General features: G+C 43.7%; 1 long non-coding RNA gene across 4 annotated transcripts; it reads left to right on the forward strand.

Annotated features, from left to right (window-relative positions):
* Positions 1 to 5,116: 5,116 nt before the first annotated feature.
* LOC101705899 (uncharacterized) lies at positions 5,117 to 51,434 on the forward strand. 4 transcript variants are annotated; one of them, XR_015453388.1, is made up of 8 exons: positions 5,117 to 5,188; positions 5,644 to 5,676; positions 19,784 to 20,002; positions 22,925 to 23,004; positions 25,754 to 25,889; positions 25,978 to 26,040; positions 38,305 to 38,417; positions 39,219 to 41,346. It is a non-coding gene; the product is annotated as an uncharacterized LOC101705899 (long non-coding RNA). The 4 variants fall into 4 exon arrangements; XR_205409.4 differs by lacking the exons at positions 38,305 to 38,417; positions 39,219 to 41,346 and adding an exon at positions 51,332 to 51,434; XR_015453389.1 differs by lacking the exons at positions 38,305 to 38,417; positions 39,219 to 41,346 and adding an exon at positions 28,951 to 33,814.
* Positions 51,435 to 72,089: the final 20,655 nt, after the last annotated feature.

The following is a 72,089-nucleotide window of genomic DNA, read 5'->3' on the forward strand; positions in this document are numbered from 1 at the left end:
AGTTGTTAGCTCCAGAGTACAGCTCCCCAACAGCATCCTGGTAGAATGAGAATGAGGCAGCATAAACTGGAGTGTCCAGAGGCCCTGGGACACAGGCTGAGGCTGAAAGAGCCAGTGACAGCTATGGCACCAGGCAGGAGGAAGCTAATATGTATGTTAAACACATGGAAATGAGAGCAAACAGCAGCACTGGGGAGACAAATATTGAACAGGGTCTGGGCCTGAAACTAAACCAACATGGGAAAATGAGAGGCTGCTGAAAGCAAATGAGCAAAAGCAGAGATACAGGGGCAGGGCGGAAGGAGGAAAGGCTGAGGCTGGGCCTCCTAGAGGAGCTGAGGCCCCGGCTGCAGGCTGGCCCTGCCTGGGTGTGGCTCCTCAGAGAGGCTGTGCATGTCCAGCCCAGCTGTGAGTAGCTGAGCACGCCGTCCCTGAAGGAGCTTCTGTTTCTTTGTACATTTCATGCCTTCTCGGTGGCACCCTTCCGGTCCCTTGTTTCAGGTAATCTCTGTCTCTCCCACCCCAGAGCTTGTCTCAGATTGGACATTTCCACCCTACACACTCTCTTAGGTTAGACCTGTGGAGTCTGCCATTGAGGTGCAGTACCTAGAGGGTCAGCTCAGAATATCCCTTGGGATAGTCTGCTTGGGAACAGCAGTTTGCATACAAGGGAGAGGAGGCTGGCGCTCGGGAACTTGTCTCCAAGCTGAGTTTTTGCACCACGACCACACTGTTTTTACTTAGGGGATAGTGTCTAGGCTGTCATTGTCTGAGGATGGAGGTTGAAGATAGGATTTGGAACCAATGTGTGTCTCTTTTAGAAGAGACATAAGAGAGATAATAGAAACGCTAGCTCTGCCCCAACCATGAAAGAGGCTAGTGAGGAACCCATAGGAGGAAGAAATAGTCCACAGGTGAAGTGTCCTTCTGTCTGAGAGCACCAGGCTCTGAGCCAGCTGCTTGCTGGGACATGGGAGGACAGTCTATGTCATGCTTAGGAGACCGAAGCTTTGAAATGGACAAGGATGTTTGCCACCCTGTTGGAGGACTGTCCTCACTTATTCCTCTAACCAGCAGTTACTGTGAGCCCTAGAGGAGATCTTAGAAGTGAGGGAGAACAGGGGGATGGAGCTGAGGTCCCTGCAAGTCTTCCCTTGCATATTTCCATGAGCATGTATTGCATAAGACAGTTGATGCCACCTTAGTGGCCTTGTTCACCAGACCCACGTGTGAATAAAAGAAAGTTCTTTCGAGATGCAGGGTCAGGGTCAGGGAAGTCTTTAGTGGGCTGTAGCAGGAGATCAGACAGGAAATGCCTGAGGAATCTGAGTAGATGAGGAAGCTTGGAAATCCGAAGGTGGTCCGGGGGTTTGGAGTTAGAAAGTTGGCCTAGAATGGAGAGTGGGGACTCCTAACAGTGAGCCCACTTTATTGTCCACTCAAAGCCAACAGAGAATAGAGCTTCTTTTGTCCTTATTCCCAGAAGAGGCAGTGTTCCTACAAAGGCTCTTGAGCCTGCTGAGGTCTCTGTCTCTGCCCTTCCAGCTGGGGGTCTTGTCAAGTGTTCTCTTCCTCCAGCCCCCTGGCTCTATTATATGTCAGGAAACATGTAGACCAATATCAGCTGCCTTAATTGCATTACATTGACTGTATTCTGCAGTAGGTTACACACTTGGGAGAGGGGGTGGTATAGAATTATAAGTCACTACTTTTTTTGTTGGCTAGGCAGATTCACCTACAAATGGCTGAGATGACACCAAATTGGATAAGCTTTAAAACACAAGTTTAAATTGGAAGAGAGCAGGAGAGGAAGAGATTAACTGGATTCTTGCCAGGTACTTCTGGGAAGGCCCCATGAAAAGCACATAATTTAAGCAAGGCCTGGCTACTGAGCCATGTCTTAGCCACTTTCCTTTCACTGGGACAAAGTACTTGACAGCCACAGTTTGAAGAAGAGCTTTAGTTTGGGTCATGGGTTTAGTCCATGGTTGGCAGGTTCTAAGACAGAAACAGCATGATGGAAGGACCTGGTGGAGGAAAATTTCTCAACTCATGGGAGCCAAGAAGCAGAGAGAGAAAGGAGGAGGGGGGGACAAGAATATACCCTTCCAGGCTGTGCCTACTCACTCCCAACTAGACCCCAATCCCTAATAGCACATTCAGCCAGGAATTCATCAATGGATTAGTCCACTGATTAGTACAAGCCCCACGACCCAATCACTTTCCAAACACATGAGACTTTGGAGGGACATTTTAGATCTAAACCATAACAAGAGAGATTGCCAGATGGTGGAAGGAAAGGGTTTTCAGGCTTAGGAAATAACAGGAATAGAGTGGTAGGGAAGGTGCAAAGCAGAGTATCCTCATTCCTGGAGATTGGTAGGAGATAAGAATGAAAAAACACTTGGAGACAGAACCCCATGGTCTTTGTGTATCAGGATGTAGGGGTGGATCCATGTTAAAGGTGTTGTGCAGAATAATATCTTTACCCTGCTTGACCATCACACCTGGCTTTGCTGAGTAGAATCAGATATACAAGGCCAACATGTGACAATTGTAAAGATTTAGATATGGTTTGAGTCTGTCTTCAAAGGTTCAGGAGCTGAAGGCCTGGTCTCCAGTGTGTGGTGTAGAGGCATTGGAAGCTTTGATAAGTGGGGCCTAGTAAGAGGCGCATTGACCTTAGAAGGAGTTAATGCTGATCTCATTGTGTTAGATATCCTGAGAGTGTGTGATTATAAAAGAGGAAGTCTGTCTTCCTGTCTCATCCTGTGCTGTCTCCTTCTGCACATGTCCTTCTCCTACTGCTGCGTTCGCCATACACAATAAGGTGATGTATCCATACCAGAACCAAACCAATGGTGCTGCCTGGTCTTGAACTTTCAGACAAAATTGCAAATTAAATACACCTCTTTCTTTTCTATATCACCCAGCCTCTGACATTTTGTTATAGCAACAGAATACGAACTAATACAAGAACTGTTTATTTCCTTAAGGACACGAGATCTACAATTACATAGCTACTACCTACCCAGTGAGCTCAGATGTCAATAGCTCTAAACAGGCAAAAGAAACTAAGGGCACTGAGATGAAGCCTACAATCCCTTTAGACAAGATAATTCACATAAACCACTTAGTACGGTGCCTAGGACCTACTAGGTGATGCAAATGTCATTGTTATAATTCAGTCTTTTTTAAAACTCAGTGAAATAAGTTCTGTTATCTTCATTATCTAACATACAGAAGCTCAGAGAGGTTAACTTATTATTCCAAGATGTTACAGTTAGTTGGTGGAGAGCCAGCATTTGAACTCTGGTCTGATCCTAAATCCCATGATTGTTGCCAGAGAAGCTCAGCTGCCAGGTGAGGACAAGGATTCCTGGATGATGACTGGGGGACTGGGATGGTCCAGGTGTCAGTGCTCAATGAGGGTTGCTCATCACTCACTCCTACCCACAATCAGAACCTAATTGCCTTTGTGAAAATCTCCTTTCAGAAGTCATCACCACATTGTCTGGGCAGCTCCCCATGGACCAGGGAGCTCCCTGAGAAGCCAGAGCAGAATCAAGCCTGTGAGCATCACCCCATCCACACCCTGCTGCCTTCTGTAGCAATCATCTCTAAGGTCCCTTGGCCCAGGCTGGTATCAAGGGACCTAGTGCAAACTCCCCATTGTTGCCTATAGGATTGGAATCTGCAACCCTAATGAGATTTTGAGCCTTGTCATACATTGCTTTGGGAAAAGAAATGCTGTGTCTTCTAGTACATTTCCCCTGGAAGATCATCATGGGGGTGGAACCTTTGTCAAGCTTTCTTGTCAGTCCCGCTCTAGCCATGGGAGCATCAGAATGGCCCACAGAAGGACGCCACTGGACACCAAGCAATTGTGTATTTGTTTTGGTTTTTTCCTGAGACCATGATCCTGCCTTCACTGTCTCCTCTTCTTAGGCCTGGGGCCACTGGGTCACCACTGGGAGCCACCTAAGCTGTATCTGTTGCCTAACATCAGCCCATGTTCAGGACCATCCTTAGGATCAATGGAGAGAATTCAGCATCAAGGGAGTCTTGCTGCTAGCATTCTGTGGACCTTCTTCCCTAGTTCAGGGGTGATTTCTATCTGGTTTCTAAGACCAAATGTCCAGAAGTATATAGGTGTCTGGTATCTAGGGCAGAGTCCCTTTTCCTGCCTCAGGGGCTGGTCTCCACCTTGCCTTATTTTCTGGAGCTGATGATAATGACCTGTTTGTATCTCTACCTTTCCATACTCCACCCTCTAAATCCCATCATCACAGGTGGCCCACCTTTTCCACATTACTCCCCACTGATTCTGGCAGAGCCTTCCTACACTGTCTTTCTCATTTGCCCTGCCCTTCAGAATCAAACCTTGTCTTCTTATCTTCTTACCCAAGCTTTCGAGCATGTGTGTAGATCTCTGTTTTTCAAGTTCAGTCCATGGTGGGAGGCTTTGTACCACAGCCAGATGGGACTTCCTGGACTGGTGGGCACTGGCTAATTTGCAGCTCTATTGAGAATTTAAATTTCCAATACCAACTGATCCAAACACACATTTTAGGGAAACTTGAGCAAACTTTGTATTCCACCAATATTTGCAAAGTAAAAGAGAAAGTAAAGTCATTATGAAAGAATACTCTATTAGCTTACATTAAGGAAAGCATTAATGAATAGCACAAAGCTATTCCTCTTGCCCTGGCCTTGGCTCCAGCCTGCCTACCAGGGCTGCCTGGTACCCGCGTGCATCGTTACTCCTGATCTGTGCAGGTGACATATTGCACAGGTTCTATATAGATTCAACTAAAGGGCTCAAGCAGAGTGGAGGCAGGAGGAGGTAAGAAGGTGGCAGGCAGGCCATCTGGCTGTGGCTCTCAATCACCAGGCTTCTGACAGTGACTAGGGACCCAGCCCAGCTGAAGGATGTAGCTCTGTCATCCTGGCCCAAGTGCATCTGAGACATGCTGACATGTTACCAATACCCAGCATCCCAGTTGTCACAATGCAAAACAGAAAGGTTCATCTTCTCCTCTGGCTACCTCTTTTGCCTTTAGACTGCTTTTGGTGTTGATTCATGACAACTTCCTCTCTTGCATCAGGGATTAAAGTCCCATAGCTCTTGTAACCTGATTTGATTTTAGAACAGATAGATTGGCAACAAGAGCAAATTGGGATAAAGGTGAGTAAAATTTTCCTCATTTCTGCCCAAAACAGTATAGCATTGGGGTTCCCCCAGAAGACCTGGTCTGTTTCCCACCACTCTCTGGAGCTGCTATGTGGGACCCTACAAAGACCTAGTGACAGAAAGCTGTGCTGACATGGCCTAGCAGATATTGCCCTGGCTGGGGTTGGGAGCTGAGGCTGGAGAAGCCTCTGATTACTAGGGCTGTGGACAGCCCTTCTCCCCAGGAGAATATCTGCCACTAGATAAGAAGCGGGGAGCTCAGAGGTGCTTCTGATCCTCTGAAGCCTTTGCTCTGTCCACAGTGGGTGCTAAACATCAGGGCCCTTAGATATCTGCCACGGACCTGCAATTCCTTTATTAGATGATCACTCATCTGTATCTAAATGTCAGAGCTGGAAGGGACTTGGAGGCCATCAATCATAATCGTTCTCAATTTTTTTTGCTCACAGATCCCTTGGAGAAATTACCAACTATTTTCTCAGGTAAATACATACATTCCCAATACTCATGCATATGAGTTCTTACCTAATATTTGCAGGGAATTTGTGGTTTCCCAAACCTACTCATGGGCCCAGGTTAACACACCTTGTTCTAGCTCTATCTGTGCATTCCTTAGACAAGGTATCTATCTCAGAGATGCCAAGCAACTGGCCCAGCATCACACAGTTGAGTAAAGAGTGAGGATGTGTTTTGCAGCTGGCTGAGGGCAAATTGGGAGGCAGGTCAGCCAGTACCAGAGCAAACTGGTTTATGACCCCTCTCAGACTCAGTTTTCTCATCTCCAAAATGGAGATGGTAGCAGTGAGATTTGTGGCAGAGGAAGACAGAGTGCATCCAGGAAGTGCTAAGCTGTGATAGCCTTCCTTCACAGTTTTCAGGGGTGGGAGAGGACTAGGGTGGGAGGAGATGTCAGCAGCCCAGGCCTACCCCAGCTATGGAACACTACAGGATCCAGAGACAGGGGTGGCAGTTTTGTGCTTTTAACAGTCTCAGGCAGCTCAGCCCTCCTCCTGGCTGGCCCTGAGTCTTAGGGCTCCTCAGGAAATACGATCCCACCAGCAGAGGAGTTTGGGCCTTAAATAACTGTCTCTCTTGTGAGGTTAGCTGCTGGTTGCTACTCAGCCCTGCCCTCTGCAGACTGTCCTGGCTCCTGGGCTGCCAGCTGTGAGGCCAGCTTGCCCCCTGCTGGCCGCTAGCCTTGGAAACCATGGACCTCGGCTGAGGGGCTGAGGAGAGGAGGCGCCTTTAGCCAGGGGTCTTCTGTGGATGGCAGAGCTGGGACCACTTTCCTGGTGATGCTTCAGGGAAAGCTGAGCTCCTGGTGGCTCATCTGCAAATCCCCTCCTCCCCTACACTGCCCAGCTGCAAATGCTCCCAAGGGGGGCTTGATGCTCTGGGAATACCAGAAAGGGCAGAGGCCAGCACAAAGGTAAGGGGGCGGGGTTGGGAGAAGGGAAGATTTACACCTGGGCATCAGGTTCACAGGCTTGGGTGGTGTGTGTGCTGGTGAAAGACAGAGACAGAAAGGCAGAGACAGAGAAACAAAGACAGACAGGGGCAGAGATTAAAAGAGAAGGAAAGAGGAGAGGAGGAAGGGAAGGAAGAAGGAGAGAGAGAGAGAGAGAGAGAGAGAGAGAGCCCAGATCCAAAGATCCAAACTCTCCCCTTTGGGCACAGAGATCTTATCTGAGGAAGGGCCCTGAGACTTTGGAAATCCCTCCTGCAGGATATAAAGCCTACCCCCAGCCAGGTAGGAAACTAAGCAGGTGAGCTGAGACTGCTCAGGTCCATCAGCGCTCCTGATGAAGGGATGGAAGTAAGCACATCTCTTATCTCTCCTGAACAGTTAAATTCCCTACATCAAGCACAAATAGAATCCATCCCTGCAAGGCCCAGCTGCCCTGCTCCCAGTCAGAGTCCTGCTCGCCTTTCAATTTGGTCTTAAGATGCGATGGATACAAATTGCAAAGGTTTGGTCAGGTTTTGAGTAGAAAGCAAATTTTATAGCAGGATAAGGGGGAGGTGGGGAGGTGGCAGGAGGCAGAGGGGAAAAAAGCTGAAATAGAAAAATTGCTGAAAAGCCTCCTGCAGCCTGTCAGGAGTATTAACTTAGGATGATGTAGGAGAAACGACTAAGTGGTTTTTGTGTCAGCTACACTGAATCAAACTTGTTCAAATATATGCGTGTGAGTGTGCGTGGCAGCCAGCGAGCCCACCTCAGAAATGGAAAGCAGCCTCTTACTTCTAAGGGTTTCTTATGTTTTGCAAATAGAAGAAAGCAATGCATAAATTAGATTAGAAAGGGGAGGATGCATGGGGAGGCAGCTTGCTCGGGTTTCTGCTGGAAGGATGGGAGGGACTAAGAGGCCAGGCAGGGCTCCAGAGCCCCCACACCCCATCTTTTTGGAACAAAGGGAGCTAGGGAGAAGCGGGTGATCCTGGGCAGCTGCAGGCCTGTTTGGCTGGACAGGAGAGGCCTTGGTGGGAGGACAGCCCCCAGCCCAGAGGAGAGAGGACAGGAGTGTATACTGGATCTGCAGAGTCAGACCTGTGCCTTGGTCATCCAGAACCTCAGAGGCCCCACCCTGAGCATTAATCCCCACTTCTCTGCCACCACAAAGGGACAGGACACAGTCTGGGGCCAAGAGCACCTGGTTCCAGCCCTGTGGCAGGTGTCTCCTTACTGAGTACTTACTGTATGAAGATTTCTGTCAAGTTCAGTGACTTATTTTTAAAACATTCAACAAGCACATGCCATACATACTATGGGGACCAGCCATTATTTAAAGTGCTTTACAGATATTCATTTATTTAACCATTGAAACCACCATGGTGTGAAAAGTACTGTTCTAAAGTATCATTTTACAGGAAAGTGTGGACCGCGGAGACTGACTTTCTCAGGGATGCACCCTGGTCTAGACCCTCCTCCTGAGTGTAGAGGAAACCTCCGACTTGGTGCTAACCAATAAAATATAGCATGTCCCTCCAAGATCCTGCTGTATTACCTAAGATGTTGGAGGAGAAGGCCAGGGATTTAGCTTAGTTGTGCCACCATTTGCCTTGCAAGCACAAGGTCCCGAGTTTGATCCCAGGCACCAAAAAAAAAAAAAAAAAAAAAAAGTAAAGAAAAGAAAAAAGAAAAGAAAAGAAAGAAAAAAAAGAAAAAAGGAAAGATGTCAGAGGAGAATGGGGAGAGCTTTGCCATTGCCATCGGTGGGAAGGGCCACAGTGCTTGTTCATTGGCTGCTTTGGGCTGCGGTCCTTTCTGCTGCAGGTGAAAGGCTCGGTCAGCTTCCCCCTAAAACCTGCTCTCCTCGCCATGATGCTCTTAACTTACATTCTCTCCATCCTTCCTTGCTCTTCCTTCAGCTTTTTCAGTCTACCCTTTCTCTCCTTGCTCTGCTTTACTTTCTTTCTAGCCTGCATACTGCCTCCTCTAGTTCTCCTGATGTTCCCACTCCTGCCTTCCCTTCTAACCTTCACTAAGTGGTTAACGCATACCAGAAACTGAGATGGGCCTGGATGTTTTCTTCTAGCCCACATTTCTCTTTATGTCCCCTTTTATTTGTTTTCCTTTTCCTGTCACTCAGACCTTGACTTGCTTTTGACATCCTTATTGCTAGTCCTGAAAGTCTGAAGTCAGGGTCTGGAGGTTCTGCTCCATCATAGGGATGATGTGGAAGTGATGTCCAATCCCAGAGTGGTTCAGGAGCCAGTGTCCTTCCTTCTGCTGCTTTGTTTTTCAGGAATGCTCCTCCTATCCCCTCTCCTCCTTCTCATAGCAGCTACCTCCCCCAGAGAAGGCTCAGGCACTGCCACCGACACCCCTTCCCCACAGTCCTTCTCCACGGTCAGCATCCTGTTCTAGCATCCAGCACTGCTTAGCTAATCTGTTGTCCGTGTGCAGGCCATTGAGGGCTGACAGCTGGGAGAAGAGCCCAGGGAATGGCTGGCCCTCCACTGACCTCCTCCATCTGCCTCTCTTGGAGAGAAACTGGGAAGATGGTGAGTGAAGAAATGGTCCCTGGCACCTTCACCAGAAGGTGGATAAACTGTGCCAGAATTGCTTGTCCTCCAGCCAGAGGATGGGTGGCACAGTGCCCAGGAGCTTTTGAGAGCTCTTGTTATGATACAAGACAACAAAACCACTCTGAGCAGTGGACTCTTTGCAATTTACCTTGTCCATTCCCAGTTTGGACCTTCAAGAAAGCATTTCAGCCAGCCTTCTCCAATGTGAAGCAGTGTATGTGAGTGTGTTTTCTGAGGTGGAACAGGTTAAAACAATTATATAAAACCAAGTGTCCTAGCTGAGCCCCAGTTCATTTGTTGGTGTATAGGAAATGTGACAATGATCCATTTACATTGTTGCTCTGCATTGGAGGGTTTTGTAGAATACCAACTTTTATGCCTTTTTTCAGATCCCAGGAGGTTTGTTTGTTTGGATGAGATATTGTTATTGTGGCTGGGCTGGGGACTGGAAGAGACAGGGCAACCACTGTGGGGACAGGTGCCCTTTCCCTCCTGCCAAGGGAAGAACTCCAGCAAGGGAGGAGGGAGCAGGTAGATGCAAAGCTAAAGAAGCTGGACTTTATCTTTCTGGTTCCGAATGATTCTGTGCAGACAATGTGGACAGAGTGGGGATGGGGCACAAGCTGAGCAGGTGTCCCTTGTCAACTGTATAGGGGAAGCCAGGCAGCACTATCTGAACAGTGACTGTCTAGCAGTGCTTCCCCCATGCCTGAAGCTGCTCCTGGGCACCCCAGGGATGCCCAAAGGCATTCTTGGATGCTGTAGGGCAAATTTTCCAGGGACACTGAGGTGGGCTGTTAGGGTCCTGTACTCCAGGGACAACATGGCTATTTGGCAATTATTATTGATGGGACCCAGCCACTTATACCTGTGAGTGGTGGTACAGATTGCAATCAGCTATAGTTTATGATCATACATAATGATCAGCCCAAAGCAAGATGTACAGATGCAAAAGAATGTGCACCCGATGACATGCTGCTTGCAAAGGGTTTGCGGGTGATAAGGGACAGGGGTCATTCTGCCAGCCTTCCTGGAAGAGGATGAAGGCTGAGGATGCCTTGCGGATTGGAAGAGATAAGGGGTAAGAGTATATCTTGTTAGGTATTTCTCCTATGCATCACAGTAACCCCACCCAACAATTCAGAAGTGTCAAATTATGTCAACTCTGTGGTTCAGAGAGACTGGGATTCGGCTTTCTATGAATACCTGCTTACGGGTGAAATATCAAGGGAGATGAAATCCATGAAAACAACATCAACAGATTTGGGCTAGTGGTAGTGAAGGTGGAGTGTCAACTTGATTGGCTTCTGGAATCCACACAGAAGACTTGTGGAGCACACTTCTTGGTGATTCTGGGTGGGTCATGGAGGCATGGCCTGGGCGGAGGGCATGGTTTCTCATCCCTTCCTCTCTGGTGTTATTCCCCTACTCTACTTCCTGGCCACCCAAAACTAAGCAGCTTTGCTTTGCCACACCCTTCCACTGTAAAGTTCCTGCCTTGGAGCCAGCTTGCATGGACTGAGGGAAATTGAACCTCTCCTCCTTCAAATTATGGATGTGTAAGGTGTTGTGTCCAGCAATGGAAAGCTGACCGATACAGGACTCTTTCTTGACTTTCTCCTAGAAATGGCAGCATGATACCACAGTAACAATGCTAATGTAAGAACTGAAAGAACTGTCATTATTTGTGACATTTGTACAGAGCGTACCACTTTCCAGGTCTGTGCTCTGTGCTTTGCATGTAATATCTCATTTTATAAATAAACAGGCTCAAAGTAAAAAATGACAAGAAGATGAACCTTTATATAGTGCTTATTGTTTGCTAGGAACTATTATAAGGATTCTATGTATATTATTCATTTAATCCTGCAGCAACTCTGTGGAGCAGGTATACTATTTTTTCCCCAATTTTGTAAGTGAGGAAAATGAGATTCAGAAAAAAGGAAACTCAGAACCAGATTTCAAAACCAAACTGGTGGGTCTCTAAAGCACAAGTTCTCAGGCCCTAATGTAAAGCAGCATAGCTCCATGTTTTTCCAGGAAGGAGCCCTATCAGCAGAGGCACGCATATATACCCCCAGGGATCTGGGAGTCTTGCCTAAGGCAGCTGTCAGTGTGAAATTTCTTTGAAGCCCTGTGTTTTATCTTAGAAAATTTTTTGCAAATTTTGCATTCTACTTTGTAATGTGTATTTTTAACACAAAAATTTTTTTTTTTTTAAATTTTGACTGTTGTTCTCAAATCTTTGATGAAAAATGAAGCTGGAGGAAGGTATGCCATGCTTGGCTGTGCTTGTCTCCTGGCCATAGCTAGGTGCTTCTAGGTGTCTGTGTATCCCATGGACAGAGTGGTTGAAGTAGGAAAGAAGGTTTTGAAATCAGACAGATCAGAGCTCAGATGCTGGCTCCATTGTTTTACAATGTGCTGTGACCTTCTCTCTGAGCCACAGGTTTTCCTTATCTGTAAGTCAGTGATAGTGATACACCACTGTCAGAGTGACATTACCAAAGCCAGATGAGGCACCTGACACTTGGTAGGACTTCAGTAAGCGGTGCCACTCCAGGTGGTTAGCTATGTCTTGCATGTCTTTATCATCCAGTAGCTACCATGAATCTACTACTTGGTTAAGCAAATCATCTCTGAGCTTCATGGCTGCTTTGTTTTTTTTGGGGGTGGTGGTGGTGGTTGGGAATTGATGTCACTTCTTCATCCACTGGGGGAGAATCTCTGCATGCATTTCATGTTCTCAATAAGCCGAGTACATCCACAGGGTTTACATGAGATTTAGAGGCTTTTCTCTCTCCTTTTCACTCACATTTAGATCATCCCTTGGGTGTGAAAGGGCCTTCTTTTCTGCTGACTGGTGTGTTTGTTTGGAATTAAAACTGGCTTGAAGTGAATGAATATATATATATATATATATATATATATATATATATACATGATATATTCACTATATATATATCTTTTTTGTTTCTTCACCACATATATCTTAAACTACATATATATACACACATATATATCTTAAACTACTGTTTAAACACTTAGTAAAACACTCTAATCTTCAACCAAGGCTTAAGCAGGGAGGAGAATCAACTGGCCAGGTGGGTCAAAAGAGGTCTCGAACCAAGCATGGTGGTTCACACTTATAATCTCAGCACTCTGGGAGGTTGAGGTAGGACAATTATAAGTTCAAGCACAGCATGGAGAATTTAGAGACTTAACAAAAGCTTGTCTCAAAATAAAAAATAAAATAAGCTGAGGATGTAGCTCAGTATGGAGGCCTTGAGTTCAATCCCTAGTACAGAAAAAAAAGTCCTGATTTTTTCAGGCAACTTTATGTTTATAGGATATTAGTTAACTTTGCTGAGCCTTATTTTCCTCATTTGTAAAATAAAAATAATATGGCAAAATGTGATCATTAGGAATGCTTTATCATACTCATTATAAAGAAAGAAAACAAAAACTAAGAGTGACAAGTGGTGAAGATAAGGAAAATTGGAACCTTTACATATTGCTGGTGAGTGTGTAAAATGATGCAGTCCCAGTGTAAAACAGTGTAGTGATTCCTCAAAATGATAAACATAGAGCCACCATATGATCTAGCAATAGGATTCCTACATACGTACCTACCCCCAAAATTGATAATCAGGACTTAAAGAGATAGTTGTCCATCAATTTTTCATAACAGTATTATTCACAATAGCTGACAGATGAAAACAACTGGAACAGCCATTAACAGATGAATGGATCAATGTGGCATATGGATAAAAATAAAATATTATTCAGTCTTAAAAATAAATGAAGTTCTGATATATGCTACAACCTTGAAAACATAACTCTAAGTGAAGTAAGCCAGACGTATTTAATCACCCCTTGGCTAAGAAGAGGACTTGTTTCTTTCTAAGTAAAATAAGTCACAGATATTATGTAGTTCCACTTATATGAAGTACTCATGGTAGTCAAATTCCTAGAGACAGGAAGTAGAATAGTAGCTATCAGATTTGTGTAGGAAGGATTGGGGAGTCACAGTTTAATGGGTAGAGTTTCAGTTTGGGATAATGAAGACATTCTAAAGATGGACAGTGGTGATGGTTACAAAACAAAGTGAACGTACAGTAGTCCTCCCCTTACCTAGAGTCTTGCTTATTTGCCCAGAATCAACTATGGCCCTAAAATATTAAAAGAAAATATTCAGAAATAAACAATTCTTCCTATCTATCTATCTATCTATCTAGTCTACTAGTTTTGAGACAGGGTCTCACTATGTTGTGTGGTCTGGTCTAAAATTTATGGGCTAAAGAAGTCCTGCTGCCCCAGCCTTCTGGGACCACAAGTGTGTTCCATTGCAGCTGGTAAGAGATTCTTTTGTATGTGTGTTGCTGCAGAACAAACCTAGGGCCTCCCATATTCTAAACGAGCACTCTTCCATTGAGCAACATCCCCTCACAAGTTTTAAATAGCATACTACTCTCAAAAGTCAATTTTAAACTGCATGCCATTCTGATTGCTTGATAAAATCTTGTGCCATTGCTACTCTTGCCTGGCATGTGCATCATCCCTTTGTCCAGAGTATCCATTCTGTGTAGGCTACCTGCACATTAGTTACTTCACAGCCATCTCATTTAGGAAAACAACTCTCCTAGTATCACAGCACTGTGTTCAAGTAACTTACTGTACTTAATAATGGACCCAAAGAACAAGAATATGATGTTGGCAACTCAAATATACCAAAGAAACACACAAAGTGGATCTTTTCAGTACAAAGATGCAAGTACAATGAGATGTTTTGAGAGTGAAACAGAGAAACAGAGAGAGAAGGGGGGAGAGAGAGAGAGAGAATACATTCACATAATTTTCATGACAGTATCCTGTTAACACTGTTTTGTTTTATTATTAGTTACAGTTAATCTTTTATGGAGTCTTATTTATAAATTAATTTTTATCACAGATTTTGTATCTATAGCAAAATCATAGTAGATATAAGATTTTGTACTCTGAATGGTTTCATGCACATCCCTTATGTCTAAGAGGGGGAAAATTGTACTTAATGCTACTGAACTGCATACACTTAAAAAGTTAAAATGATAAATTGTATGTTATATACTTACCAGAACATAGAAGAATTTTTTAGAAAGATGCTTTGAAATTAAAACACATTTTGGGTTTGTTTCTCTCCCCTTTTTGTTCTTCACTTAAAGATATAGAGGTTAAATCCTTCTTGGCTTTTGAAGAAAAAGGAAAAATAACCTTGTGCTTAGTAGGGCCTTGAACTACCAAGGCCATCAGGCAACAATAATAATGAGAAAAACTAAGGCATTGCTGGGAGAATTAAATAAAATGAGGTCTTGACTCATTCAGTACCTGTTTATTCAGTCTTCTTTCCTTGGAGAGAATACAAGTACAGAACACTCCTCTCCCCTCTCCTTTTTATCTGGAGTTTTCCTTCCCTGGACTCTTTTCTGGACTCATTTCTTCTCCTTTCTTTCTCTTTCCTCTCCCTGTCCTTGCGAGGTCACAAAGGTAACTGGTGTCCAAGTGGCTTTCTCTTAAAAATCTCACTGACTGTAGGCACGGCCATGTGTTTTTACCCAGATACTCATATTCAACATCCCCACTCCCTTTCGTAAAGGAGAGAGTGGAGTCTGTTATCTCATTCATCTCCATGAGTTTTCTCTGTGTTATGAGAAAGATTTTTCTGTATGGCACAGAAAAATCATAAGGAGAAAGAAAACCGGGCCTCAGAAACATGTTCTGCTTGCTCCACTGGCCCCACACATTCTGTTTGGATTGATTGCCTACTACAGCCTGTGAGCTTTTGTACATCAAATTTCAAAACAGAAACGTAAAAGAATGAACATGAAATGAGCAGCTCGATTCTGCCCTCCGTGCTGAGGGACATGTGTTCTTGAAGCATGGGGGAGAGGGGACGTCTTATCTCTCCTGCCTACCTTGTCTCCTGGGCTCCTGGCGCTGGCTCTACTTGTGACTTGGACAACAGGGTGGGGACAGAAACATTTCTTCTGAGCTGAGGAGTGTGCTGGGTGCCAGAGGGTCCCTAGAAATAGAGAATTCAGGGCTTAAATTCATGATGAGATTTCCCACAAGATTCAAGATGGAATTCAAACGTGGAATTCAAACCAAAGGAATTGCTGAAAAAGTAGATATCATATCTAAATGCTAATGGAATGCAGACAGTGATACTCTGTAGAGTGCAGTCTTAAAGTGACAGTCAGAAATTTTGAAATAAGAGGTAAGCAGGTTTACAGATAAGGGCGTTGTAGCTGAAGTTTAGCATCATTAAGTCTGAATTCCAACTTTCTCATTTTTTTTTCTCATTAACTGTTGAAGGCAGTTACCATCTACTTAATCATTCCAGCCAGAAACTTAATTTCTCCTACCTCACCCAAACCTACTGGTCACTATAATCTCCTGATGTTTTCTATTAATTATATCAAGGTAGGGTCCTCTCTGGGCTTCTCAACTTCCTTGACAGGTTTTTATCACTGTTACTTGGAAAATTGCACAAACCCAACTATGTTCCTTGTCTTTTGCTTCTTCTCCCTTCTCAGATTCTTTCTTCTCAGTGCCCTGGAAGCGTCTTTCTGGAAGCAATTGTGTTACCCTCTTACTTTAAATACATTATAGATCTCAACTCCTTTTAAGTTTATAATCAAACTCCTCAAAATGCCATTCACGGTCTATCATAATCTGGTCCCTGAATGTAATGTTATTTCTTGTGCGGCACCTACACCTGCCTGGTTCCTCATCCTTCCCCTTCTACTGGAAGTTCCTAAATGATTCTAGTTCTTTCGTGCTTGTTGCACAAACTTTCTCCTTTGCTTAGAACATCTCTGCTACAATGCCTGTATTAGTTAAGATACTCTAGAGATATAGCATCAATAGGAAAAAGTATATGCACACATAATTATGCAAAGGCATTTATTAGGTAAGTTTATAGGATCAGAGGTAGGACAGACCATGACGGCTGTCTGCTGGAGACATCGGTGGGGAACTAGAGGGTCCAGTAGCTGCTTAGTCCACAAAGCTAGAAGCTGCAGAACAAGAGAGATCCAGGATGCAGTGCCAGACCAAGACTGAAGGCCTGGAAGCCCCTGGAGAGCCACTGGCGTTAGGCTCAGTTGAAAGGCTGAGGAGGCTGAAGTCCGATGTCCACAGGTGATGGCAGCAGCAAAAGTTGAACTTGCTCAAGCAGAATTGAGCTTGACAAACTCAGGCCAGCTTCCTCTTCTTCCTCCTCTTATTCCTTCTGGGCCACAAGCTTATTAGATAATGCTGGCCACAGTCAGGGTGGGACTTCCTCAGTCTTCTGGCCTACATGGTGGTCGTCTCTGGAAATAGCCCACAGACACACCCACAGGTGTGCTTTACTAATCTGCTCTGTCCCCCCCTCCCCTCCCCCCTCCCCCCCCTTTCCTTCCCTTCCCTTCCCTTTTTTCTCCTACAACACTGGAGATTGAACCTAGGGCTTTTGTACTGAGCTATGCCCTCAATCCTTTTTTATGTCTTATTTTGAGGCAGAGTCTCACTAGTTTACTAAGATGCCCAAGGTGGGCTTAAACTTGTGATCCTCCTGTTTCAGTTTCCCGGAGTGCTGGGCTTCCAGGCATGTGCCACCATGTCTGGCTCTGCTGAACAATTTTTAATCTAGTCCAGCTAACATATCATGATTAATGGTCACATTCCTGCACTTAGTTCTCCTACATAGTCTTCAAGATGAAGCTCTTGCATCACCAGGGAAGCTTGCTTGGATGACCCCAACTGCACTTTCCTGCCTGAATAAGGGTGTTCACATCCTGTCACAGTGCTAATCACACAGCATGGCTTTGGTGGCCAATGGGTTTGGTGAACTCTCCTGGAGCAAGGGCTGAGTCTTGCATATCTTTATCCAAGACCCAATAATGTGTTGTGTGGAGCAGAGACTTCATGAAGATTACTTAAAGAGTGAATGTCAGAAAGCCACATTAGCAGAGTCAGCAAGGTGTGAATTGGACATGAAATCTTGGAATGCCAGAGCCAGCAGAGACCTTCTACATTTTCAAGTTCCACACTCTCATTCTAACTCATGATGAATATGGAGTGTAGAGAGAGGAAGAGTCTTTCCAAGTTTATACAGGTAAGATTAGTTGAAACAGGCAGTTTCTAATAGTACAGCCCTGAAAGAGGGAACAAAGTAGGTCATGGAAATGAAAATAACCAAAGTCTAGCATTAGTTAATCAAGATTATTAAGGACACAGGAGAGAGTGATCTCACTGAACATGAACCAGATCCAGTTGGGTACTGAAGCTGGTTGACTCCATAGACCCATGTGATTCCTACTTCTAGGCAGACAGAAAGAGGCTACAAGGCATATAGGTGAATGAGGCTTGGGTGTAGACAGATTCAGTGAGGTAGAAACTGGATCCCCTGTCAATTTTGAGGAGTTTCCTCCTACGACAATCTTTCTTGATGGCTGTGACTCTGCCCCGTACATCAGAGCCCAATATATCTTGAATAATTGTGTTTTATGACTGTTATTGGGTGGAAGGTGACAGCAACCTAGAGAAGGAATGAGCTTTGTATGAAAGTGTTTGTGAGCTGGTCCAGGTGGGCCAGAGGAACTGTCCTAGGGAGTTAGGAGAGTGAGCCTGATTAGTGCTGGAAGACACTGAAAGTCGGGTTGAGTAATTTAGATTTGTTGCTATAGGGAATAGGGAGGGCTCTTACCCTGGAGAATGGTTAGTTTCAACCTCGGTCCTTTTCATAGCTGGGAGACTTTATTTATGCTTGTGTTCTTTTTGTTTGCAATGTTCTTTTCTCTAGATGTTCTACAGCTTGCTCTTTTACCTCCTCAGGTTCCTGCTCAAAAGTCATTTGGCCAGAAAAGCCTATCCTGATCCCTCTATTTGAATTTGCCACACTCTCAATACCTAGGAGAATATAAGTTCCTTGGGGTCAGTTACTTTTGTCTTCCTTGTTCATTCTTGTACTCTGGTTCTAAAATATTTCTTGGCACAACATTGATGCTCAAGAAACGTGTGGAGTAAATAAAGGACTATACACTTGGACATTATTGGTATGGAGAGTCAGTTTGCTCTATTCTCCTGCCTTACTTTGCAGCAAGATTTCAGCAAGAAGGCCCAGGATACACTTGTGAGATTGCCACTTTATCTTGATTGCACTATCTCCCGTTCTGAGTTTACTCCAACATCTATGGCTTACCTTTGCCTGTTGTTATGTCCTATAAAAATCTTGACCATATAGGAAGGTAACAACATGAAGATTCTTCCTCACAAATTATACTTAAACCCACAGACCCTATGTTAAGTTAATTAAGAAGGCATCAATGAGCAGAGTGAAGAAGTCTCCCCTCCTTGTCACTTTTGGTCTTCTGATGGTAAGAATTTTAGTTTCTTTCCTGACATAGAAGAATTCTGGGCAGAAAAAGAGTCTAAGTAATTTGAAAGCAAAGTCAACTGCTGTCCCCTCTACATCTATAACATGTCTCACAGTTCTGGGTCCTCATGTGAGCATTTAAGAAATACCTATTGACCTAAAGAAGGGAACAGTGGTTATGTCCTGAGAATGGGAGACTTTTGAGATGAGTATGTGTTCCAAATGATACCATGTGGCCAGCACCTGCTCTCTCTCCTGAGCCCTAGAAGAATGGAACATCTCTTCCCTTTCTAGTGTATCTTTGCCAAGCTTTGAGAGGAATGCATCTGCCTGCCAAACTTCAGGGCAAAGATTTGGACAGAGATCTATTTCTGATTTTTTTCATATCTGTATATATTTCAGTTATTGTAATCTTTCTAGAAAGCCATGACTTCACTGGGGATAATTCCCAAGAGTGCCTGGTGTGATGCATTCCCCACTGAAGTCTCCCTTGCTCACCTTTCCCAGCCTCACATGCTTGTGAGGCCCTCTGCCCTTTCCTTGGTGGTTTTAGCCTTGATTGTTCACTGAAGTTCACTCCAGTGACTTCTCTCTCATTGATTTAACATATTCATTGAGTCCTCCAATGTGCCAAGCACAAGGGATGTGAAGAAAATCAGCTCTGACTTCTGCTTTATGGTCTAGTGTGAGGGTGGACCTGGGATTAGATCCCCATAAACCAGCGTTCTGAGTACTCTAATATAGGATGGAAGAAGGCATTCAGGAATATGGGAACATGAGGGTGACACAATTCATTCTGCGTCGGGGACACAGAATGCTACCAAAGAAGAACAAGCTGAACAGGGACTCTCAATCTGTTTCCTTTACGTATATGACTATTGAGTACTTTTTGGCCTCAAAAATTTCTAAACACATTTCTCAACCCCTAGATCTTCAGTAGGCTGCCCATGTGACATTTCTGTCTCTTTCTGTCAGTTTCAGAGACTTAACCTGTCTCAGTCCCTCTTTTACCTCATTTCTCTCAGTGATACTTCACTGGTCCCTTGATATTTCCAGCCTTGCACTCAAGAGCCTATTTATTTTCTCCTGGGTACTTCAGGCATTTGCCAGGTGTGCAGCCATCTCCTCCACATTTCATTTCCTTTGATGACTCTCTCTCTAAGGCGGTGAGCTACGAAGGAGACATGGCATGTGTTCCCAGATGGGCCTAATGAGGTGCCAAGATCGCCAGTCAATCTCCCAGCCTTCCGGTCTGGGAAGGAGTTCAGGACTCTGTCGCTGCTTCTCTGTGGACTCCTGATCGGGCGTCTTGCTCTTGGATGGAACTGAAGACCAGAGAGGATCCCTTCTTGCTACATATCCTGACAAAGCAGTGTCCTAAGGTAATTCAACTCCTGGATGATAATTTTTCTTAGTAGAAGACGTAACAGCTGGTCCGAGAGGTGAAGCTTCCATGGGGGCTTGTCTTGGAGAAGAATGTCCTTGGCAGGTGTTTGCTGCACCTTTGAGAACCTTCCTAGAAAGGACAGAAGTCAGAGGCTCCTGCTTCAGATGACAGAATGGTCATAGTCCTGGAAGGAAAGATCTGATAAAGTGACTCTGGGTAGTGTAAAACCAAGGTGACTTTGGAAATTGAAACAAGGCACCTGAGAAAAGAGCTCTGTGGGACCTTAAATAACTAGATGTGTGAAGTTCTAGCTCATGAAGAGCTCCTTGGAGGGCTGAAAGGTCTGTAAGTCCCAACTTTGCCGTGCCAGGAGCAGGTGGAGTGGTCCAAGGCTTTGTTTTCTTTTCAGAGCACCCAGATGTCCAGGTTTCAGTCCCTGGTTAAAACGGTGCTGCCTACTGTGCCTGTGGTGGACACACCTGAGCACAGGTCAGAATCTCAGTGAACACATGAAGCAGGCCTGGTTTATCCCTCTACTTGACACTAAGTCGGGGAGCTTGGTAGGAAGGTGCTGGTATGTTGGTGGGAGGAGAAAGTGTAAGCTGCAATTTTGGAAGGATTCACTAACTCTGAAGCATGATGTTGGGCTTCTCTGAGGTCCCAGGGCCAGGAGAGCATTTAATCCTTGCCTCAGATGGCTTGGAGCTGTGCCATGCTAAGGAATTAATAGAGAGAGGAAATTAAATACATACTTTTTAACAGCGAAGAACATTCTCAGTTTCGTTAGAAGGACAGGTCTTGGAGTCGTGAGCTCTCTACCCTAGCCCAGGCCTGACCATTGGGCCTTTGTGGCCTTGAGCAAGCCCCTCAGTATCTCTTTCAGTAGACGGAGAGGGCTGCTTCATTCAGATCATGAGGTAAAATGGTCTGCACCAGACATGCCTGCTCCTTTCCTAGGAGAGCTTTTGACTGATTTCTCAAGGTTTAGGCACAAGGGCTGGAGAAGTAGAACTGCTCCTTGACTTATGATGGTGCTATGTCCCAGTAATCCCATGGGCAACTGAAACTTTTAGAAGTCCAAACTGCATTTAATCCACTTCACCTACTGAACATCAGTGCTTAGCAACACAGCACACTGTAGAGTATCAGTTGCTTCCCTTATTTTGTGGCTGATGGGAAACTATGTGTTGCTGTCCTGTTCAGCATGGCAAGATAGTATCATTCCATGCATCTGTATCTCAACAAAAGAACAAAATTCAAAGCATGGTTTCTACTGAATGGGTATTGCTCTCACACCATCATAGGGCTGAAAAATCACGAGCTGAACTATGGCTAAGTCAAGGACCATCCATTAAGGCCAATAGAAACATAATGACAGCTATATATGCAGGCCACATATATATCTTTTCATTTTTCTTTAAAAAATTATTATTCATTTATTTTTAATTGATAAACAAAGGTGCATGTGTTTGTGGTATACCACATGATGTATTGAAATATGTATATTTCCTGTGTGTACATTATATATTGTGAGATGGAATCACACTTATCACAAATCAGACTTATCACAGGCAAACTATTCTTGTTTTGTAGTGAGGAAATTTGAAATCTACTTCTTTTAAGTCTTTGAAGTGTCCTATTTTAGAATGTAGAGATGGTGATACTAATTTTAACAATACATTTTATTTAAAATAACAGCTACAATATCAATTCCATATGTAATCAATATAAAAATTATCAATGAGATATTTCACTTTGTTTGAGCATGAAGTTTGCAGTTTGATAGTCTTTCACACTAGAACACACCTCATCTCAGACTGGCCACATTTCAGGTGGTATAGCGCCACACATGACCACAGCCTCAGGTGCTGGACAGTACAGCTCCGAGAACTGGTTTGGGGCCGTCCAGGCAGCTACACAGTTGGCCAAGCCCAAGAGCTCTTCTCTCCACTTGTGTTGAAGAGGGTTTCCTGGGAGGGATGCAGCTGTGACTGAGTTTCAAAGTCAATAAGCAAGGAGTGGACCTGAGAGGCGGAGAGGTGGAGAGCATGGCCTGCCTCCTTGGGACACTTCTGTGAGGCAGGAAGCCCTTATTGCTTCTGCATTGTGGATCCAAGCCCATCTCCCACCTGAGGGTTTGCACAACTGATCTGCACTTGTTTGTAGTATGTAGTTGTTCACTAATTCTCTCCCTACCCAGATGCATGCAGACCTACTTGGGAGCCATCCATTTAGCTCCTGATTCCTGGTTTAGCTCCTCATTGTTTCGCTGTATGGGTTCTGCTCTCCCAGTTTGTGCCTCAAGCTCTACCTGCATCAAATGGTGTTAATAATGTGCATTTTATACACATCTGGCTCCAAGGTAGAGAGCAGACAACTGAGCATTCACAGGTGTGCAGAGTGGTTGCAGCAATGATGAATAAGGGGCATCAATATAAAATGTTTAATTATTTATTCATTTGCTTTTTTCCAATCCATACACTACCTTGAAAAGGTCTCTGGCATGAGGTCTTTGGGACACTCATTGAAATAGCCTCCCACGTAATCTGTGGTGTTCTCATTCCACATGCATCTGTTCTTTCCATGGAGATGCTCAAGTGTGAGCAGACAGAACTATCTGATAGAGAAGATGCTCTGATTCTAACACCAGCATCTCAGCCCTGCTGTGCAAGTATTTTGCTGTAACATCCAAGCTCTTTCCTTCCCTGTAATGGGAACAACCTGTGACCTTTAAGATGTCAGCCTCCTGGAAGAATAGTGTCTGTTACCTTCAAAAGCTGTGGTGTACCAAGCTTCTGCACAGAAACCTATAGCCATTACCTTTCTTAAAAATAGCATTTCATAAAGTTGACATGCTTTGTTTGTAACAATTACATCTTCCACCCAGCAGCTTAATTTTGTTTAATCACTTGTACAGGTCTTTTCACTGGAGGCTGCCACCAGCTTCTAGGAAAGAGCAACTAGATCTCAGATGAGGATCACAGAGATGCACAAAGGGTATGATTCCTACTGTGGAAAAAGGAACAGTTTGGGTCTTCATGTGTGGGAAATAGTACCCAATATTTTTTATTTCCTGAACTCTTGTGAACCTTCCTTTCACATACCTTTCCCTGCCCCACACAAATACCTTATTATCCCCATTAGTTTCCTCACTTGTTTCTTGCCTTAGAAGAGAGACCTGTGTCTGGCTGAGAGGAAGGACCTTTTGGCCTGGTCTTAGAATGTCGAATCTCTAGCTCCTGGAGGGAAGCCACTGGCTCAGGAGATGCCCTCTCTCTGACCTCCAAGGCACAGATACTGAGCTGCCTGAGGATTGGTCATCCTCCAAAGTATCTAGCACTGCAATTACAATCTGTAAGACATTGTTAGGAAACCTTCGTGCCCCCATGGAAGATCTGTTTGACTACACATGCAGGTGTCCAAGCACCTGTTCACTATGAATCACATCGCTCTCTTGGTTTATAATTGAAGAGCACATTTGTGTCCATTTATTTATTGCAGTTCTACAAGGTAAATATTCTCAGCTTCATTTCATACACAAGGTCACAGAAGTTATACGTAAATAAAGAAAAGAGACCTGGTTGCATAGTTATGCATGGCTGGGGGTTGCACTAGAATGAAAGACACCTCCTGGAAATTGAAAGGAGGCATTTGGTGCTGCATCAAAAAACAGTTGCCTTTGTAAGGTAGAAAGGGAGCATGGGGAGCCACATCCCACAGAACTGGAATCTGGATCTTTCCACTCAGAAGTAGTATATTTCCATTCTTATACATACCTGTGTGTTTAAACATGGCCATGTGTACAACGTGTGCATGCACACTTTATCCAAGAGTCTGAGTGTATCAGTTGTCACTCAAGATGTCCATACAGAAAGCTCTGTGTTGGAGGCCATGCCTGGCCCCATGAACCATATCCAGTTGGCTCATTAAGCCTCTTGAGTTGTGTATCCAAGATCTGTCCTTAGATCTCTAGGGGAGTCTTGGTGGAGACCCCTTCAGGCTATGAAGATTTGGGGTGAAAATGGACATGGTCTGAGCTTTCCAAATGCTAAGGGTGTGAAGAAGGTGAACATCGCCTCTGCCCAGTATATATCACTACAATGAGGACACCTAGTTGGCAGTTGTGGAAGGCCACTCTAAGACTAGGGAGAAAAGAGTTCACTTCATCTTGGCATAGGGGGTAATCCCCTGAGGAGGACCATCTGCTGAGGCCGTAAGTGGATAAGGAGAAATAAGATAAATGATGAGACAGGACTCAGGCCCCAGAGGGCAACACTATAGCTAGAGAGTTTAAGATTTTTATCCCCTTATGCTTTGCTTTTAGATTGTGGTATTAAAAATTGCTTCTGGCTTCTCATCTGCTTGTCTCTTAGACCTCAAGAGCATTTGGGGTTCCCAGGACTGATTTGGTGGATTGTACTAATGGGCTAGAACATGACCTCAGCACTCCCATCCACTGGAAAAAAGCTGGTTGATGGAAACGGGAGTCCTGGGAACAGACATTGGCTCTTGACAACCAGGTGCTTCAATTATCCTCACAAGATCCTGGAAGGCATCCCTAGAGCAGAGAACATGCACCATTATTTTCTGACACAGCTGGAAACGAAAACTTGAACACATTAAGTGGAAGGATGCACTGGTAACCCACATCTGGGGCCACCCATGCAGTGGCAACCAGAGGAGGAAATACAGCAATGGCCACTGGACAGGGGGCCCAACACTTTGTATCACTAGCTCACTAGAATCTCCACACACAGCAGCTATCCTGGGGCCCTCAGGCCCGGAGTATGCATTTCTACTCCCAGGGTGACCATGCTGTGCAGGTGAGCTGAGAGAAAAGCTGGGACTAATGAAATTTTTCAGAGACAAGGAGACAAGGACCCTGTACCACCCCCTTACACCCTTATACACACCATACACACACACACACGCACTCTTGACACCTCATTTACCTGGCACTAAATTCACTGTCTTCAGAACAAAATAGTCTTGTTTAATATCGTTTCAACCAAGGCAGAAACAGTTGTGAGGTTTAAACCTGAGCCCCTGTTCTGCTTTCTCACTGGTGTTTCTATGAACACATAGGTGCCTACCAGGACTTGTTTAACCCAGATAACCAGCACTTGGCACCATGTAAACATAAACTGTTGGAGGGGCACTGCTGGCCCTAGAAAAGCCTGAGAAACACACTCCTTACACAGGATGTCACCAAGCTGTCATGTGTCTTCCTCAGGCTCATTCCTGTTACTCTCAAGAAGAAAAGGAAGGAATATGGGGGGAAGAGGAGAGAAAGACAGACATGGAGAGAAAGGCAAACAAAGAGACAGAGAGAAACACAGAGAGAGACAGATAGAGCTAGATGATGGAGGGTGGGCAGTGGCAGACAGAGCAAGAGAAGGGGGAGAGAGAGAGACGTGGGGGCGTCGGGAAGCTTCATTCCCTCCACCTTCTCCAAGTGACACCCCCCCCCTCAAGTGTCCAGGTTGCAGCCAACAGGAAGGAACATGGATTCTGTCTTCTGCCTTCCCCTAGAGCAGTGGTGGTGAACCTATGGCACACGTACCACAACTGGCTGTTTGTTATCATGGAAAGCTCTAAAAGGTTCGCCACCACTGCCCTGGAGTGTTGTGAATGTCTTCTCTGAGGTGGAGCTGCAGATTCTGGAGCTGTATTACCTGAGGTTGCTTCCAGGCAGTGCTATCACTTCCTGCCTCTGTGACCTTGGGCAACTTTATCATGTCTCTAGGCCCAGCTGTCTTACCTGTGAAGTGGAGCTGGAGACGGAACACACCTGGTGGGCTTTCCATGCTGACAGAGCTGATCCCTGGAGTCCTCAGCACACTGCTTAGCCCATAGTACAGGCCATGGAAGGGACATGACTAGTAAGTGCATAGCCCTCTGTGTCATAGCACCTTGCCCTACCAGACCAGCACCCAAACATGACCAGCACTTCCTTCTCTTACTACCCAGGTCCAGAGCCCTGGTCCAGAGCACTCAAACCGGATTCCTGTTTCATGTATTTGAAGAGCCATGGTAGGTTCTTTGGAGCCTTTGGCAAAATACCCAAAGAAATCCTTGGCCAGTACAATACTTGTCTCAGCCTCAGTTTCCCTGGGGCTCCTGTGCTGTATCCCTCCCACCTGACTCTTCTCTGTTCTTGTCATTCTGTGATTCTTGACAAATCACTTAGTTTGATCTCATCCACCCCAGTGTACAGCAATTTCTCTCCATTTTCTTGCATTTTTGTCTGTTTGACCTGGCCTGAATGTGCCTTTCTCTAGGAGGTGAAGGTCCCTGTCCCCTGAAGATCCATGAACTTGCTGCTCCAACAACTTCCTGGCCTCAGTCTTAGCCTCTGTTCTGCCACAGTGGCCTACCTCCTCCCCATTGTGAGAACAAAACCATCAGAAATACACACAGCAAGGCGCAAAGATAGGCCATTAGCAGAAGTGGTGCAGGATTTATTCTGAGGCATCCTTGTCCCTTTAGGATGCTCTGAGAAGGCTGGGCAGCAGACGTTCACTGTTTTCTCCCTGTTCTTAATAAAATTTCCCATTAATTAAGCAGAGCAGCGTGGGCTGCAGCCCTGGCCACATTATTTATCTTTTTATTTTGTAGTTACAAGGCAAGATCTTTAGTGCAGGAGCCCTGGAATTATACACTGGGCCCTAATATTTCAAGACCCAACAGGAACAAATATGCAATTATATAGTTCAGTGGTGCAGCACTACAGTAGTGCAGAGAGGATGAGAGGAGCCCCTGCAGCTCTTGGAAAATCCCCTAGGAGGGAAAACTCCAGGTCCTGCACTCGACTCCCTTCCAAGCCAGGGACTCTGGCCTGGCCTTGTCACCAGTCTGAACCTCTTCCTAAAGAGATCTTCCCAGAGCCCCCAGGACCAGGGCTCCAGGGAGCAGCAGAACCCGCCCCCATGTTCCCTCAGTCTCCCAGTGAGTCTCCTCTGGGTCCCACAGGCAGGAAGGAGGCAGGGCCGAGGAGTAGGAAAGTATCTGGTTCCTTTGTGTGATGCTGGGGATCTGCATCCTTTCAGAACCAGGGCTAAATGAAGATGGCTCGCACACTCACCTCATGGCCAGTTCAGAGGATAAAATGAGATCATCCAAATAAAAAGGTGCTTTGGCGGTGATGTTCCCCACTCATTTGACAGATGAGGAAATGAGGGCTAAGAGAGGTTAGGGGACTTGCTTAGTACTCACATCTAGAAAGTGGTGTTCATCACCATGCCAGTCAACCCTGTGTCCAGTTCCCTGAGCTTCATGGTATGGAATCGCAAAGTCGTTAGGTGGCACACCTGTTCAAAGTGGCCCCAGAATAATGTCTGGGAAGAGCTATGGTTTGTGCCCTGCTCTGTTCACAAAAATGACCTTCTTAAGATACTTTGTTGAAGTCATGGGATTCCTCTTCTCTCCTGTGGCGCTTGGAACACAGGCAGCACCTGGGAGCACAGTGAAAGCAGGAAAGCAGAGCCCTTCAGAAGAACAAGCCACTTCAGAGGGCTATGACAGAGCCGTGTGTGTGTGTGTGTGTGTGTGTGTGTGTGTGTGTGTGAGAGAGAGAGAGAGAGAGAGAGAGAGAGAGAGAGAATGTGTGTGAAAGAGTTTGACTTTGCATAAGCTTTTGCATATGTGTGAGTGGCAATGTATGAGTGGGAATGGGCAAATGTGTGTAAGCACAGGTGAGTGTGTGTATATGAGTGTGTGAATGTATGCGCTTCTGTGAGTGTGTAGTTTGTATTACAGAGTGCTCTGTGTGTCTATGTGAATTTGTGTGAGGGTGTGTTTGTGAGTATTGTGTGTATCTATGTGAGTATATGAACGTTGTGTGTGTGAGTGTGCATGTGTGTGTGTTGCAAGAAAGTGACTGAGGAGCCCAGGAAGGAATCACAAAGCAGAGGTTTCCATGGTAGCTGAGATACCCGCTGGTCCTTAAATAATTAACTAGCCAGAGCTTTTAAATACATTTCAAAACAAATACTCATTTCCCTGTAATGTGGTACTGATTCCCTTTTTACGCGCTGCTCAAGGCTACACAAGCCTGACTGTAATTCTTCCCCTGATGGTGGCAGCCTCTGAGGTTGTCAAGGAAGCAGCTCTTGGTGGGGGGTGTCAGCCTGTGGTATCACCTCCACTTTGTATGGAGGAAGGAGACGGTGGAGCAGTAAGTCTTCTTCTACTCCTCTTCTGAATATGGTATGAGGGCCATCTAGGGGCCCACGCATTGCTAACTGCCCAAAAGCCAGCTTCCCCTGGGTAGTTTCTGAGCATATCCCTTCCAAAAGAGAAGTTGCCTTTCTGATTATTTGTCTTCTGTGAAAGCTTACCCTGATGCAGTGTCACCTGCCAAAGTGGATTCTTTGCCACACTTAAGATGGAAATCGTATGTGGGCCAGCTTTAAGATTAAAATTAAATTTTTTAAAAAAGTTTATCATGGGAAAGAAACACAGCTGGGTAGTCCATAGACAGAGCCTCAGAAAGGATGGCCAAGCTGGCTGCTCCATGGTCACCGCAGCTCTCCATTTTACTTGTATGGGGTCCTCATGCATCCTGCATCCTTACCTCAGGGAGTGCATTGGTTTGCTCCCTTGGTTAACTGTGTTTTCTTTCTCCCTTTTATCATCAGAAGTGTAGGTACCTGATTATTTCCTACCAGGCGGCTACTTCAAAAGACCTATTAGCCCCCTACCTCAGGTGTATACTTGGACTCTGGAGTCAGATAATCTGGGTCAGATCTGTCTCTACAGTTTGTTGGCTATTTGAAGTTGAGCAAGTGGCTTAACCTATTCTAAAGTCCTGCTAACTCCTTGCCTCAGGGGGAGTGAGCTTTGCCCCCCCCCATTCCCACCCTACTCACATTAGGTGTTAGGGAATCTTTTTAGCCTACATAATCTCTGCCTTAAATCTGTGGCCTCTATTTGCCATCACAGGAGGAATCAGCTGGCTTGGAAGTTCATGGTGCCATTTTCCATCCTTTGTGTTCATCAGATCTTCTTACTAGTATCCTGCAGAGCTTGGTGTCTGTGTGTGTTTTGGGTGAGGTGGGGACAGAGGCACTTGGAGTTCTTAGTGGTCTGGGGCAGATGGCTCACCTTTGGGTTAAATGTAATTTGAGTCAGCCAGGGACATGGGGGGAATCAAGAAACCACAGCATGGGTGGAGTGGCTGATGAGCCCATGCCTTCCTCACTAGGGAGGCTGGCCCAGTGTGGGGCCACCTCTTGTATGACAGGTGGATCATCATCTCTGCCATGTCCCATCACCATCCCAGCAGGAATGGGTCATGGGAGCAGTGGTGGTGTTTCTCTATTGCATGTCAATCAAGATAATGAAAATGATGCAGCCAGTGTTTGCTGAATACTCACTAGGTGAAAAGCTCTGGGTTAGGTGCTTTACCTGCATTTCCTCAGTAATAGTCACATTGATAGTATGACTAGCCCCATGGGACAGAGAGGGGAGCAGGTCCAAAGAGGTGACCTAACTCTCCTGTAATCACCAAAGGCCTGTGGAGGAGTCAGGATTTGAAATAGAACGTGGCCAGTATGTTCAGTCACAGTGCTTGCCCATGTGAGCAGACTCCCAGCTTGGAGAGAAGGAGCCCAATCCAGGCCTTCAGAAATCTGAGAGGATAAGGATGAGGACTGAATGTCTCCACAGGAAGGACCATGAGCCTCAGGCATGGGACAGCACAGAGCTGACAGTCACAGGACACAGCAGGAGTAGATTGAGGAGGCTGGCTGGAGGGTAAACCAACAGCAGAACAAGCAGGGAGGCCTCAGACGCTGGGAGTGCTTCACAGCAAGGACACTGACGGGTTCCCTGAGTGGCTGTTCTTCCAATCCAAGTATGAGGAGTGGGCAGTTGCTGGCCATCCAATCAGTCCAATTGCTATGGTCGTACAGGTTGCCCTGACCTCTCTAGGAGGGGTTGGAGAGGGAGAAATAGAGAAGGTGAGGAGAAGCAACTGCCTACTCCTCATACTAAATACAGAAAGAGGAGAGAGGGAGAGAGAGAGATAGATAGATAGATAGAGAGAGAGAGAGAGAGAGAGAGAGAGAGAAAGAGAAAGAGTTCTGGCAGCTTCTCCTTACCTTCTCCAACACCTCATAGACAGGTCAGGGCAGCTACAGGCCCATAGCAATTGGACTGACTGGATGACCAGCAACTACCTCAGGCCCAGGACAGCACAGAGTGACAGTTACCTGGCACAGCAAGAGTCGATCACCATGCACTGGTGAGAGAAGGGAGGCAAACCCAGGAAAAGAAAACAAACTTGATGACCACTCCAAATGGGAGCGATGGTCGTGTAGAGGGCCCCAGTGGAAGTCACCTTCCAATCTCAGCCCCAGACTGAGGCGCTTATAGGCTTAATGTGTGATTCAGTAGGGTTTTATGGTGGAGTAAGGAAAATGACAAAGATTCCAGCAGGGGGTGGGGAACAGAGTCATAGGCTAGATATCATCACGTAGTGTATATAACAGCAAACACTGGAAAAATCACAAATAGGAACATGTAGAGTAATGGGATTTATGAAAACTTCTGGTCAATTTTTCAAAACATTTTACTATGGAAAAGTTTCAAGGATATACAAAAGCAAGATGAATCCTATCAATTTCTCCAACTTTTAATTTTGAGATAATTATAGACTGACATAAAGCTGTAAGAAACAACACAGAAAAACCCCTTGTACCCTTCATCCAGTTTCTCCCAATGTTAACAGCCTCAAAAGTTATGTAATGATATTGAAATTAGGAAATTAACATGATGCACCCCATAAACTTACTCAAAATTCACTGGTTTTATGTTAACTCATTTCTTCCTGTGTTTTTAGTTCTGTGAAGTTATAGTATGTATTATTCTACATGTTTAGATTTATGTGATCAGCACCAGAATTGAGATATAGAACTGTTCTATCTACCTGCTATCCTGTTACAGTCACAGCTACCTCCCTCCTCTTCTCTAACCCCTGGAGACCACTTACCTATTACTAATCTTTATAATTAGCTCATATTGAGAATGTTATATGAATTAATATGTTAATGTGGCATATAAATATATATGCTATGGAAATACACCAATATGTAAGTACAGTGATATGTAAATCAATATCTGATAAAGCAAACTTCAGTGCAAATAAAATTCTCGAGACAGAGGGACATTAGATAGTCATAAAAGGATCAGTCCACCAGAAAGTCACAAAATCTTAAATCTGTACATTTCAAACAACATAATCTCACAATCTATGAAGCAAAAACTTGAAAAAGGCAAAACAGACAATCTTACAATTATAGCTGGGTACTTTACCACCTCACTTTAAGTAATTGATAGAACCTACTAAATGGGATAATCAGAAAGGGTATGGAAGTAATGACCAGCGTGGCCATTCAACAAGGTCTAATTGGCATATGTAGACCATTATCCAACAGTAGAACATAATTTTTTAGTGTCCATGTAACATTCAATAAGACAGATTAAATCCTGGGACAAAAAAATTAAATTTGAGGGTTGGGGATTTAGCTCAGTGGTTCTGCCGCCTGCCTCGCAAGTGCAAGGTCCAGAGTTTGATCCCCGGTACCAAAAAAAAAAATATGTATACAAACTAAAAACACAGTACAATATCACTACACACCTATCAGGATGATTAAAATTAAAATATTTTAAATGGTGACTACTTTGTTACATTATATTATATTAAATGCTGAAAATAAGGCAAATAAACTGGATCACTCACACATTGCTGGTGGAAATGTAAAGTGGCCATTTGGAAGTTAATTTGGTGGTTTCTTACAAAGCTAAATATCCACTTATCATATGATTCATAAAGTATACTCTTGGGCCTTTATCCTGCCAAAAGCAAAACTTATGTTCATGCAAACACCTGTGCATAAGTGTTCATAGCAGCTTTCTTCCTAATTGTCAAAAACTGGAAGCAACTCAAATTTTTTTCAGTGGATGAATGGTTAAACAAATTTTGTATATCCCTATCATGGAATACTAGGCAGCAATAAAAAGGAACTTCCTAATGATATACGTAATGGCTTGGATCTCAAAGACAGTAAAACCAATCTCAAAAAACTATGTGGTGTATCATTCCATTTGTAGAAAATTCCAACTATTTTTTAAGATAAAACGTTGCTGCAAGTGTGCCAACTCTCATGTCCAGCTTTCTATAGGGACCCTGGTTCTAAACCAGATGGAATCCACTGTTCTGGCACCTGGCTTGCCATTCTGCATCCTTCCATTATTATTTAGGGGATGTGGTTCTGGATCAAAGCCAATATAGCTCAAGCAATTATGAAACAAATTCCAGTGTCACAGAGTGTGAGAAGGAAGAAACCTTAGAGATCATCTAGTTCAGCAGTTCACACCCCTGGCTGAATAACAGGATCACCTAGGAACATTAAAGTAGACTGATGTCTGCTCCTTCCAAGAGGTTCTGCTTTAATTGGGTGGAGAAGACATCCACACCTCACCATTTTTTCAAAGCTCCCCAAGTGATTCCAGAGTGCAGCCAGGTTTGAGCACCACTGACAAATCCAAGTTCTTCATTTTACAGATGAGGAAACCTTAGGCCCCTAGAGATAAAATAAATAACCTGTAGAAGGTCACATGGCTGGATCATATTTGAACAGTCTCATAAATCCTAGGACCTTTTCCCCTGTGTAGATGATGTTTGCACATATGTTATCACATTTATCCTCCTTGTAAACCCTTGTGGTAAGAAGCATGATCATAATTACTTCCACTGTAGGGATAATACAACTGAGGCACATGGAGAGAAAATGGTGTGCATAAGATTTTGCACATTGCAACAGAGGAAAACTATAAATTTGGCCTCTGAGTTTCTAGGCCAGTAGGAGCTCCTACAAGGAAAGTTGAGCATTCCCCAAGACCCCGTTTCTGACACAGACGCTACAAACCCCAGAATAAGAAAGGCTACTGGAGCTCCTGGTCTGTTCAACGTAACTCATTAAAGTATTCCCAGTTTTCATAGATCTTAATCTCTTACTGGCAGTACCTATTGGATCTTGATTTGTGCCCAATTTATCTCTGCCTTTACTAGAATGAGAACAAACAGCCCCTGCCCTTCTCGCTTCTGAGGTTGCTTATTTACAATTGCGTTTTAGTGCAAATTGGCCCATTTATTCATTAGTCTTAATGTGTCCCTTTCAATGTCTAGTTACCATCAGAGATGTTGTCGTTACTCACCATGGCATTCTGGGTGTCTACGTGTTATTAAATATGCTTTGTAACAGCAGGAGTGGGGTAAGGAGTGGGGAAGTGGTGGGAAGAGGTAGGTGTGAATGGAAGGTAGAGGGAGCTAAACCAGCAAGATTCCAGGGGGCTCTTGGCATTTAGGGAGATCCCAGGTAGACACCTGGAGAGGGCATGTGAGGCAGAGAGCTGTTGCTCAGTGACTCTCCAAGATGTAGAGGGAGAAACCCCAAATGTCCAAACAGGAATGAAAAGGCCCTCTTCTCTTTCTGCTGACAGACTCACTGTCAGTGGTCTTGGTGCCACTGGTGCTTAGAAATTTGGTGCTTTCATTCATATTTCTCAGCTACCTTATTTTATAACAAGAGTCCATGAATTTTTAAATATGGGTCAGAACACATCAGTGGCATCATTTTGGGTTTACGTGTTATCATTGCTTTTCTTTCTTTCTGAGTTGAAACCGGCTCATGTCTAAGTCAAATGAAATGATGTATAGCATTAGGAGAGAAAACCTTACCTCTACCTGTGGAAAGACAGTACTTGATCTTGAGGCACTGGGCTGGGGTCTGGCCTTTACTTGCCTTAGGATAAGTTTTCTCCACTTGATTGACTGTTATGCACTCAGTTCAGTTAAATGGGGAATGAGACTTGTAAGGTTGCTTTATTTATTTATTTATTTATTTATTTATTTGGTGCCAGGAATTGAACTCAGGACCTTGTGCTTGCAAAGCAGGTGGCAGAACCACTGAGCTAAATCCCCAGCCCATTGTATGCTTGCTTTAGATACTAACTTTACAGTAAGATTTTTGATTTTTTTTTTTTGGTACCAGGGATTGAACTCAGGACCTTGCACTTGCAAGGCAGGTGCTGGAACCACTGAGCTAAATCCCTGGCCCCACAGTAAGATTTTTAAAGAATGGCTCTGAGTCTGGTTAAGAAGGATGAATTATAGATGAATCAAGTAAGAACCATAGGATCATTTCCTCCTGAGCCTAGTCAGAAAACAAGGTCACTTTTCCCTTCTCTAAATTTGTAGGGCACTAAATTTCCTTGGCTTCTGGTCCTGATAAGTTATTCATATTTGCACCTTCATTAATATTTATTCACTCTAGTCTGTCCATCCATCCATCCATCCATCCAGTTATTCTACAGCCTCCATGCCCTTCCGTATTGAGGATGCCTTGTGTTGGGGATTTTAATGAGTCACTCATGAAAATAACCATTCTGCTAACTACAGTGTAGTTCAAAGTACAAGAGATCAGGGTTGTATGGACTTTTATGAGTTTTAAAAAGTGTTTGGCCTTTAAACCCTCTTCCTCCATTAAGAAAAAAAATGAAATAATATACATAACTACATAAATTATATGTGTGTATCTACATACCACCACACAAATATATACAATATTTTATAAATATGATAAGACAAATATGACCCAGGTTGGACTATATTCTTTTTTTTTTTTTGGTACTGGGGACCGAGCTCAGGACCTTGCTCTTGCAAGGCAGGGGCCATGCCAATGAGCTAAATCCCTGGCCCCGGACTCATTTTTTATTCTCATTTTAAAAGGAATTAAAACATTTTTGTAGGCCCCTAGGGATATTGTGGGCTTTCTGCTCTGTTTCTAAAGTAATGGGAGCTGAAAACACAGCTGATCTCTGCTCCTGGATCCAAACAACGCTCCCACCCTTCTGCCAAGCACTCTGTCTTTGTCTGGTTAGAAGAACTTCTGAACCCAAAGGTAATTTTGGCTTCAAAACCAAAGTCCAGCATATTCTGCATGAGTGGAGGAATGTCTAACTTTAGAAAACCACATCAGGAACAAAATGTCCAGTCAAGTGCTCATAGACCGAATGAATGAATGAGTAAATGCTTTTAGAAAGATTATATATTTAACCTGTGCTTCAAGTGAAGATCATTTGGAAATTATAATCAAAGGCTGTTTTTTACCTGACAAATGCTGACTGATTCCCACCTAATCAGCCAAGCTCTAGAAATCCCAGGATATACAATCCCAAAGAAAGACCAGGTGTACCTAAGGCCAAATGTCAGATATTTTTTATAGACACACATAGCAATTTTGCTAGGTTAAAAACAATAATGATCTAGGCCACCATTTAATGAATGCCCACAAAAACTAGGCATTTTTAAAAGCATTATTTCTCACTCTCACCAATGTAGCCATTTTAGCTCCATTTTAGAGTTGACGAAATATAGAAAGATTGATTACATGACTAGGTCAAGACCAGCGACTCCTCTAATTTTATTGCTATGTGGCCTTGATAACATTGCAGAGATTTTTCCAAATGTTAATTGTAGCTCCTGGTATATATGATAATGAAATATAAAGAATCTTAGCATCGCTTTAAATTATAATTTGGGGAGAAATTGATGATAATAATTATATTATCAATAGTCTCCTACCCAAAGTTTTGTGAAATTTCCAAGGAAGTCATGAGCTAATAAGAAAATAGAATTTTGAACTGGGATCCCATGCTGGGATCCCTGTGAAGCCCCCTAAGGAGACCACAGTGAGGAGACACATAAAGGGTGACCAATTTCTTATAGTTTGCCTGGGATCTGCCAGGTTTTTAGCAGTGAAAGCTTTATACTCCTAGAAACTCTCAGTCCTGGGCAAACTGGGATGGTTGGTCATTTTAGATGTGCCTGCCTAGCTTGCTCCTGGCTCTCACTGAAAGCAGAAAGGTGCTTATTGGAAGTCAGATGCTTAATCCTCACCAGGTGTCTGCAATTTCCCTCTTACTACAGGTGACAAAAGTGAGGCTCAGACAACTGCCCAAGGTGACCCCACATGAAATGGGGATGTGAATCTGTGTCTCTCTTTCATTCTTAGGGTCATGGTCGTCCCTTTACACTGTGCTCAGGGAAGCACTTGCTGGCCTGAGTGGGCTCTAAGCTGTCGTAGCATCTGTCATACAAGTTCCCAGGTTGGGTCTCCTTCAAAGTCGCAATTATAGTGCAGTAGGAGGTGGTTAATTCATTTGTGGGGACAGGAGACTGGTTAATGTGGCAAAGGTTTCCAGCTGCAGGATGAGACCATCATGGTCTTTTATTTGGGGGGAGGAAGGAAGGAAGCTTGCCTGGAAGTAGATGGGAGGGGAAGATTCTTCAGGAGCCTGCCTGCCCTGCTTTATTATTAGGTTAATTGAAACCATAAAAGCAAACTCACATTTGCATTAAAGCCCTGCCTAGCAGATGTTGACAAGTTCCAAGCATCATAAAAAGAGGATTGAAAGTTATAACGCGTCCTGGGCTCATCTGTGCCTGAGTGCTGCAGGAAAGGCATTGTAGGAGGCAGTCTGCACCTTCTTTCTCCACACTGGGAGGTAGCTGCTGGAACTGTGCCACTCCAGACCTGCACCCCATCCCCTCCCTCATTGCCAGTGATTCCCCACCTGGGATGAGTTGTTCTCACTGGGGGCCACAAGCCCCAGGAAAGGCCACATCTTTGCTCTCTCTTGGAGTATGTCTCACATCAACTTCCCGTAGGAAAATAAAATTTGCCTTTAGCCCCTCTCTGTTTCTACTCATTCCATCTGTCTTGTCATTTGAGGTTGCTAAAAGAAATACCAAGACTGAGTAGATTCAACACGATTTGTTCCTCATGATGCAGGCGTCTGGGAAGTCCAACATCAATGTGCCAGCTGATTTCTTTCCCTGTGAAGGAGCTCATCCCCCTTTGTAGATCACTGCCTTTTTTGCTCTGCGCTTATATAGTGGAAGAAATTAAGTATCTCACCAAGGTCTCTTTTGTAAGGCATGATAAAATTCAGGAAGGTTCCCCCCTCACTGCCCAATGACTCCCAAAGTCCCTACCTCCAAATACCGTCCTACTGAGGACTGGGGCTTCAACATACAAATTTTGAGATGAGACAAATATTCAGTCCATGACATCTTTCTCCTTTCAACCTAGTACTTTTCTTGGCCCCTGTCCCTCAACAGTGCCCATTCCATCACTTTTCCATTCTAGGAGGAAGCCTCACACCCTAAACATATGTTTTCTGCCACAGCTCTGGGTACTACAACAATTGTGTAGCTTATAAACAAGAGAAATTTATATTTTACCTTTCTGGAAGCTTCAGGATCAGGGTTCTTGCAAATGGTTGGGTTGTGGTGGGCCTTGCAGACTGATAACATCTCATTGTATTTACATACAGTGGAAAGTAAAAAGGGGCAGCAAGTCCCCTCATGCCTTTTAGAAGGGCACTATTTTACCCATGGGGACACCACTCTCAGACTCTTTTAATATTTATTACCTCCCAAGAGCCCCAGTTCCAAACGCCATCACCTTGCTGTTGAAAACTAGAATGTGTGAAATTTTGCAGGGCACACATTCAGTCCATACATCTTCCCTTTGCCCTGTCCACTGAATCTGCCACTTTTCATTACCCTTCTCATTGCCCTCACTGCCCAGCTAACTAGCTGACCCAGAGGGATGCGACCTAATAATATGACTCATGTGCTCTTTCCCTGAAGAACACTTCTCCCCTACACATCCACACTCCTGTCCTGACTTTCAGTGAATGACTTGCCTCCTCAATAGAATCCTCTAGACACAAAAGTCTAACGAGATCAGTATTGCCAGTGATCCCTTTACCAACCTCAGAGAAAAGAATAGCTCTCTGCTGTACCTCATCCCTCACCCCAACTTGTCACATTGTCTTCTGAACTGTCTCTACCAATTATGTCCTCTCTTATTCACCTTTGATTTTGCTCTTTCTCTTTTGGCTCTTTCTCTATCTGCACATATGCCCAAGGAATCCTGCATCCCATGCTCTTTCCCCTCTCAGTCTATCTTGACCTCAGCCTTAAACCTCTCCATGGAGTGGTCTTCCTACTGTTTCTACTTTCTCTTCACCTCACCCATGCATGTCACTGAAATGTCATCCACTGTGCGCACTCCCAGCACACGCAGGGCTCCTGGGACACCCTCTGTCTGCTTTGTTACCTCCTAATACTGTCTCTTGAAGTCTGTATGTACCTCTTCCCTTATGCCATCCAAATGCATCAAGAAAGACTTCTTCCCTCATTTGCACTTGGTGATCTCATAGGTCCTTGTGTGTGCCTCTAAAAACCAACGAAAGTGTCATGGTTGCTGAAGTGAGAATCTACCTTCTAAAACTTCGGATTCTTGAAGGCAAGGGACCCCTTCCTGGTCATTCTGGTATGTTGTAGTTCTGGCAAGACAGGCATTCAGAAAATATTGTGACTTAAGGAATGGAAGGATAGAATGGAAGGATATTTATATGCTAATTTCCATGATGATGCAGGCATAAGAATTCTGCAAAAAGCCTTTGGGCCAGGTCCTTGCCATTGTGTCATTGTAACCTCATCTACACTGACCTTCATCTAAAATGCCCTAATGGGTCACACCTTTAGAATAAGTCAGTGAAAATTCTGTTATTGAAGATGCGGAAGGAAGAAAAGGCAGGGACAGACATTCATTGATCTCGTGCTGTGTATGTGCCAGCACACTAGTCACTTTACATTCATTAGCTCAGGTAATCACTGATAGGTAATGTTTTAAATCACATCATTTTAGAGAAGAGGAAATTGAGACCAGGGAAGGTTAAATAGCCTGGCCACTGGGGACGGAGTTAAAACAAGATTGGCTGTATGTAGACAATTGTTGGGGTGATGGGTACATGAAAGTTTATACTATATTCATCACTCAGTATCATAAAGGACCCCCTGATCGTTTCTTGGCCTTTTGGCTAAGATCAAGTACATAAGGGACCCTCTCAAATCTCCAAATACACAGATACTCAAGTCCCTTAAATACATGGTATAACAAGTCTTTGCACATAATCTAGTCACATCCTGCTGCGTTTCTAGATTATTTATAATTTCTAGATTACTTTAAGTCATATTTAGGCTACTTGTGTCAATAGTTGTTATACTATATTTTATTTTTAGTATATTGTTTTTATTGCTCTTTTTATTTTTCAAATATGTTTGATCTCAGGTTGGATGATTCCATGGATGAGGAACCCGTGGATAGGGATTGTTCACTGTATTCCCCAAATTTTAATGTGTTTGAGGTTTTTCTATAATAAAATGATTTAAAAAGTTGCCTGCTATCACTCAACTAACGTGTTATCATTGCCACATAATGAACCAATCTAAATCTAGCAGCTTAAAACCACACATTTATTATCTCACAGTTTTGGGAGGGCAGGAACCTGGGCTCAACTTAGCTGAGTGTCACCTGGTCAGGGTCTTCCAGGGGTTCTGTCCTCTCGTGGCAGGCTGGAGGAGCAGGATGCAGTTGTAAATTCCTATATGTTAGGTCCTCCCTGACTGTGGTCCAGGAATATCAGTTCTTCACCCCATGGGCCTTTCAATGATAGGTTTTACTTTTCCTAAGATGATGGCTATAGAAGAGAAGGAGCCTAGTGTTGGGAAGGTCAGCCCATCATTTTTACTGCATTTTATTCATGAAAGCATCAGTGAGTTCAGTCCACATTCCAGAGGAAGGGACTACAAAAGGCAGGAATCAATGGGACCCTCGTGGAGCCTGCCTACCTGAGCTAATAAGTAGTTTTACTAAACCTTTTTCCATCTGACATCAAATCCATCTGTATTTTCTTCAGCTCTCAGCAACTTTATGGATTCACTATTGACAGCTGACAGCTTAGCTCCAATTAGCTTATCAGGTTGACCCAACAGTAAGCAGGCTGTACAATGAGTGTGACTCAGCAGTATAAGCACCTGGTGTTGGATGGAACAGGGCCCAGGGGACACTGTTCCCACTGGGAAAATGGAAAACACCAGCAAGAAACTGGAAACCCTCCACTGAGAGGGCCACAGTGGAAGCTCTGAGAGACAGCAGGTAGGAGGAGAAACAAGCGAGAATGATTGGAGCTTTCAGCTGGGCCATCAATTGAGGACCAGAACTGGGTTATCCTTTTACCTTCAGCCCTAACAGTGTCTGGTTTATGGGAAATGGTCTTTATATGTTGGTGGAGGAAACATACATGCAAGAAAGGAGACCAAGCAGGGCAGGTGGATCAAGAAAGGTGGAGTTCCATCAGAACAACCCAGAGTTTATAAAGTATGGCGGTCAGGACCATGGGAAGAGCAGCCAAGGCCCATAGTGGGGCATCTCTAGGTGCTTGCACAGGTTCAGGAACCTGCTCAGGGGCCCTGGTCATGATTTCCTATGGCAGACAGGTCTTTCACATGTCTTCTGCACCCCAGCTCTCAGAGAAGCAGTGTTGCCCTGCATCAGACTCCACACTCTGCTTATGTGGCCAGCACAGTTTCCTACCAGGCTTTGAAAAGAATGTGTCCCTCAGGCCCAGGGTTTGTAGAGTGCCCTGAGGTTGCCTGAGAAGGGGAGTGGAGGCTGAAAGACGAATCTTGGGTCCTACCTTCCGTTGTTACAGAAGCATAGTGGGGTACTGGTTGAGAACTCTAGGATGCGTGGGTTCAAACTTTAGCTCCGTTACTAACCACCTGTGTGACTTTGCTCAGGTGAAATCTCCCTATGCCTGTCCCTCTGCTCCTGGTCTATGGGGGGCATTTGTCATATGTATTGCCTAGGCTTTTTGTGTATATGAAATTAGGCATTTTGTGTATAAAGAGTTATTCCTGGCACCTAGTAAACACTTTACAAATGGAGCCATTACAATAATGTTATTATATCGGTGGTCTGCTGTCTCCGGATGTGTCCTGCCTAGGGGCTGGCATGACAGGCAGGCACCCTGTCCCTTCTCAATGCAGCTTCAAGAAACACTCCCACCCGGAAGGGCTCTGGTGAAATGGAAGCTTCTGCTTTCATCTCAGGCATGAGGAAGCCAGGCACCATTTCAGTCCCAGGAGGCTTTGGGCCTCAGGAGGAGGGGAGGATTTCTTCTTGTTTTTGTGTTCTTTTAATTTCAGAACGCATTTCTCCGAGGGTTGGGGGAGCTGCAGCTCACAGAAGATGCTGAGCACCCAGAAGCCTGTGCAGTTGTGATTAGATGGCTTAGGCCCAGCAGCAGCAGCAGCTGTTAATCCTGACTATTAATTAGAAGATATGGGGAGAGAGTACCAGCCTGTGAGCTCAGTTAAGCCTGAGCAGTCCTCTGCCTTCTTCTGCAGCCTAATCCCCTTTGAGACTTGGGTGAGTGTGGGCCCCAGGAGAAGTGCCAGAGGGCCAGCACCAGCAGATACCTGACATCAAAGGCCCTGGTGTCTCTGCTCCCAGAAGAACCATCTCTCCCCCTGGGACAGCTCTTTGCAATCCCTGAGTCCATTAGAATGTACTGCAAAGGCATGTGTTTTTATTCCTGTTTGAAGGAGCAGAAGGGAAGCCTTGGAGGGTTTGCGGGGTTCACAGTCATGAGTATGGGGCCCAAATGCTTCTCTGGGACTGATGTTCATGCTGTGCACTCCACAAGGGCTGCAGCAGAAGAGATGCTACTGCTCAGCTTGCTGGAAGAACCTGTCCATGACCTTGTAGTTCATCATGTGTGATCTGATGCTGCTGTCCTTACTGGCATGAGTTGAGCTGGTCATGCCTAGAGAGTCTTTTCCCCTCCCAGTGCCTAGAGGGTCCCATCGTAACTCCACCCTGGTCACTAAGATCCCCCAACTTTATCTCCTGTTGTTTCCCACTGCTACCAGGGACTCTACCTGGATCTCCATTTATAGTTGCAAATAGAACTCCAGATCTGATCACCCTCCTCTTTCCCACTACCATCAGAGGGAGCCACACCAGGAATATCAGTGTCCCCGTCTACACATGAGGAGGCTGACAGAGAGAATTGTCCAGGTCGGGAGTCCAGAATGGGAGGAAGGGAGCAAACTCAAGGATCAGGTTGTGGATCCTTTTGGAAGAATATACTCCTCCCTACTCTGTCACTCTGAACTTTTCCTCAAGTTGCTCTATACCTGTGCTGTTTTCCCTGTTCCATCCACCCATGAACATTCTCTGTTAATTCAGGACCCAAAACAATGACTTTTTCAGCAGTCTCCATCTGCAGTGGCATCCACCCATTTTCCTCTTTCCTAGATTCCCCTACACATCATGGGTATCAGGGGCACATGATGCTCCAGGGACACAGATGAGAAGAGGGAGACAGGAAGTGGGGACTCTAGCCTGGGTTTCATTTCTGACCAGCCCCTCCACTTCTCCTTCCTTCTCCTTCATCTATGAAACGAGTATGTGGTCCCTGGTGGGGATGAGGGCAGGGATCTCAGGAAGAGAATGTGAAGAAATATGCAGAACTGCTGATTTGGGGTCTCACCACTTCCAGGAGTCGGGACGGCTGCTGAGAACTGAGATACCTGGAGGAGGTTGTTCTTTTCTTCCTTCTCCTTGTGCATTTTACAAGTAGAGGTTTCATGGGGTTGCCCAGAGAGAATCCTGCAGCTTGCAGGGGTGAGGGTCCAGAACATGGACTGAAATCAGAGCATCCAGGTTGAAATTGTCTGCCAGTTGGTAGCTGGGATGTTGGTGATGATGATCTCATCATATTCCAGATTTGGTGTTAAGGATCCATGTGCATAATCCAACTAATCTCCGTAAGAGAACAGACACTGTTTCATCCTATTTTACAAACAAAGAAACAGAGGCTTAAAGAGGTTTAATAATTTGCCATTCTGCTGGCAAATGACATGTTGTGTTTTTAATCCATACTTTGCAAACACCAATGGATACAAATTCAGAGCAAAGTAATACAATCTCTTCAAGACTCTGTTTTCTCACTGAAAATAGTAATAAAACTACCTGCAAGTCTATTGTTGCTGAATGATCTGAGTGATGTGTGTGGCAAGTCCAAGGTTGTACCTGGTCCATTTAGGAGCTCAGTCATGGGTGGCCTATTTTCTTACTCTCTGAGGTGTTTATGGCTTTGCTAGGGAGGTGTGGAGATGCCAGAGGGCACTTTGCACTTAGGGCCACTTTGAGATTAATGTCTATCCTTTCAGTCATTGACACAGGTCTTCAAGAAATAGGAAAGCATGAGGAGATGACCTAGCTCCACCATCTCATTTAACACATAAGGACGCTGAGGTCCAGAAAGTGAGCGATCTGATTAGGATGGTATGGCCTGTCACAAGCAGAGAAGGATCCTATACCTTTCCTCATATCCTCCAGGCTGGGTGCTTTCAATGACCATCACGGCAAACAGGCCACACCAATTTTGTTTTTCTAAGTCAAACTTACCATTATTTTGGGATTATTGTGGGGTTACACGTTATTGCAAGCAATAATTAGGAAGCCAGGCCTGGTAGCACAGTCTGTGTAGTCCCAGCATTCAGGAGGCTGAGGTAGGAGAATTGCAATTTCAAGTCCAACCTTGGGCAATTTAATGACTTAGTGAAACCCTGTCTCAAAAAAATGATAATAGTAATAATAATAATAATAATAATAATAATAATAATAATAGGCTGAGGATGTAGCTCAGTGTGAAGAAGATCCAGGGTTCGTTCTCCAGTACTTAATACTCATACTCCTAACCATAATCATAATCAGATTCGCTTGTAGAGCTCTACCCAGTTTCCTTGAGCACAAGTATAGTATATCAGCAACCAGGGAACTGACTCTGGTGTACCAGACTTTGGTGATTTTGGTGTATCAAGATGCAAAGCACTTAGCTCTTAGCAACTCTGCAAAGATCCACCATGTACCTTGATGTAGCTATACTCCCTTCTAGTACCCCCTCCATTCCTGCCAAATGATATTCTGTTGCTCATTTCTATAAAATTTGTTCATATATGCTCTATAAATGGAATCATATAATATGTAACCTTTTGAGTTTGGCTTTTCTTCCCCCCACACTCAGCATAATCCTTTGGAGATTTATCCAGGTTACTGCTGTATTAATTTGTTCCTTTTTATCCACAGTGCGGATGAGCCACAGTTGTTTAACTATTTTCCTATTGAAAGACTTGCTGGTTGTTTCCAAGTTTTGTCTGTTATAAAGACAGCTGCTATGAACATTCCCCTATAGGTTTTTGTATCAACACAAGTATTCATTTCTCTGAAATGAATGTCTAGGAGTGACAGTAGCATGTTTACTTTTATTTTAAGAAACTGCCAAACCATTTTTCTAGAGTGGATGTGCCTTTCATTTGACCTTCTTATCAGCAACTTGTGAGTGACTCAGGTTCTTGGCATCACTGCCAATACTTGGAGGTGTCTCTGTTTTTCACCTTAGCAATCATGATAGGTACATAGTGATGTCTCATTGTGTTTTTAATTTGCATTTCCTAATGGCTAGTGATGTTGCACATCTTTCCATGTATTTATTTGCCATCTGTACACCCTCCTTGGTGAAATACCTCTTCGTATCTTTTGCCCATTCTCTAGTAGGGATATTTCTTTTGCTGTTGATTTTTGGAGTTTGTTGTATAATCTAGACCTTATTTCATGGTAAGATATGTTGTTTGCAAATATTTTTACCCACTCCATAGCATATCTTTCCCAGGTCTTAATAGGGATTGTTGCAGAGCAAGTTTTGCTCTTTGGTAAGGACCAAGTTATTAATTTTTCTTTTTATGCATTGTACATTTGGTGCCAAATCTAATATTTTCTTGGCCTGCTCTCAGTTCCAGGTTTCTATTTTCTCCCCCAAATTATGGTTCTATTTTGATCCATTTTGAATTAATTTGTGTATTAAACACAAGGCTTAGGTCTAGATTCTTTTTTTTTCTTTTGTCCATTGTTGTTCAATTGTTCTAGCACCATTTGCTGAAAAGTCAAACATTGCTCCACTGGATGGCTTTTATACCTTCATAAAGACCACTTGGTTCTATGCATATCAGTCTATTTCTGCATTCTCTCTTCTGTGACATTTATTCATATCCATACTACCACAGTCTTTTTACTACAATTATAATAACCCTTGAAGTTGAGTAGACTACTCCTTTTTATATATTCTTCAAAAAATTCATACAAGTGTAGTATAAATGAGAATATATACTTTTCTACAATTATAAAAATCTCTTGTTAGAGTTTAAATAGGTATTGCATTAAACCTGTTGATCAATTTGCAGAGAATTGATATCTTTACCATACGGGATTTTCTGATCCATGAGTGCTTCATGGTTCACTATTTAGCTCTTCTTTGGTTTCATCCATCAGCAGAAGCTTTTTCATTTGATGTGATCCCATGTTGAACTTTTCAGTATACAAGTAATACACATTATTTTCTAAATTTATACCTATATATTGTACGTTTTAAAAAAGATTGTAAATGATATAGTACTTCCAAGTGTCTGTGTGTGTGTGTTTTACTGGCACACAAAAATATAATTAATTTTTGTACATTGTATTGCATCCTAAGTCTTCCCGAGGTCACATTTTTAAAAAGATTTTCAACATAGACAATCATGTCATTTAAAAGTAGGGATAGTTTAATTTCTTCCCCTTTGGCCTGTATGTCTTTTGTTTCCTTTTCTTACCTTATTACACTAGCTAAATATCGAACATTATGTTGAATAAGAATAATGAGTGCAGACATCATAGTCTTCTCCCCAATTTTTGGAAAAAAGTATTCAGTCTTTCACCATAAATTATGATGTTATCTATAGACTTTAGTAGTTTTTTTTATAAAGTTGAGAAAGTTTCCTTCTGGTCTTCTTTTTTCTGAGAGATTTTCTCATAAATGGCTGTTTAATTATTTCAAATATGTTTTCTGCATTAATTTATATGAACATGTGAGTTTTTTCCTCTTTGAAAGTTGGCTAATAAGGTGATTAAGTTTATTTTGAATATTGAAAGTCCTACATCCTTGAAAGAAACCCCACCTGGCCTTGGTGTATAATTCATTTTTATATATTGATGAATCCTGCATGTTAATATTTTGCTAGGGATTTCGGGATTCATATTCATTAATGATAATGTTCTGTGGATTTTCTCCCTCCCTCTCCCTTCCTACTTCCCCTCTTCTCTTCCCTTCTTTTCCCCCTCCTCCCTTCTTCCATCCCTCCTGTTTTCCTTCCTTCTTTCTTTTTTTGGAACTGGGGATTGAACTCTGGTCCTTGTGCTTGCAAGGCAGGCGGCGGAACCACTGAGCTAAATCCCCAGTTCCTTCCTTCTTTCTGCTATCTTTGATTTTAATATCAGGATAATACTAGTTTCAAAAAATGAGTTTGGAAGACTCCTCTCCCATTCCACTTTTCTTTGTTTTATGTAGAATTAATGCTAATTCTAAAATATATGGCAGAATTTTCCAGGAAAACTATCTAGGTCTGGAGACTTCTTTTTAGGAGTTTATAAATTATGAATTCAATTTCTTTAATCATTATAGGCTATTCAAATTTCCTATCTCATATTGGGGGAGAAGGTCATTTGTATTTTTGAGGTATCATCTCACCTCATCTATATGCTCAAATTTGTGTGTCTAGATTTGTGCATAGTTACTCTATCAGTTTTATGTCTTCGGGGTCTGTAGTAATAGTCCATGTTTAATTTGTGATACTGACACTGAGTCTTTGCTCTTTCTCTTTCCTTTGTTAGTCTAGAGGTCTGTCGATTGTATTCATCCTTTCAAGAATTGGTTCTTTGTTTCATTGATTTTCTTTATTTTTAAAATTTTATTGATTTCCATTTTTGTTATTTTTGTTGTTGGTTTGCTTTACTTTTATTTTTCTCTTCTTTTTCTAAGTTGTTGAGATGGGAGTTTATATTATTGATTTGAGTCTTTTTCTCAATACGTCTACTTAGCGCTATAAATTTCCTTTGCAGCACTGCTTTGGCTGTGTACTGCAAAATTTCTTATGTTATATTTTGATTTTTATCTAGTATTTTGTTATTTCCCATGACAATTCTCCTTTGTTCCATGAGCATTTAGGAGTGTATTGTTTGGTTTTGAAGTATTTGGAGAATTTCTGCTTATCTTTTTGCTATTGATTTCTAGTTCGATTCCATTGTAGCAACTGAAGATACCATTTATGATCTCAATTCTTTTAAGTTTGTTGAAGTTTATTTGGTCTGCAATACGGTCAACATTGGTGTATGTTCCATCAGAACTTGGGAAGAATGTGTGTTCTATTTTTATTGGATTGAGTGTTACATAAATATAGACTGAATTCTGTAGGTTAATAATATTGAGTTATTTTATACCCTGTTAATTTTTTTTTTAGTTTTTATAACAATTGTTGAGAAAGAGGCATTGAAGCTCTACATTATGATTATGGGTTTGCCTATTTCTACTTTCCTTCTGTAAGTTTTTGTTTCATATGCTTTGCAGCCCTGTTGTCAATATGTACACATGTAGGATTTGACCTTTTATTGTCATGTAATGTCACTTTATGTTTGTTAAATTTCTTTGCTCTGAATTCTATTTTAGTTGGATACTAATAGCTAACTCTCCTCTCTTCAAGTCAATCTGTATTATATATCTTTTTCCCATCCTTTCTATTTGCATTGTATTTACCTTTGTAGTTGAATTTCAAATTTTCATAGACAGCATATTTGGGTCATATTTTTAATACATTTTCTAAAAATTCTCTTTTATTCAGTGTATTTAGATCATCTCCATTTAATGCAATTTTTTATATGCTACAACTTAATGCACTTTTATTACTTGTTTTCTTCATTTACATTTCTTTGTTTTGTTTTTCCTACCTTCTCTGGGTTAACTGAACATTTTATAAAATTTGATTTTGGACTTATCTGTAGTGGTTTTGAATGTATAGCCTTCCTAGGAGTTCCCTAAGTATCCTATTAAGTAGACTTACCAGTCTATTGACATCGTTTTACCAGTTCACATAAAGAAAAGTTACCAGCCATTTATATGTTTATAGAATACTTGCTTTAAGTATTTTATCTACATGTATTTGGAACTACTTCAAATTCTGCTATAATTTTTGATCGGATGATCAAACATTATTTAGAAAACTCAAGAAGAAAGTAAAGTTTATTATATTCACTTGTATTTTTTTTCCTTCCTGATATTCTAAGTCTTCTTCTTTTGCCATATCCTTTCTTTTTAGAGCATTTTCTTTAGCCATTATTTTAAAAGAGATTAGCTGGCAAATTCTCATAAGTTTTTCTTTACCTGAAAATGTCTTATTTTTCTCTTCATTCCTGAAGGCTCTTTCTTCTGGATGTGGGATTCTAGGTTGACAGCTATTTTCTTTCAGTCCTTGAAAAATGTGTGACTTCCTTTGGCTTCTTCCTCATGAGGACGTTGATACCATGTAAATAGTTTCCTCAGTTTAGGTAAATATTGTTTCTGTTCTGCTACTTTCAAGATTTGCATTTAGCTTTCAAAAGTTTGACTATGATGTATCATAGTGTAATTTTTGAGGCACTGTCTTCTTTAGGATTAATTCAGGTTTTTTAATTCATAGGCTTATATTTTTTTCCCTCAATGTGAGGTCTTTTTTCAACAACTGCTATCTTAAGTAGCTTTTCAACTCTGCCTTCTTTCTCCTTCTGGCATTCCAATAACATAAATGTAGATCATTTTTATAATTTTGCAAGTCCCTGAATTCAGGTTTTTAGAGGTTTTTTTAGGGATGTCTTTTTCTTGGTTCTTCAGTTTGAGTAATTTGTATTGTTGTCTTTCAACTCAAGAATTATTCCCTTGATGCTTTCATTCTTCTTTTGAGTCCATTCAATTTGTTTTAATTATTGTCTTCCTTTGTTCTACAATTTTATTTTTTCCTTATACTTCTTATTTCTTTCCTGAGGCTCTATTTTTCATTTGCTTCAACTGTGCACATAATTCCTTACTGAAACTTTTTATGATGCTTGCTTTTGAATCTTTGTTACATAATTCTAATATCTCTATCATAGTTGGTGTTGGCATCTATAAATGATCTTTTCCATTGAGTTTGAGATCTTTCTAGTTCTTGGTTACAACAATTTTCTAATGAAATTGGAACACTCAGGCATCATGGTATGAGACTATGTTTTGTTTAAACCTCTGGATTTAGATAACTTCCTCTAATACCAACCAGGAGGGGAAGGGGGCTGCCATCTTGTTACTGCCAGGTAGAAGGAGAAATCCAGGCTGTCCACTTGGTCTCTGTTGATGCCCTAGAAGGATGCTGCTGGGTATAGCTAAGTGGAGGTGGGAATTCTGCTTTTTGCTGAGCCTCTACTGATCAGTCTAGGAAGAGTTGGCCTGACTCCTTAATGTTCCCATTGTGTTCTACATGACATTCAGTGAGAGAGGCAGATTGTGTCTTATTATTTCCTGGTAGATAATGCTCAGATGAAATCTTGGCTCTCCATTGGTCTCTGACATCATCCCAGCAGCAGAGTTGGAGCACTCATTATGCCCTATGGGCCTAGGCCTCCTATTCTATTTTAGTGGCACAGGTAGTGGTGAAGTTTCAGTTTTTTCTGTAGTTTCTGAGTAGAACAATTATTGTATAAAATTTTCAGATCTTTAGGTGTTTCTTTTCTGGTTGTTTTACTAAAGATAGCAAGTTTTTGGTCAATTTTATTTTTCCCTTGCATATGGGCATTTTTATGTTGCTGGTTTCTTCAGCACTGTTATGGCTTATGTCTAGATGTTCCCCCAAAGCCTCATGCAGTCATAGGTAGTACTTTTTCAGAGGTGGTTAAATCTAGAGTGTGTGATTGATTCATGGTACAATGCTAAAATTAAGGGTGATAGGATTAAGGGTGAATGATTACTATACCAGTTCACTGATTGTTTTGGTACTCCCCTAATCCTGGTAGCCTGGATACAGTGCAAGAGAGAGAAAGAAGCTTATCTGGTCCCTTGCTTCCTTTGCTATCTTCTGCCTGCCATAAACTGTTTCTTCTTTGTGATGCCTGTCTGCCATGCCACCCTGCCTGGGAGCCAGCTAAGTATGGACTGAAACCTCTACAAACTGTGAGCTACATAAACCTTTTCCCTGTTAACTCTGGCTGTCAGATATTTTGTCTCAGCAATGAGCAAAGTAAGACCAAATTGGTACCAAGAAGGAGATCATTGCTGTGACTGTACCTGACCATGTGGTTCAGGAGTCTTAGGAAATGGCTTGTGAGATGAGTTTGGAAAGGTTCAGAGATTCCAGCTGAAAAAGTAGAGCTGAAACACTTTAGGCAGAACTTGGTGGGAGATTCTGGTCAGAGCTCAGGAGACCAGAAGGCTGATAGAAATCTTGCTGGTAAAGAGCAGGCTCGAGAGGTTTTTACTGGGAAAAAGTACTGCTTTGGCTATTAGACTCCAGACAATGTGTGTTACACTTTAGCAGAAAGTTTGTCTGCATTTTGTTCATGTCCAGAGACTTTACCTGAGACTAAGATTAAGAAAGTAGATTAATTAATCTTACAGAAGAAATTTCAAGGCAGTCTAATGTTGAGGTAGTGGCATGGCTACTGTTTTGGGTTTTTAGCCAGATTTATGTTGAGAATCAAGAGCAAAGAGCCCAGCAGAATGATTCAAAATGTGAGTTTGGCCAGAAAGGAAGCTCCAGTAAAGTTGTGACCTGCAAAGAATTGCAAAAGTGAAAGACATTCCTTTGAGAAGAGAGCCCCAGAGGACCATGTTTCAGAATGGCCTCACCCTAGGGAAGAAGCTCCTTGGGATTAGGTTCAGATTGCTCAGTTATACAGGTACTGGAACCCCACAGCCAAGAGAGAAGGAAGCCTGGCTACTGCTTCAGCTGGTGGCAGAACTTGGCATCATCTGCATGGTGTTGGTTTAGGTGCCTAAAGAATGGAAGAGTTGTGGGGTCAGGAAGGCTTCCACCCAGATTTCAGAAGAGGCCTGGGAGGCCAGGCAGGGTGCCCCTGAGAGGGCAGTGTGTGAAGCTGTGAGTGTGAAGCCAGTGATGCAGTGAAGACCTCAGAAGTTTGGAGAAGCCAGGAATACAGATCATCTGAGTAACACTGGAAGGAGGGAGCAGAGTTGCCCCAACAGATAAACCATGGGAGCTACAACCACCGGAAGTGCTAGAGGGGTGGGGCAGAGCCACCCAAGTCCTTTGGAGTTCACTTCTTGCCATAGATTGCCTCAGATGCTAGATATGAAACTATGGGACTTAATGTTTGCCCTGCTGCATTTTGCACTTGATTTGTTCCCATTCCTTTGTATCTCCCTATTTGTACTATTTGGAATGGTAATGTCTATCTCATGCCATTGAATGTTCAAGTGTTTAACTTTTCTTTCATTTATATAGGCGCTTGTTGGCTTTACATCTCAGAGGAGACTTTGGACTTGGACTTTTCATCAGTGCCGAAACTGTTAAGACTTTGGAAACACTTGGAGATGATTAAATGCCTTTTTTTACAAAGGGATTTGTATGAGTCTTTGGGGGCCCAAGAGTGGAATGTTATGGCTTGTATCTAGAGCCTCCCCCTCAAGCCTCATGCAGTCATAGGTGGGGCTTTTCAGAAGTGGCTAAATCTAGAGTGTGTGTGATTGATTCATGGTACAATGCTAGGATTAAGGGTAGGTGATTACTAAATCAGTCGAGAAGTATGGGACTAAAACTGTTAGCCCAGTAGCATTTCAGATGACCTTTCTGGCAACATCTTCCTAGCCACAGGGCCAGAGCTGTCCTCATTCTCAATGCCTTTTCGTTCTTGGTCTATGAATGATTTTCTGAAGCCTGAGTTGCCTTTAACTCCTCTCTGAAATTACACATGATGTCTTGTGGTTCATGCATGTGTTTTTCTGTAGAGGTGACATCCTTTTCGGTAGACTGTCAAAGTACTCATAGCCCCTCAAATTTAAGGCATCCTGCTCTAGGAAGTATAAATGTTACCCTTTTTCAGAACACCATCAAAATATTTCCATTCCAGACCACTTTTCCTTTTCTATGCTTTGGCCCTGAGCCATAGAGAGTCTCAGATGAATAGTCCCACAAATGTCACAGTGAGGATATTGCCAAGAATATTTCTTTCACAGCAGGGTCTCTTTTTCAGGAAGACCCAAGGGAGACATTCCTCCTGGGCCTCATCATCAGAAATAGCTGAGTTCTGCTTTTCTGCTTACAACTGGTATTCTTCTAAAAGTATTCTTTCTTATTTTAGACAGTTTGCTTGTTGTAACTGTATATTTATCCTTTGTTTCTTTTGGCTATTGGGAAGCCCAGAGTTGCATTTTGGAACTTTTGATGGCAAACAGTACCAGATCTTAAGATCTGCATTGGATAGTCTTTAAATTTATTTTGCCTTTCATTTTTACTCCTACATTCTCCTCTGAGTCTCCTTAACTGAATCACTCCCTTGAGTATTTATTTCATTCCTTTATATTGTGGGCATTATAGAAGCAGACTTAAATACTTAGAGAAAGAGATAAAGATAGCCCTAGAGATGGACAGAGAGACAGAAAGTCACACAGACTTATGGTCTCAGCAGTAAGCAATGTCATGGCTTTGGCATGACCAGGTTGACCCATGCCCAGCCATCTTTCCCTGTTACCTTTTTATTGCTGCACATTGATGTGAAGGAAGCATACTTGTCCCAAGGTGGAAATCCTACCTTGCCCCAAAATTACTCCAGGTGGGTTGATAGGGCCAGAGGGCACTTCCTTAAGGAAACGGAATATGTGATACATCCTGAAGTCCCCATCTCTTCCCATCAGCACATCTGCTTGCTGGAGTGCCCTTAATTAGAGCAGCCACAGACCTTTGGAAAGTGGGTCTTAAATATACAAATGGAAGAGAGAAAGATGCCCCTTTCTGTGATTCCTGTTGTTTATAGCTTAGGTTGCTCTCCAAGGACTATTTCCTGTGATTCCTTCCTAATACCTGCTCCCCATCAGCCCATAGAAAATGCAGACAAAGAGCTGAGGCACCTCAGGGTGACACAGCTCCCTGCTGCTGGGGCATGACCTGAGGTGGGCTGGATTCTGGGCTTTCTGGTTGCTCAAAAATCCATGGAAACTTTGACAACCTGCACCCACTCTTCTAGTACCTAGACTCAGTGCTCCCCCCTCCCCCGTAGAATGGAGACAAGAAAAAACTGAGAGGAGAAATATGACCTGTAACCTCACCTATAAACCTCCCTGGCTACTGCACCCTGCAAGGCTATCAGGTGAGGTTTAAAATCTATTAATGTAATTATGAGATATTAGGATTAAAACTTCTGTGTAAGCTATAAAATATCACATATGCTAGTTGAGGTCACTAATATACCGTACTGTCTTTGTCACCAAGCACACTCCTGTCTTTCCCACCTTGGAATCTTTGCTCACACTGCTCCTCTGGAATGACTCAGTCTCACCTCGGTTTGACTCCTGCCCTTAAATATTCTTCTCCCTCCTCAACCTGTCAGTGGATTGTCCATCTTTCCTCTCTCATGCTTGTTTTCACTTTTGTGACACTGAAGAGCTAAACTCTTGGTTCTTGAACTACAGCACACTTGAGAGTCACCAAAAGACCTTGTGAAAATGCAGATTCTGAACCCCCCACTCCATCAATTACAGACAACTCAGGTAATTCAGGTGTAGGCTGTCCAACTGCTAAGCCCCTCACTCAGGGAGGTTAAGACACCACAGGGAGGAAATGCAAGTTTCTGTGCTGGTTTTCTAGGGCTGCCATCATAAGGTACCACAGACTGGGTAGTTTATACAACAGAAACTGTAGGGTAGAAGCCAGAAACCAAAATGTCAGCAGTCTCTTCAAAGGACAGCGAGGGCAGCATCTATTTCAGATCCCTGTCCTTGGCTTATAGATGGCCATCTTCTTCCTATATCTTTGTGTGTTTGTGTCTTGAGTCCAACTTTCCCTTTTTCTAAGGACACCAGTTATATTGGGTTACCCTTTTTGTCTCATTTCATATAATTACCTCCATCCCCAAACATGGTCACATTCTGAGTAAGAACTTTTGAGGAAACATGATTGAGTCCATAAAACAATAAGAAACTATGTTTCTGAAGACATTTTGGAAAATAACTGATATGACATATGTGTCCCTTAGGATCAAGTTTGGCTGCTCGTAACAGAGAATGGACAGCAGTAGTTTAACAAAATAGACACTGTTTTTTCACCTGACAAGAAATACAAGGTGGGAGTCTGGGGCTGGATTGGCAGGCCTCAGATGTGAGGTAGAAACTTAGCTGCCTCAATCATCCTGCCCTGCATTGGTTTCGTGTTGCTTTCCAGAAAGCCAGAACATGGGTGCTGCCTCCCTAGCCATCTTTGTCCACTGTAATCAGGGAGAAGGAGTAGGAAGGAAGGCAAAAAGTATGGGCCTGCCGAGTCAGCTATTGAGGAAATATCAGTATGTACATGTGCATGTTTATGTACATATGCACTGATGTATGTACGCACATATGGACCGATATGTGTGTACGTGTATACTGATATCTGTATGGACACATATACTGGTATGTGTACTAACATATATGCTGATATATGTGTGGACACATGTGCTGATATGTATATGGACAGAGGCACTGATACATATGTACATAGGTACATGATATGTGTTTGTACATGTGTACTGATATGTGTGTGGACACATGTACTGATATGTGTATGCCACATATGTACTGATATGTACATACACAGTCAGCTCTCTGCATCCATGCATTCCACATCCACAGTTCAATCAATTATGGATTGAAAATATTTTTTAAATTGTGTCTTTACTAAACATGTACATACTTTTTAAATTATCAGTATTCCTTAATATAGTATAACAATTATTTACACAGCACTCACATTGTGTTAGGCATTATAAATAATATAGAGGTGACTGAAGAATACATGAGCATGCTTGTAAGTCTTACACAAATATTACGAAATTTCATATAAAGGACTTGAGTACTTACAGCTTTTAGTATCTGTAGTGGTGGTGGGCTGGAACCACCTCCTCTTGTGTGCAGGAGGCTGTTTGTGGACATATAAGTATGTAGGAGAGAGGACTGGGTAACACAATAGGCCTTCTGGGAATGCAGCTAGGAGATACATACTTCCATTTTGTTGGCTAGAACTTGTTCTCATGTCTGTGCAGTTTGGTGGGAGGAAAGATGCCAGGGAACTCAATCAGGGAGAACGAGATGTAGGAGGTGATATGGATAAGGTCAGATGTTATAAATCAGGAAGAAAAAACAAATAAAAGCAGGAGACTGGAGAGAAACAGGATGAGACTCAGACTAAAAGCGTGGGCAGTCAGTGCTCCTCCTAAAAGGTGGGGAGCAATAGTGGCTTGTGGCAGCCATTCCTGTAGAATCTAGCCTGGCACCAGGACTCACCTTAGTGCAAGGCTGGGCTTCCTTTCCCAAGTAAAAGCAATTAGTCATGCTTAGCCAGGACGCAGTTGCTAATACTAACCTAGTCTCCTTGTAAGTTGTCCTGTAGTTTATTCTCACATGGGTTTTGGCTGGACACTCACTTCTGCCCTGCAGGGGACATACTTAGGAGCGCTGAAATGTTCCTGGTTTGTCTCTGCAATTGCTGCTTCTTCTAAGATGGTATTGGACAAGAGGAGGCAGAGGCGCCCACTGGTGGCTTGAATTCTTTCCCACACTGCACAGGGTTGAGGCAAGGGGGAGATTATGCCTTGATAGGTTCCTTTTTCAAAATACCCTGTGAAGGAAGACTCTGTGCCTCACACAGCACACAGCGCTGCAATTGTGACAGTTTTGCTGGGGTCTGCCATGTTGTTTGGGTGGACAAATAATGACAGCATGATAAAGAGATGACTCCACTCAGTGACTCTGTGATGGTTAAGCTTAACTGTCAACTTGATTGGCTTGGGAGATACTTCTGGGTGTGGAGGAGCGACCTGGGGGATTAAATCGGGTCCCTGGCTCCTTCCTTCCTGGAGATTTCTCTGGTGCTCTGCTTCCTAGCTGCCAAGAACTGATCAGCTTTGTTTGCTTGAGCACAAAGGACACCAGATAGTGGAGGGAGCAGCACAGAGAGAGCTGGGCAGCCCGTGCTCAGCACCATCCCCTCAGCCTACTTTACCCCTCTGTGTTGGTCTTGCTCCTCTCTTCACACTCCAGGACACTGCCTTCCTTTTCCTGACTGGGCTCCTGTCCCACATCATTTTTAAAAAAATTAATTTTATTGGTACATTTTAGGTGTACAATATGATGATATTCATCATTGGAAATTTGCACCTTTACATAATCTCTCTTGGTTCTTATTTTTTCCCCACTCTCCTGCCCTTCCTTCAACCCCTCCATCCCTCCCTATTTATAAAGACTTTATTTCCTTTTTTTCACTTTCTCATATTATTCCATTCCCTTCTTTCCTTTCCCCTACCCCTCCCACTTGCCTACATCATTTTTCTCTTCAATGCTTACTAGAAACAGGGGTGGAGGGCCAGAGGCACAGTGAGATAAGCAGGCTAGGAGGCCAGGCATGTGATACAAGCTCAGAAATGATGCAGAAGTCCAGGAACACAAGGTCTTGGAGCCAAAAGGATGTGATGGGTACCAATCAAAAGATCAAAGTGTCTCTGCCTCACCAAGCATAAAACAAGGAAAAGCTGTTTTCCCCGCTCTCAAGCTCACCATTCCACATAATACTTCACTTTTGACAGGAGCTATGTCGGGGTGCTTCTAGCAGTTCTCTTGTGGATGCCCAACTAGGTGTCCTACAATTTAACCCAGTTTACTCAGTGTCAGTTCCCTCAGGTTAAAGACTCAGCCTGTACCCACTTCAAATCCCAGTTGCAAGTCCCACAAGGTGATTTGTATTTCTTACTGACCAGTCAGAAACCAGGGTTCTCAAGATCCCCTCCTTGAGTTTAAACAGCCGGATGAAAGAGAAGGGAAGGGAGAGGCCTGGAGAGAGGTGCCCAGCTTCTGTGCCCTCTCCAAGGCTCACTGCCCTCCAGTGGCTGCATATGTTCAACTCAGATGCTCTTGAACCTTGTTTTGTGCTTTTAAGGGAGATTTATTATATATATATGCTAGCTCACATCGTCAGCCATTGGTGACCAACTCAACTTCGCAAACTTGAACCCCCCTCCCCTGTACAGAGATGTTAGGGTGATGAAGTTCTAACCTTCTAATTGCTAAGATGGTGCCTCAGCGACCAGTCCCCATCCTGAGGGTGCCAGGAGTGCATCAAAGTACCCTCACTAGTTAGAAATGCTCCCAGCACCCATGGTATTATAAGAGATTTAAGAGCTCTTTGTCAGACACACCACTAGCTTTCCTGAGTGGAGAGCAATATGTAAATTTCTTGTTATTTTATACCAAAAGGCTCAGGAGAGGAGACATGCTGTCACCTCTGGGAGTCAGGGAGATCCTCTAAGTGAAAGACCTCAGCGCTCAGCCTGACATCCAGAACTGGAGCTTCAGGCCTTGGAAGTGGCAGGTGCTGGCACACTCTGGTAGCATCGCAGCATGAGAGGCTAGGCCCAGCATCTGAAAGTCATGACCACCAGGTGGGGGAGCCATGCAGGTCCAGGGGCCTGTCTGGTGTTAGGCTTTCCCAATCCACCAGTAAGGCTGTGGGTCATCAGTGTCTCCAAGTTCATATGTTCCCAGGATGAAGGCCAGTTACAAAAATGAGTAAAGCAGGCCAGGTTAAGAAAAATCGGTAAGAGGTCTTTCTTTCTCATTTCTTTCTTTGAAAATTAAGCAAAATATTGTACTTCCTTTAAAAAATAATATTCTCACCTCTCTATTGAGATACTTGTCTCTAGGTCTATTTTGGGATATAGAGATGTATTTCTCTCTCATAAGAAAAACAAGTGCATATATGTGCTTTGAAAAAAATGTGTAAATCATCCCACACCTGCATCCATAAGTGATGAGAATTGTGGACAGTTGTAGAGTGTGTCCCCTGAAATACGGTTTAAAGGAAGCTGAGTGCTGTCAGTCCCCTTAATTGCCATCGTGCTGAATGTCAGCTTGATGCCCTTAGACCTTCAGACTTTTTGGAGGAAATGAAAATGTATGGATTTTGTTTTAGGAAATTTCCACATATTTAAATGTTGGTTTAAAAAAAAAGCTATGAAATGCAAACAAAATTTATCAGGAGGGTGAAGTTTTTCTATTGTGTTACTGGTAGGGGCCATAGTTCCAGCTTCTGGGAACTGGGGAATGGCCAAAGTAGGACCTGGAACTGAGCACTGATTTGCCCTAAAATAATAGATTGCATGAAAATATCTAGACCCTATGGCCTCTGTCACTTGATACATTCCAAAGCCGTGGCTTTCCACAAGCCCCCTCTACCTCTACAGGCCATATCGACAGGTGCCTCTAGACATCAGTGTGTTTAAGGCTTGGGTGGAAGAAAGTAAAACATTTTGACATTAGGTTGAGTTTCTCTATTTTCCAATATACTATGCATGCTATTCCCCCTAGGAATCAATGCTCATGAATTCATTAAGCCTTGGAGACTGTGGTATTCGCTGGAATACAAAAAACAATTGTCTCCGAACAGAACATAAATTGCAATGTAGAAAAACTTTTGTAATTTAATTTTTTAGTGAATATAAAGAGGACGTACATGACTGTAGCTTCAAAGCACTAATAATCAGATGCAAATGAGATAGAAACATATTCATACTCAGGAGGTGGGCTGGGGGGGTTGGGAAGCTTGATAGCTGGAAGAAAGGACAACCTTGTCCATTCTGTATCTATGGCAAAGCCAATGAAAGGAAAGTGAACTAAGTGCCTTGGTTATTAATTACTGATTTAATATTAAAATGAAGATTTCTCACAGCAGAGATCCAGCTTGGTTAATTTAATAGTAAAAGGTGTGTGTGTGTGTGTGTGTGTGTGTGTGCTGGTCCGTGCACGCACACGTGTGCTGTGATTTGTGGAGTCATCCAGCCAGCTTGCAGGCAGCTGAGCAAACTGTTCTCAGCTGCCTCAGCCTGTGTCCACATGGGCAGCCCTGCTTTCTCATTTGTATTGAAGACTCATTAGATCAGTCAAACAACTTTTTTTTCCTGAACAATTGGATGGAGAGGATAAATTAAATCTGCATTTTGGCTCAGTATAAGATTAGCTATTCCTTCTCTTAAGGACTCTCTCTGAGTTTGCTCCCTGAAGAACACACAATGGGAAGTCCTATGAGAAATGCCTGGGTGATCTACTGTGCTGGTAAAGTCCTGTTGAGGACCTGATACTGAAATGGAGTTGTGTGTGTGTGTGTGTGTGTGTGTGTGTGTGTGTGTGTAGGGGGAGAGAGAGAAAGAGCGAGCAGCTCCTGAGCTAAGCTATTTTTCTATGCTATCCTTCTGTTCCTGCTATATTCCACCATGGCTCTCCAAGGACAAGGCCCTTCTCTAAGTTAAAATGTTTGGGCTTCTGCTGGGACATTTAGGTCCCTGGTCTTTGGAGAACCTAAGTGTTATGGCCTGTATCTAGATGCCCCCCCCGCCAAAGTCTCAGGCATTCATAGATGGAGCTTTTCAGAGGTGGCTGGATCTAGGGTGTGTGAATGGAGATTAAAGGTGTATGATCATTAGATCAGTCTGCTGATTGATTTAGCATTGTTCTAGGTATGAATAATAGGAAGCCCCACTTTAGGTATGGGTTGCATCAACCGGTAGGCTTGAAATCTGGATAGAATATAAAGGGAAAGATGGAACGATGCTTGCTGCTTCCTTCCTACCCTGCCATGGACTGTTTCTCCTCTGCCATGCTGCCCTGCCTCAGAACCAGCGGACTATGGACTAAAACCTCTACCAACTGGGAGCTGAAATAAAACTTTCCTCTTTTAATTTTCAGTGTTGTGTATTTTGTCTCAGCAAAGAGAAAGTCATTAAGACACTAAGGTTCTAAATTTTATTACCAACAATTACCCATGAGGCCAGCAGCTTGGTGAGCAGCTAGTAGCCCAGGCAAAACCACTGGGGTGTATTGGGCATGCTCCACCCACCATGACACCTAATGGAGTGCCATGGCGAGCTCCTCAGAGTGTCTCAGAGGAGACAAAGTTGTGGCTGGAGAAAGGGACAGGACAATTGTTTGCACCTCTGTCTTCATTACCTCCTAGCAGCCTCACTCATCCACACCTTCACTACTTCCAGCTTCCTTTCTTTCTGGAATACCAAGTGCTTTCTTCTTTGTACAGAATCCCAGCACCCCTTGGTTCCTGCAGCAGGAACCTATCAGTAGGACACATGTAATATAGTGAATAAGATGCAAGTCCTGGGGTCAAACATGATTTGAATGCCAACTCCAGTCTTCATTAGCTGCTATGTGTCCTCATGCAAGTTACTTAGAATCTCTGAAACATTGTATAGACATTAAACTGGAAGTAATAATATTCTAAGTTGCAGTGAGGATCAAATAAGACAAAAGATACAAAGGACTTAAACCAGTGCCTTCAAACGTTCATTACTAATATATTGTCCCCTTCTGATTCATCTACATTTTTAAAGTGACCTCAGTGTGAAGAAGCAATGCTTAATCTGCCCTGAGCATGAGGATAGCAGGCACTGGTGAGAAGCCTTTATTTTTTAGTTCAACCTTAACATCTTCCCACCCCACATCCCCAGCACTTCAGCAGGCATAAGGCCAGGCCAATGCCAAGGCCACAGATGTCCAGCAAATCGGCTGGATTTGTCCTTCTCTGTGAATCACAAGCAAGGCTTTCCCAGGAGGAAAGCCACCGTGACAGAGACCTTGGCTAGGAGATCTGGGAAGCCAGAAGCAACCAAGGTCTCTATGCCATGGAGTTCTCCTCCCTCCTCCTGGACTTTTCCAGCTCTAAGCAGTTCTATTTCAGCTTTGTCTTTTGCTTGACATTTGAAGGATGAGCTATTAACGATACTAAATTAATAACGGTTATAGAGTATATTTGAGAAGATCATAAAAAAATCAGTAATGTCATCATGTCAAGCAAAGTTTCTGATGGTTTTTGTTAAATTATGCATGTCTTTTATTTTTTCCCTTTCCAACATTGATCTGCAGCTTTCAGAGGGACATTAATCTACCTGACCACATCAGAATCCTTAATTATTCACATCCAGCAATATATCTAATTCTACAGAAATTCCCCACGGACTTGCCATTGTTGAAACACAATTCAGCAGCTCTGCTCCACAACCTCTGCCTAGCCAAGCACAGTTCCACACACTCCCCCAGGGATGCACGGCTGCCACCCCATCTCTGCTCTGCTTTGGCACACACATAGGCACCCAGGCTTCTCCTTCAGGGAGAAGCGTTTCTCCAAGGGTGACCAAAAGATCTGCAGGTGATAACTGTAGGGGGCTCTTCTTCTTCATGAGACTGAGTCACTCAGCTGCTTGCAAGGACTTTGAGGGGAAAGAGTGACAAGTCCCTCCCAAATGATGAGAGGGCTGAGGATATCACAGTGCTTTGCTACATAGGGTGCTGAGTGGAGGATAGATTTGTGTGGGGTTGCTTTAATAAGGGCCTTTGTAGTGAGCAACTTCTCAATGCTCTCAAGGGTGGAGGGAGGGAGGCTGGGCAGCAAGTTCAAAGGGACAGTGGACAAGAGCTGAAAGACCCCTTCCTCTACCTCCCTCCTGTGCAAGGCAGGGATGCCTTTCTGGAGAATTTTTTTTTGCCTAAAAACCCACTGGTGCTCCCCATGAAATGGTCAAGATGTTTGGGGATTGAGAGTTAACTCTACTACGCCTCCTGCCCTGCAAAGGCAAGGACCAGAGTTCGATCCCCAGTACCAAAAAAAAATAGAAGTTGAGAGTTAACTCTACTGGACCCTCCAGCAGGAGAGGAAGCACTCAGAGCCGCCACAGGATTCTGTGGGACCCCTGGGGTCAGTCCAGAGCAAGGAGTTGATTGACTAAGAGGCAAGAGGGAGGATGTTTTTGTTGGTGGTCGAGGGGTAGTTCCTTGAGGACCCACTCAAATGTCCTTACCCTAGCCCAAGGTCAACAACCCATACCTAGTTTTCACAACGTATGCTCAATATATTCTTATAAATGAATTAGTGCATGGGAGGCTTTTAAGTGAATGCATGCATGAAAGACTGCTTTGAATAAACAGGCAAGGACAGTGGAAATGTAAATACTGAAAAGGCTATGCATGGGTTTAATAGTATCAGTATCGTAGCACAAAGTAGGAGAGATCAGATAAGAAGGGATCCTTAGATAAGCCAACTTCAGTTTTGCTGTTGGATACCAACTTGCACAAGTAGGAGAAATTGGTAATGACAGTTGAATTCAGCCCCACCTGGCAGCTTCAGGAAACACTGATACCTGTATCTTAGCTTTTAGAGACTATGATTTAATTGGTGTGGGGTGTGGTCTGGAAGTTAGATATTTGAAGAGGCCTCCAGGAAATTCTAATGTGTGGACAAATTTGGGGACTGTCCATTTAGGAGATAATAAACTAAGACTATAACTGGAACTAGAGTTTGCATTGGGAAATCATGGTAGGGTGTTTTATTAGTTACCTGTGAAAAGCCTACTTCCTCAAGAAAATTAGAAGCTTGGGAATTTAGGTTTTCTCTGAAAGGAAATGGGAGGCTTCAGCAAACCCCAGACCTGGATGCCCACATACAGCTCCCTGTGGTATCTTCTGAGGTCAGTCAAGTCCTTATGTAATCCTGGGCTCAATCACGAGGTCAAGCCGAGCCCCGCACATGACAAACCCCAAGACCACAAGTGAGAAGATGGTAACTTTTACTGCTCACCTTCTCCCTTGGGTACAGGCAGGGCCAAGTCCAGGCATACTGTGTCATTTACTATGCCCAGTAATCTGGAAGAGTAGAGTCTATTTAGGGTATTTCTCAGCCAAGAGAACTGAATCTCAAAGGGTTTAATAGCTTTGCCCAAAACATTGAAATTGTGACCCTTCAGGTAAGATTCAAATCTAGTTCTAATGTCAGTGCCTGCAGCCTTCCATATTGAGCTGCAATCCATTGTCCCTCACCTGAGAAGAGATGGGGCTGGGCCTCAGGGCCACCATGCTTCCTCCATACCAGGAAACAAGATGAACTCCAGCCTCAAGTAGGCCAAACCACTATTTGTTGTCTCCAAGCTATGGAGTGTGCAGCCTGGCTCCCACTTGCTGAGGCCCAGAGGATTGCATTCCTCCAGCCTGGATTTGTCCACAGTTCTGCAAGCCAGGGGCCTCCACTTGCCCAGAGCACTGGTTCTTAGACTAGATCCTATGCAGACAGCAGCCCCACTCCAGCCAGTTCACCACATGTTCTTGGAAGGGAGATGGAGAAATGGATCACAGACAAGCAGAGCTGTGGCCTCAGCTGGAGCCCTTGTGAAGCTGTGTAAATGAATCAGGCCTCTCAGCCATCAGACGAACCAGGCCCTGAAAATAAGCTCTGGACCAAGGTCAAGTCAGGAAGTTTACTACTGAGCTCAGGTTTGCCGTCAGCTTGCAGCACATTCTTGAATCTTTGAGCAAATTCTTCAGCCTCTTAGGTCACCAGAAAAAAAATCACAGCAGAAATTCACAATTTCTGGGAAATTGTACAGCTATGATTCAAAGGGAAGAGGAGGCTGTGTCCTGTTCCAGGTCAGGAACTGTCCATGGAGACAAGGCTTCTGCAAATATGGTTCCCATAAGCTGAAGAGCTAGAGCGGCAGTGAGCCTTCAGCTTGGACTCCACTTCTTCAGAGGGACTTCCCTGAAGCCGGAGCAGCTTTGGCACCCAGTCCTGGATGCTTGGCACTTCCTGTTGGGAACAATCTGCTAATTTCTTCTAATTACCACATTGCAATTATCACACTGCCTTCTTCATTGGAGTCCATGGGAGGGGGACCCCTGGGCCTCTGATGCCCTGGTGTCTCCACTACTCACCATAAGGCTGGGCTTAAAGTAGTTGTTCACTAAGACTGTGTAGAGAGGAAAATAAAGATAAACAAATAAATGAATGCATAAATGAATAATATTATAGCTCCAAGCAGGAAGAGAAAGTGCGGGAGTATGAGAGCCATTCCTGATGCAGTAGCTGACAGCATAGGGATGGCCCAAGGGGAAAACTAATCTGAGCATGTTTGTACCAGATGTACAGTTCTTCCCCTGTCTCCCTGATAGCCCGTCTCTCAGTCAGTTTGGTAAAGACTTATGGGTAGAGACAGGCATTTCCTGCCCCCAGGGGTCAGTCTGAGGCCTCCTCAGGCAGTAACAGCTGCAGGGACCTTCTGGGCTGTGATCCAGTGAGAACGGTGAGGTGCCTGAGAAGCACACAGAAGAAGCCTCCCTCCCAGTCACTCAGGCTGCCCTATGTGTGACACTGAGAGGGATGCCTCCTCATGTTTTGGACCTCATGCCTGCTTCACCCTGGCCCAGGCCTTGCTACGAATTTGAAAAGAGCACATTGGATGTAGAATCAGGTGGGCTTGGTACAAGCTGAGTTCACCCTGCAGCATCCAGATGACATTGCCCAGGTCACTTCATCTCTCTGGGCTCCCATTACCACATCGGTAAAATGACAACTCTATCCCAAAGGATCAACAGGAGGAAATGAGTAAAGCTCTCAGTGAGATGGAAAAGTGAGTGGGTCTGGAGCAGGGTGTGGTATCCATTATGCTGTCTGTCTACAGATGCTGTTTGAATTGGTTTATCAGGTGCATCAGACATGGTGTCCCTTTCATCCCAGCTGGAAGCAGTTGCTGACCTAGGGGCCACATGAGAGTGGCTTGCAGGTCACTGCACATGGTGGTGGCTGGGCAAGTCATTTTAGTGGCTCTCCATGTGCAGCCAAGATTGCACCTGGGAGCTGGCACTGCCTGCTAGGAGACTGGCCACCTGTCTTTTTCTTAGGCTATTCTGTGCTTCTGTCTGCAGACTTGCTGGAAAGCCCCCCCACCCTGCCCACCTCACCAGGTGTCTGGTTCCTAGTGTGGGCTTCATCTCTTGCCCACTTGGCAGCAGCGAGAGGCACACCTGTGGGGCAGCAGTTCCGGCTCCACTCTGAGCTCTGAACCTGTGTCTTGTGGCCTGCTGGAGAAGAGCTTATCCAGCCAGTGTTAGTGGGACCATGACTGACCACTCAGCTGCTCAGCAGTGTCCAAGCGCAGGCTCCCACTGGCACTAAAAGAAAACCAGATGCCCAGAAGGAGAAGTGTCTTCCTCTATTAGGTTTTCCCCTCAGTGGTGTCCAGCAAGTCCACCCTGCTACCTGTCTTCCCCTCTTATTGCTGCCTGTATATTGATGATTTTTTTGAAGTTTAACTTTCAAATATTTTGTCCCTTTGTTGCAAACCCTGGCTGGCTCCTCACTAAATGCATCTTCTGCTCTCTGGCATGTAGCTGGACTACATTTCCCATCAGCTTTTGCAGTGGGGTCTGGCCACACAATGGTGGCAATTGTCTTGCCCCCAAGGGACTGTGGGTGGAGGAGATGCACATCACTTCCTGGACCTGGCTGCAAAAACTACACACAGTTCCCTGAGCTTTCACCTTTCCTGTCACCTGGATGTGAATCCCCAGGGTTATCCTGAAGCCATATGTAGAAAAAGGGAGAGACTTGCAGCTAATTGGACTTTATATGTATGGGGAATAAACCTGAGCTTTGCTGGGATGATAAAATCTGTGACTTTGTTGCAACATTCACAAGCCTTATTTGAACTTTCATGGGCTGTAGATACTTTCCTTTTTTGACCTCTTCTTCCATATGAAAATATTTAACATTGTTATTTTATGACTATGTTGACATAAAAATGAGTATAATTAAATCTTAATTATGTTTTATCATTTTCTCTATTTCTCAAAGAAATGAAAACATTTCCATGGGCCTCTAAAATTAGGATAGGCCTTGCATACAGAACCCCCCATGTCCAGTGACTCAGGCGACTCTGTTAGCCAGAATGACCTACTAGTGCTTCAGACCCCTACAAAAGTGCTATCATGTAGACTCCATATCCTCAACTGGACATGCTAGATGACGACCATGAGTCCATTATAATGATGTCTACTCTTCTCTCTCCTTTTCCGTGTGGTTTTTATCCTGGATGGAGTATCCATGCCTTGTTTTGGCCAGAGGTAGAAGATGCTACAGCCCCTCCACACCCCCCCCCCATAATCTCTTGGCACACCTATCCACAGTTCTCCACTCTCTGCCTGAAAACCTTCTCTGGCCACAGGAATGTCAGAGAATTAATGGCAGGGCACCGGAACCGGTCGATACAAGTCACAGCTTCCTCACCCCTCCTAAGGTTGAGCACCGTTGCTCAATGGCAATCTGTAAAGTAACCGACCCTTATTGACCTGGCTCACCTCCCCAACTCACATTCCTATTTCCTCCCTTGTACTTATGAGAGCATCTCCCAGACAAACTCCTGTCCAATCCTTGAGGCATTTGGCCCTAGACACCCAGAATGTTCCTCCCTCTAGGCCATTACAGCCTGAGCTCCATGGGCCTTTCCCAAAATGTGCACCTTTGGACTTCATCATGTCACATGCATGAAGCAACGGAGCCTGAGCCAGTACGCACATGCTGCTTACCAGGTACCTGGATGCTGTTTGTCAGGGAGAACCTGTACTTTCTTCTCCTTTGTGTGCTCCAGCCCCTGTACTGGTGGGGTAGGCAGGGGGAGTCTGTAAATGCCTTGATTGTAGGCATTCAAGGAAGCACAATGCCTGCTTAGGGGAAAGGCAGTGATGGGTCTTTTCATCTAAGTAAGACTTCTCTCGGGCTCGCTACGGCAGCACATATACTAAGTAAGGCTTCTCAGTGTAGCAGCACTATTACTGTTACTTGTTATCTTCCCTTTGATTCAAACAAGGCACACATTTATCACTTTGCTCCTTTGCAAAGGGAGGCTGATGAGGTTGGAGAGGAGTGGTGAAATTCTGGTGGTCACCTCTCCAAGAGTTTAGAGACTCCTCTGGAGCCTGGTCCTCTTGCTCCCAATCCTACCTTCCTCTGTGGAGCAGGCTGCTTCTATCACACCCACAGAGGGTCCCACTGCATCTTTGCAGTGACTCTGCAAAGCTGCTGTTATCACACTCATGATGTAGATGAGAAAATTGCAGCTCAGAATATGATTTGCCTAGCATTACTCAATCAGGAAGTGGCAGAATTAAGACTTGAACTTAGGGACTAGGCTCCCAGATGGGAAGAGTCTCCGAGAAGCTCACCTCTCCTTCCGACAGAGCTCTGTTTGCTGCTTTCCTGACAGTACACACACACACACACACACACACACACACACACACCCCCCCCACAGAAGGGTAGTGGGGAAGGAGAAAGTGAATACACAATATTGTCACTGTTAATCTCCCAAATTAGTTCCTATGTATGACTGCGACACTGCCCTTTCAAAGGCTCTTTACTTTCTTCCAACATGCCATGGCTCACAGCTTATGCATGACTCCCTCCTGCCCAGATTTCCACCAGATGCGAGACTGAAGCAAGTGCTTTCCGTGAGAGCTGGTTTTGTGAAAACAAACCTTGCCTATGGTACCAACAAGTGTGGCTCCACTGCCCGCTCAGGCCCTCAAGCTTTCCATTCTTATCTGTGTTGGAGTTGCATTGTGAGCTTTTATTTTCCCACTTAAGTCTCCTCACAAGTAAGTCTTACAGTCTTTTCGGAAGGTGTGCAGGAGTGGCATCGAGGAAAGACAAAGGACTCAGTTTTACATTTTTGTTTTGTTCCTGAAAAGGTGGTGCAGGCAAGAAATACAATTTGCTAATTACATTGTCCATTTTAAAACTTAGCCATTGTTTGCTTAGCATACTCAGAATTCATCCTTTCTCTCCACAAAACTCCAAATGGTAGGGAATTGGAAATGTATTTTAACTATAGCTGAGAAGGTATTTGTTTTAAAGTCAGCTCATTTGGCTTGAGTTCTATCTTTTGCTCATTGCCTTCAATGCATGACCCAAGGTCAGTCTCTTAAATTTTCTGAGGCTCAATTTCGCCATTAATAAAATGAAGAGAGCATAATAAAGCTATACCAGATATATGGTTGATTCTTGATACATATTTACTGGATGAATGCATGAATGCGATTGTTTAGAGGATTAAATGAGATAAATATAGCTGAAATACTGTAGACAAGTGACTCATCAATGTTTTGTTCAGCCTACTTTGGTAGGCTGTGGGTGGGTGCTACCACGGACAGATATTTGTGTGGGCAGAGGATGAGGAGAGGATGAGGGCATGGAAAGGGGGCCCTGGTGGAAGTGCTAGGAGCTGGAGGAAAGAGCCAAGTGAAAAAGCACATCTCATAGCCCTTGATGTCCTCTTCAGCCCATGTCCTCAGCTCTGGTTGTCACTTCCTGCCAGCCCAAGCAATTCTTGGAAAAATGTTGTTTCCATGACAACACTCCATCCTAAGTAAGTTCTCCAGGATGTCACCTTCTCCCTTTCCCTCTCCCCTGAAACATCAATTGGTGAGAAGGCAGCTTCATGTGCTCCTTTTCCCAGGAGGCAGCTGGGCAATGTGGGCAACACAGAGAGAAGGGACCCTGGCATCCTGAGTGAAGGCACTGCTTTGTTCTGCCCATATCCTAATTTGTCCTCCAGGGAGACACAAACAGACTGCCACACCTGCTCCCCAGCACCCTGGGACAGGGTTTGAGTGTAACTGTGGACATTGTCTTCTCTACCTTCCACTCAAATGGCAGCTGCTGTCAGGGATAAAATGCCAGCCCTATATCATCTACTGGTTCTATCCCAAATGTCACTTCCTCAAGGAAAACCTTCCCACAGTCCTTCTCCACCAGACTGAGCAGGGCTGTGGTCACGGGTTCAGGGGCTCCAGCAGCCCCACTTCAAAGACTCAGAAGGTCCTGTAACACACTTTGGTCCTTGAAACTCTCAGCAAGAATCTTGTCTGCCTTGTTGATGACAGTAATCCTGATATGAGCATGGAGTCTGGTATCCAGTGGGTTCCCAAGGCATGGTGTAGAATGATGAGATGCATATATGATTGCCTATCACTTCTTCCCTGAACCCTTCCCACCAAAAAGACATGGACCAAGCAAAAGACCATGCTTTGGGAGTGAGGACAGTTTCCAAATGACTATATGGCTCACCTACTGTACTCATGAGCTACCTCAATTCTTAACTATCTCACAAGAACATTAGGAGATTAAGATGCCACTACCTGCATAAAACACGAAAGTGGAAGGTATTGGTAGAGAGTGAAAGCTTTCTCACAATGTTTCTTTCAGTCCAGTCAAGACCAATCAGAAGTTAATATCAATTAACATTTGTTAGGCCTTTGTAGCAGACCAAGTGCTGTACTGAATGCTTTATGTACATAATCTTCATTCCATCCTCAGCGAACATGAGAGGTAGGTTTTATGATATTTTCCAGCTTCACAGATGAAGCAGCTGGGGCTCAGAGGTTAAACAGCTTGCCCAAGTTCAAATATTTGGGAAGAAGTGAAAGTGGAATTTGCATTCTGATTCTTGTGATCTTGAGGCCCTGAGACCTGTAGGAGTCATAGCAGGTCAACTCTTCAGCTGTCTCCCTCCAGACTTTACATTCACCAAGCTTTGCCCTGTCCAGAGGCCCAGTGACCCAGATTGCCTTTTAAGTATCTTCACTGGCTCTACCTCTATTCAAAGCAAGATTTATTGATGGAGTGAATCAATTAAGCGATCGTTGTTTATTGAGCTCCTCTTGAATTATTCAATATTTATCGAACACTTTCCATGTAGCTAAGCACTTGTGCAATGAGCCATGGAAGATACAAGGCAGGTATGAGATTCAGCCTTCATCTTCAGGGAGCTTGAAATCTAGGGGGAGATTGGAGAGGGAGGAGGCTGATATTAAACCACATAAAGAAGTAGGGACTCAAATCTTACATTGATCAGCATAAACAGCCTATTATACTGAAAGGCAGGGAGAGGACAGACTCTCTATTATTTAATATAGATTAAGATTCATGAAGATGATGAGACTTAATATCCTTCAAAAGCAGGTAAAAATACTCTATGAAAAGGCTAAAGAAGATGGTTTTCCAGGTGAGGAAAAACACACAGGAGTGTGAGATGCCTCAACATCCAGTGGGTCCAGCTTGAATGCAGGGTGCTGGGTGGGTGGTCTTTTAGAAAATATTCATATGCAAGGACCCAGGCTTGCTCCCCAGTTTACAGCATCATGCCTAGTCCAGAGTAAGCATGCATCTTGTGTTTGCTGAACTGAACTTCTGAATATAAATGAGACAGCCTTGACCTGCAAGCAATGTAGTATCTAGGAGAAGGGAAAGCATATGTAGGTGCCTCTTTATAGTATAAAATCAAATATTCTAGGTGCTGTTGATGCCATGATAAAGGACTTTATTTCCAACAATATGGCAGACTAGATAACATACCTCCCCTCCTCTTATAAAAAAAATAGAAGTGAGAAAATTACTCATATTTTTAAATACATGGACTGAGGTCTCTGGAAAGTGAGAGAAGTCCCCAGAAGCCAAAACCGAAGCACAAATCTGGAATATGAGCTACCCTGAAGCTAGTGACTGTCTTTGGCTGTTGCCTAATCCTGCGGATTACAGCTGCATGGGGATTGGAAGCACAATCTGGACCTATACAGGGGCATGGAAGTTGGCTTAGAGAGGTCCACACAATGTGGAGACCTTGAGAGATCCTCCATAGAAGAGAGGATAGACTGAATGGCTGCACCTTCTGATTCCAAAAGGCCTGGCTCTTGTAAGCGGACATCAGTGATGTCTATGCTCTCCAGAGGCCAGAGTCAGCTCTTAGTGAATATCTAATAATGCCCCCAAAGCCTGGGAAAATCCCTTTTCTCTCTGCACAAGCTTCCTGATAAATGGCTGCTGGTCTGTAGGGGTGATGTTTAGGGGGAAAAAAATTTGCACCATTTATTTGGAGAGTTCTTTCTGAGAAACTACTGGTCTTTCCTCCAGTCAAGCCTCTGAGTTGGCGAATTGTCTCAGGCCTTAGGATTGAGTGAAAGGCCACAACATTTGATTTCCAAGTTGGATTCACCACTTTTGAAACTTCTTCAACTGTCCATAGAAAGTAAACCATCTCTTTCAGTCCTAGAGACCAAGGAATGAATTCATTTCATTACTAATTATTCCACAAATGAATTACTTTCCACCAAAGACTCCTGTAGGTCTAGGCATATAATTTCTATTCTGATCCTGTAGCATTTCTCAGCACACATGACCAGTGTGACTCTGTGGATCGAGTGCTGCCACCTGGCCTCTGATCCTCCAGCATGCAGTCATCCCCACTGAAGTTAGGGAGCCGTCTCCTGCCACTTACCCATTTGTCAGTCCTGTAGAGGACAGGTTCCAAAGAGTTATCAAGGTAGCTGCTCCTCCTTCACTGATCTGTTGCTAGTATTTGTTCTGTTTTCAAAGAAGCATCCTCTGAGACCTACAGGAGGTTATTAAAGACAGAATTAGCAGGTAAAAATCAACCCTAATTTGCCTAAATCTTTTAAGATGCCAAATTTCATTTCTTTGTACTATATCAGAGAAATTCTGGTTTCCTCATATACTGCAGCACTGACTTCAAGTTGCTGTACATGCACCAACCACACTGTTAGGACAACTGTTCAGTGGCTCCAGGGAACACACCAAATCTAACATCTCCATGAAGTGCATGCATATCAATACATTTGACTGGATTCTGCATTGCATTTCTTTGTCTCTGGCTCGCACTCCTAGAATCCACTCCATACATTTTCCTCTGTTTTTTTTTATAATCTGATTTGAATTAGCCCCAGCTTGCAATTCTTTCACTATATAACGTAACAAAGTGGCCCCTTCCCCTAAGTCCGCAGGCAATGAGTGGTAGAGATGGGGTCCAGAGGGAAGAAATTAGCATTCCCCCTGTGAGGTCGCTGCTTCAGGTAAGATCTTTCCCTGATCTTAAGCAAAGACAGGTTGGTGTTTTGGATAGAAGAGCATGAGTTGTTTCTACTGATAAATGGAATTGTTTAGAAACAGAGACATCAATGTACTTCAACTTACTCAAATTGACAAAAATGCCCTCTTCCAATTCTCAGGTAATATTTTTTCTTAATCAGTGCACTTGCTTTTAGACAAGATATCTTTGGAGAGCCAGAAAGCCAATTTGCGTTGTAATTCTACAACCTACATGATCAAATTTTCCAACACATATTTA

Source organism: Heterocephalus glaber, unplaced genomic scaffold, assembly GCF_053883595.1.
Source record: "Heterocephalus glaber isolate CG9 unplaced genomic scaffold, H.glaber_assembly_v1.0 deba00001460, whole genome shotgun sequence".
Taxonomy (NCBI): domain Eukaryota; kingdom Metazoa; phylum Chordata; class Mammalia; order Rodentia; family Bathyergidae; genus Heterocephalus; species Heterocephalus glaber.